The 60,270-nt window shown below is 46.3% G+C and overlaps 1 protein-coding gene and 1 long non-coding RNA gene across 2 annotated transcripts; one reads left to right on the top strand and one right to left on the bottom strand.

Annotated features, from left to right (window-relative positions):
• Positions 1–7,793: 7,793 nt before the first annotated feature.
• On the bottom strand, positions 7,794–52,017 carry LOC125719606 (zinc finger protein ZFPM2-like). Its single transcript, XM_048994553.1, has 5 exons — positions 51,730–52,017; positions 31,468–31,599; positions 29,309–29,401; positions 20,481–20,602; positions 7,794–10,001 (listed from the first exon to the last, which is right to left on the bottom strand). Exons 1-5 carry the CDS (start codon positions 51,767–51,769, stop codon positions 9,855–9,857), a joined length of 534 nt encoding a protein of 177 aa, XP_048850510.1. The 5' UTR covers positions 51,770–52,017; the 3' UTR covers positions 7,794–9,854.
• Positions 52,018–52,116: 99 nt separating this feature from the next.
• On the top strand, positions 52,117–55,810 carry LOC125719287 (uncharacterized). Its single transcript, XR_007385057.1, has 4 exons — positions 52,117–52,207; positions 54,418–54,501; positions 54,938–55,106; positions 55,666–55,810. It is a non-coding gene; the product is annotated as an uncharacterized LOC125719287 (long non-coding RNA).
• The last annotated feature ends 4,460 nt before the right edge of the window (positions 55,811–60,270 follow it).

Here is a 60,270-nt window from a genome sequence, read left to right as displayed (position 1 = left end):
TTTTTTTGTAACTATTTTATTTTTATATCTCAGAGTCGTTGCATCATGTCGCCCACTCTCACATAATACCTAACTGAACATACTTGGTATATACTTGGTATATTTCTGACATGAATGGCAAGTTTAATGAGCAAATGCCCACTACATCCAGCATTGCAGTAGAACACAGACATGGATGGAAGACACCTCTGATTACCTTTTTGATCTGATGTGATTCAATGCCGAAGATGGTTTTGCCGATACTGATATACGGTGCCTGACCTGCGCTGACGATAACAAGGTGGGGGACATTGAAATTTGCAGACTGGGGGGCGGGGGGGTCGAATATACATTACAATTTATATTTCCCTAGTGTCAGGGCCCCTCAAAGTCTTCCCCTTCCTCCCTCCATAGTAATATAAACGTTTCAATTACTAGGTAAAAAAAAATCTATGTTTTTACATTAGGATCTATTTTCAGAATGAAACTGAATTTAGTTAGTCCCTTATTTTTGTAGGTTATTAGTTAATGTAACTATCAACAACATTTAACTCATAGTGCTGCCATGTTCAGTTAAGACGGAATTTCATCTAATGCTTTCAAAGTCTTTTTCTGGATCGATGACAAACATTATATAATGTTACTAGGGTTGGGTATCAATAAATGGTTCTAAAATATGAAAATCAAAGTGTAGATGAGGTTTGATGTTCTGGGAGTTTGGGGAAATGAAAAATATCACAAATGCGTCACATGTAAAATGCTGCTTAAAATGAGCCAAATTTCTTTTTCTTTTCTTTATTTAAAATATAATAGACTCCAGAGTTTGTATTCAAGGTCTTTTAGCTGCGTGACATTTTATCTAAAGAAAACTGAAGATATATATAGTGGTACCTTGGAACACAAACTTAATTCGTTTCAGAAAGCTGGTCGAGTTGCGATTTGGTTGAGGTCCAAGTCCAAATTTCCCCATAAGACATAATGTAAATAAACTGAATACATTTCAGACCCCCAAATGATTGCCTATTTAAAACTATCTACCTACCTAACTAATGATAAGAAGCACTGGCAAACAACATAAAACTAATACACGTATGAAAAAGCACACGTACAAAAGCAATAACCATGAAAATAAGTGACAATTTATGAGCATTTTAGCCGCATTGAGGTGAGCTGATGGTATACTGGAAGTGGCAGGTGGAGAGGAGGAGGGAAAGGGGGGGTTATTGTTGGGGAGATTTTTCTAGATTTTTCTCGACTGATCAGTTTGACATCTCCGTTGGCCAAGATAAGAGGCATTAAAGTTCCCTGGTTCTACTGTACAACATACACTCATGTATATATATTTTTCTGTTTTTGCTGGGTTGAGGGGCAATAAAACATATACAGTTGTTAATTCTGTGTGCATATTGCGATATTTGTCATTTTCACCACATTACCCGTTTCTTTGGATGTTAGGGTTGTGTGTCCCATCGCCACCCCAGTAAAATCAGTGGATCTAGTCTGGACACCCCCTCGTGAAAGGTCTGGCTACGCCCCTGCACGTCCATCTCACTGTGACAGTGGAGGTGCAAAGCTTGTGAGATGGCACTGACCCGTCGGCCACGCGGGTGCCAGTGAGGCTGACGTCAGACATTTTCACCCCTGCGGGGGCTGCACTGTGCCATCCGCAAATCTGGAGAGACTCTAGCATCTCCGTGGCCTTAAGACATGCACTTGTGTATCATAAGCATTATTTGGGATGACTTCATTGCAGGGAAATGGGTTATAAGCATATACAGGTAAGTATATATGCCAGTACATGATGGTAACACTATACTTAAAGCCAGGTTATGAGTCATTTATAAACACGTTCATAACAAATAGTAATGCATTCATAATGCATTATAAACATATAAATATTTATCGAGAGGTATAACACATTATAGCCATGTTTATTATGCATTATGGCTGCTCTATGAAGCTCTCATCTATAATGTACTATAGATACATTTATAATGCATTATAATAGTCAGTATAAGCATTTTGTGGCTTCCACAAGAGGAATGAAGCACGCACATCACATCCCATCACACCTGATAGCTTCTGAGTGTACTGCCTCGATCTTAAGGCCCCCCAAGAGAGCACGCTGTAGCTACAACACCTCACAGACCCCCCCCCCCCCCCCCCCATGTACCTCATATTTTTAACCAGTTGAATCTCTCTTGATACAGCAAAGGGAGCTCATGGGAGTTTTACTTACATAAGAATGTTCTGAGGGCAGAAGGGAAAATGATTGGTCAGCGAGGTAACCAAGGAGATTGTAGAGACATCCGGTTGGTTGGTCCCGCCTCCTATCGTTGCTTGGGGCCCCTCATCCACAATCGACATTACAATAAACCGGGCTCCACATACGCTTTATTGCCTCCCCTGTGAGCGTTAGTTAGTGAGCGGTTGGTATTACCAGAAGAAGGTGCTGTCCATTAGCCTCCCCCATTTCTATTGATAAAGATGAAGAAGAACTTTGCCAACCAGCCTATAGAGGCAGATAAAACGACCTCACTGTCACCTGCCAGCCAGTGCGACTCCCAGCTGGTTCCCAGAGAAACTCAATTAAACCCATCCCCAGTGAATTCCACATTACAGTAGCCTTTCAGGCGCGATCGCAAAGTGTTAGAGATTCTTTGAGGGCAGTTTTCTTTCCCTTGGGGCCTGAGCCTCTGGATCATATTATTAGCAGAAACAAAAAAATGAGCCCTAAACATTTCGAAACTCGAATGTGAATTTTGTGTGATTTACACAGTTTCTACCAAACTGAAGCGACCCTGCACCATATATTCACCAATCAGTTGCCTTTGAAATTAAAAAGCTTATTTAATACTTTTAACACATGTTGTGAATACAACAAAACGCTGCCTTGAGAATATTTAAAAAATTTACTGTGGGCATCTCATGCTGCTATGAAATACTGCGAGCCAAGAATCGAGAGTGTCCACAGAAGGAGCCACATGTTCCCGCTATGTGCGCTAAGGCTCTCCTCACGCGTGTCACATCTGGGAAGAGGAGTAGCTTCCTTTCTGCCTATCCGTCTCTGCGCCAAATTGTGCTTCGGGCTCTACAGACTGCGAGGAACTGGGAGGGTCCATCTTGCCAATTACATCCACTGGGGCTATCAGATCCTCCTCTTTTGCCAGGAATGCAGGCTTGGCGCTGAAGCTATCTGTCCTGGGGGTGAGGGGGCCTCCCAGTACTATTGTGTACAGGGCAGGGTCCCTTTCAGTGAAGGCTAACCCTTCCGCTGTCTCCTGGAGATTAGACAAGTGTGGGGGTTCATCTGCTCTCTGTGCTGTTCCCATCCTCGGACCACTGGGCTCGGCTCTGGACCAACATTACTCCCTCTGTCTCAGAAACTTCCTCCCTGATGTCTAACCCTACACCAGGGTGGTGGGGAGAAGGAGGGGAAAGGTTACAAAGTACCAGAAGATTCTGCAAGCTGAAGGTGGTGTTCACGGAAAAAGCTGCAGCGATGTTTCATTCACAGTTTTGTGCCTCAGTGATGTGTGGACACGCTTAAACGTTATATAATGGGTCTGAGTGAAGTTTAGCGCTACTGTGCATCACCGAGTGGAGACATGAATAACACAAACTTCCGTATGGATGTCTACAGAAGAAGAAAGGTTCATTAAAATTTTTTTATTTAATGTGTATGCCATATCACAGGGGCATAGACCAAAGCAAGTACCTAAAACCTCAAAAACATTCATTTCAGCCATAATGTGAGGAAACTCCAGGAAATCTAAAACAGAACCTGTACTTCCTGAGCTGTCTTTCCACAGCTGTTAAGAATAAGACTACTGTGCACAAAAATTCTGGTTCTGGCTGGTACTGATTCATTACACACAAGCCCATCTGGACAAGCTGTCCTACATTTAGGTGTTTAGCTGATGCCCAAAGCAGCCTTTCTAACGCATTTACACAGCTGGGCATTTTATTCGGGCAGGTCTGCCTGGGCACCTCGCTCCAGGGTCCTAGAGCACATGTCTTCCTGTGACCCAAACCTGTCACCTTCAGGTTACACGTGCACGTCCATCACTGCTATGCTACCTGCTGTCTTATAATCTCAGGCATTATGTGTTGCCATATGGCTGCCAAAGTCGTGCCCAAGCTGTATGTGGACAAAACCAAAAAGCATTTGGCAGGAAAAACATTCCACTGCCCAACAGCATCACTACCTTAGGAGCTAAGGACGAGTTCGGAGGTTTTTCGTGTACAAATCGTCAAGCAGAAGCTTTGTGAACTCTCGCCTGAATGAGGAACACAAAAGATCAGCCAGTTCCTGGTCCTTCTCCCCTTCCAGCCAGTTTTCTTGTCCATTTGGCCCTGGTTTCACCTTGCGGTGATTTTTTTCCCATCCACAATGTGCTAACGGCTGCCAACTGCCCTCAGACTCTGCGGAATGCGTCACTGGTGGAAAAGGGCGTAGATGGTAAATCGCAGGTTGCCAGCGAAGGGCTTCTATCTCAAATGCCGTCTCAAGCGTTAGCAGGCTGCGCATTTAAATCTTGTCCACCATGATCCGACCAGGATTTATGGAGCATCATAACTCCCAACAACATACAGTCACTGATTAATTTTATATATTTCTCTCCAGTCCTTGATATTCTAGGGCTTGACAGCTGCCCAAGATAAGCCAGAAGCTTCTGACAGGATAAACTATATATATATATAAAACACACACACACACATACACACATATATGTATATATATATATAAAATTTCAAGCAGTGTAGCATGGTGGGGTTTAAAAACCGATTTAAAGTATCCTGCTCAGTATGGTACAAGCCCCCCCCCCCCATTTAGTCTGTGTGCCCCCCGACAAACAACCAACAAATTAACCAAGTTTGTCGCTTTGCATAAAGAGGCCACAATCGCGATAAATACATCCAAGGAAGCCGCCGCGGCCGCAGTTATCGCCGCGGTTATCGCCGCGGCGACGTGTGCATCTGCGCTGGGGCGCCTGCCGGTCCTCACCTCATAAGTCGGCTCTCGTTTTGTCTAAATCTCCTCCCGTAAAGTGCAGGCGAGGACGAGGAGCCAAGCACTTTGGGAGGGGGGGGGGGATCCATAAATAATGCACATCTCTTTTACGATAACACCCCCCCCCGTCCTCCTGCCAAACGAAATAAACAAAGCAGAGGACCACTGTGAAATGTAACGGTGCTCGGGAGCGTGGCACCGAGCCGGTGGTTTCCAAAGAGCAAACCCCAGGTACTACACCCGCCATCTGGTACCGTGGAGTCCGTCACACAGGTAGCCTACAGGGGACGGGGATGTAATCTCTGGGAGCGGCTGATTGAGAGACAGGCGGTGGGCCGGGGGGTCAGAGGGATTAACACCGGGGGGAGGGCTACGATGCTGGGTGCTGTGGGATAGCTCCGGAGCCGCAGGTGTGCACACCTGACAACGCAGCGTCCCGGGAAGACATGGGATGTGAAAGACCACCGGGTCCTAATCAGAGCGTCGTCTATCCAACTGCCTGTAGGAAACTGCAGAAAAGGGTTTCCCTTCACAGAGAGGTTACTGGGTGTGTTTCTATTTTTTTTTTGGGGGGGAGGTGGGTGGTACTGAACGTTGGTTACTTGGTGTTTATTCATTAAAGTTAGTGGACGTTAATTTAGAGAACGTAAAGTGGTGTTTCCTTGAGAGGTCAGTGCATGTTTCAGAGTCCATATACACGTTTACTGTAAGCTTATGCGTTTCCAAAAGCCTTTTAGACTCTTTAAATGCAGCTAATTCGCTCCAGCTAGGTTTGGATTTTGTTTATAAACAACACGATCACCAGTCTTGTTAGTTAACAGTGGTTCTCATTTGGTACAGTATAATACACCCACAGACCAAACCACATATCACCTTGTTGCCACAGGGATATGTAACTGGCCACACTCAGACACATCGTTAGCATTGTTAGCGATGGTTCCCTCACTGTCAGGTACAAAGGTGCCCTGTACTGAATTAAAAGCTGTCTTTTAAATCTTGGGGAACCGCAAGTCTGTCTGTAGCACTCGTAAATATCCCTTGATTGCATGACCGGATCAGCTATTTTACAAGGCATTCCCTAGGGCCAAGAAGAGAGACGTCCCACGATAATCTGGGGACAGAAAGAGAAAAAGGAGCCTGTGTACCCTGCGGAATGGGGGGGCTCCCATACGGGACACACCCTCCCCCCAGCCGAGAATCCTCCCGCTCCAGCCTGACTCCGCCAAGAGTTATCACGCGACTCTGCGCAGTCAATTATTACCATGGCGCAATCATTAATTTCCTAATGAAAATGATTCGGTTCGTCAGTGTTGTATTTTAATTGAACATAATTACACCACTGCTTAACGACAGACTCCTTTAGGGTGCACTTCAGTTTGAACACACTGATAATTTAATTACGCATCGTGCTACTTGTTTGGTTATTATACGGTCGCTCCTCGTCTGTGCTAGATCGCCGATAACGCAGCCTCCAGTCTGTTCAAAGGGAGGCCTCACATTAATTCTCTTTTCTTCACAGCCTTTACCTCAAGTTTGATTCTCTTGGCTGTGTTAAGCTGTGTGGACCCTGAAACTTTGTTGACTGCGGGTGTGTGTGTGTGTGTGTGTGTGTGGGGGGGGGGCTGTCCCTTGGTATATCTGTAGACTCTGGGCTCCCTACAAAGGGAAAAAACATACCCCCCACCCCAGAGATAGCCCTGTGTATGGACCGATGTTCCTTGCTTTATGATGGATCGAATTTCCGATATTTCTTTAACTTTACGATGGCACGATAGCGATGCATCAAGCTGGGCTAGAGGTATGTCGTACGAGGCTGTCTACTAATGCCAGGCGATGGCAGCATCCACACAGCCACGCTTCCAGCCTCTGTAGTGATCGCAAGAGTAAACATCTCATGCAGTGTTTAATAACATATCATAGAGGGTTTTTTTCAGTGCGATTCGTCATATCATGTCTTTATTCATATTGTCATATTCACCTTACGATATTTTCAAGTTCCAAAATCGCACGTGTCCCTATTGTAAGCTGAGGAGGGGCTGTAATGTGAGTGGTGTACTCATTTGTTACTAGTCAAGTAAAGTACAGAAGTGACACTCTGCATTTAAGTTTATACTCCCCCTGTTGCCTTTTCACATATTCTATTCTCCTGGATTTATCGTTCACTCTTTTACGAGTGGCTGACCTGGGCACCTGCCAGGCTGACAGAACCTCTTTTCTGGGCTTTGAGACCAAAGCAGCAACAATTAAGGACTTCAAGGTTCCTGGCAGCTCAGAGCCAGCGGGAGTGTTTCAGACGACAGTGCAGTAAGAAAAGACCAGCCTCCGCTAGCCTCCGGTCCCGAACCAACACAACTGAAGGGTCAAGGCCATCACCTGGCCGGGAAAGGGTTTCACGCCGCAGCAAAGAGGTTTTTCGAAATGCCCGAAGCCGCCGTGACTTGGCGCGGAGGCTGAAGTGAAGGACGTCGAAACTCTTGCTGCAGGTCTCTCATGCACATGCCAATCTGCACCCCCCCCCTCCCCCAGGGGTCAACACCATGGCAGACATTTTGATCAAAAAGCAATTTTTACCACAGACCAGGTACTGGAAAACGAGTAACTTCATGGTTTTTTTTTTCCCCTGTCAAAACATTTCACCACAGACAAGTTTGTCCATGAACAGGTGAACAATCCTGACCCCCCCCCCCCACCCCACTCCCAAGATGTACAGTTCTATAAGAAATTAAGAGACCATTCTATATATTTTTTTTTAAATCTGCATTTTTCAGATTTAATCCTGGTTCTCCTGGCTACACTAGAAGGCTGCTTCCAGGCTCCAACTTTCTGACACAGCAATATACTGACTGAAACAGGAGACACATGTGAACGGCGAGAAAAAAAACAGGCAGATAGAAGGCAGAAGCAACTGTCTAATGCCAGAGATGAACATCAACTTATCTGGCAGTGCCGTATAAATGGAGGATGATATCAAGTCAACTTCAGAAAGAACAAGAAACATCAAGTGGTGTGAAGTGCACTGCTAGGACAGTTCATAACAAGCTCCGAGAAGCAGGACTGAAGACCCATACAGCAAGGAAGAAGCCCTTCGTGAATGAGAAGCAGGGAAGAGCCAGGCACATACGCATATATTGAGAAATGAGGGAAACTGGAACTTCTCCTGTGGTCATTTAATTTGTGGTCACTGTCTGGTAACAAATGCTACAGTTATATACAGACTGATGCAGTATGAATGAGACCTGCGAAGTGTCTTCAAAATCCTCTATGTCAAATCTCATCGTACCTCTGTGTATATTGAAGCAAACAGTGATGTGAGGCAGTGGTCTTTCAACGATTTATGAAAAACAAAAAACATGTTTGAGTAAAACATTACAAGACAATAAGACGCCCTGGCTGGTAGCCGTCTTCTAGCGCCCCCTATGCGGCTGGAGGGGAGATGCAGCAGTCTGCCATAGAGATCAAATTGCCAGAGGATGAAAATTACAGGCTCAAATGACAGCACTGTGAAAACCCGCTATTCTCCCTTTTTATTGCACTATATCATCTGCTCCAGTTAAGAGATTAGACTTTGTTGAAGACACTCTAATCTTCTTTGAGAGCTTATCCAAACTTTAATGATTTGCTGATAGAGAACACTAAGTTAAGCAGTCTGTTAAGAGGATCTCTCCTTAGTGCAGCCGAGTGATTAATGCTGAATCGCGGGAAATTAAAATGCAGTTATTCAACAGATTCGCGCACATGGTGAGAAATCTATTACAGCTGGGAGTCAGAGACTGGGGTTCCCAATCTTTCGGGTTTACGGCATGCAAAAATATGCAGACCTGTCTTGGGAGTGCTGGTGGTGGATCGATGGAAGATCAGGGGTTATGAAAGAACGATATGGCTTGAAAATGACGTTTATGTTTGGAAATTAACCAACTCCTCCCACTGAGTTCTGCTGGCCAAAGAAATACTGGACCAAACCGGGGTTTGGAAAGCCCAGGCTCAGACTGGATGTCACATCTGAACCTGCATGTCCCAGATGCGGCGTCTGAATTGGGTGCGGCCCGGCGTCCCTGACCGGGCGGCCGTGATGTCAGAGCCCTCCATCCTTCATGCTGCTTTCATGCGCCTGAGAATCCCTGCCTCTCCACACCCTCTGGCCCGTCCCCGCGCTCCTGCGTGGCCGATCATCTGTCCGTCCCATCTGCCACCCCGTGCGAGGGCTCAAACAATACTGGGGGCTGACAAGTCCGGCTTCTGTTTGCATTGGTGCAGAATCTACCGCCGACCGCGTGCTCTGCACGAGCTGGACCGGAGTCTGCCGTCGCTGCCCCCTGTGGTCAGCTGACGCCTACAGTAAGTCTCTATAATTGACTGTGAATATTTAGGTTACCCGTGACATTCCAGTGCGCTACGGTTTTCACTGCACTCCCGACGGAGGACAAGGAGCATGGCACTGCCCAATCTCCAAGAGATTTACCCATTCTCGTCATTCTGGATGCCATATTCCAGTATCTGTTTTAGTTCTGTCTAAGTTCTCACTCAGGAGTAAATCTAGTTAAACGTTAACTGAAAACCTGCTTCTTAAAAAGCTGTTTGTTGACTTCATTTAAGGGAAAACCAATTTGAGATTTAAGACCTGGTCTTCAAACGGTATGAAGAGAACAAGCCTAATTCAGCCTGGAGATGAGGGAATTGGCTTCAAATGACAAATCATTCCAGCAAAAGAAAAACGCTTTTAACGAAATTAAATTGCAGTTTTGTTGTTGTGTGCAAATTGTGGTGAATTCGACGTACATAGAATCGGTCTGAATTAAGAAGCGTGAACGTTGCAGATGAAGTGAGACGGTTAAACAATCACCTCCATACATTTAATTAACCCTCAAGTAAAAAGAAAGCGTACAAATCTGCGGTTACTGCTGCCCTTCAGGTACTTACTCCTGCTGTAGATGATGCAGTTGGTCTTGCTGTCGTCCAAACCTGGCCAGGTTATGTCCAGAAGCCACAAATGGGTGGGACACTTCGTCTTCTGTGGGAGTGAGAGACACAACTTAGCTGACGAGGGCAGGGTTTTAACAGGAGGTGCTAAAAGGCATTTTTTAAACGTTTCTGAAAAAAAAAACAACAGCTACTTAAAATTGCTTCCTGGAGCAAACTGCGTAGAATTTAACCAATCAACATCTGTTCCAATGGACGACCGGTATGAGTTTGACGGTTCAGCAGCAAATAATCCAGAATATGTAAGGCCACCAGTCCTCCCCTATAAATCCCGAAACAGGTGGACGAGGTTCGGCGCCATGTGCCAAACAGCCACAAGAAATCTGGCTCTTCCCTTACTTTTCATTTTGTATTTAAATGACCTTTTTATAGAAGCTTAATGGTGAGTTTAATTGCGCTTTTATTGACCCAGTTTGGGAAACTGAGGGAAACATCTGCAGGACCTCCATGGTTTCTGGGCCCAAAGTGAATGTTTCTAACCCATGGTAATTTAACCCCAGGCCCCCTCGTCATTAGGGGGCCGCGGAGATTGGCTGCAATGCTGGTTGTTTGGACGAGCTCTGGGCACGGACTCACTGATCCCCCATTTGGGACAGAGCGACAGAGCGAGGGTCTCCTCTCGTAATGAAACGTGCAGAAAACGCTGGTGCAGAAGGTTGCTGTCTGCATACTGGGGTAGCGCTGAAGACCACAAACACGCCACTGACAGCAGGAAGTCCTCTCTCTCATGTTTGCCGCTGATTTTGTGTTTAGAGTCTGTGAGATAAAAGCGACAGTCTGTAACAATTTACTCTCGATTTATATATTGTATAATTAAAAGTCATATCAGTGCCACCCCAGCAGAGTGTCTCAAAGATGCTCCTTTGTCGATTACATCACATCACTGCGTTTATCTCCAGTCTGTACAAATAAAACAGTCATTTGTGGGCTCAGTTAATCTGAGCTGAGTAATTGCTACATAAAACAAGAAGATCTTTTCCTTTGTTTTTACATAACGTAAATCATTCATCAGTCGCAAATCATTTGGAATGCGAAATATGTAACACAACAATAATGAATAAAATGTAGACCACCGGGCCTAACAAATGTCCCAACAGAATCGTTCATTCGCTATGACAGTGTGGTGTGATTGGCCTTCACGTATCTGGGAGCTGCACGCCGCCCTTTTAAGGAATCTGCACGCCGTCCCTTTAAAGGAATCTGCACGCCGTCCCTTTAAAGGTACAATAAAGGAAAGCTCAGTAAACAAGGGACCTTGTCCCAGAATCACTGTAGAGGGACATATTTTATGCAAAGCTACATGCTCATCACGTATAGCCGATGCGGAGATATGTTTATTCATGTGACTTCACAGCAACCAATGAAATGAATGAACTGAAGAACAGAGTTGAAAGATCTGAGGGGTTGCGTGAGCTCAGAAGGTGCCATTGCCCGATTTTGGTTACGGTTACTTCATTTAATAAACTCCGGAGCGCTCCAGCCCTCAGGCTCTCCGTCCCTGTTAAGCGTCAGGAACAGGGTCACAAACTACTAAATTTGCCCCACATTTGCCATAAAAATGAAAATCGATGGGTTTACATGTTCCGGCGACAAAAGATAACCTGCATTGATTTCTGCAACTGTGAAGCTCAGGGAAGTAAAACTTATATCCATTACGGGGCAGGTGATTTGGATCGCGGCCCCTACGGGGTCAGCTGATAAGGCCTCTCACTGTCCCCCCAGTGTCCCCTGAGAGAGGCGGTAATATTAATAACAAGACTGGGGCCACCCGAGGTGTCCATGAGGAATCTGCTCTCATTTTTATGACAGAGGACTACGGGTCTGTTCCGGCTGATTTGGGAATTTCGCAAGCGGCGTGTGACAGAGCTGCAGCTCCGCGTGACGGGGGCGCGTACCTGTAATCGCCCGTGTGACTGCGGTGATTAAATGCCGCCACAGATGAAAGAGCCGCCGTCATCACAATAAATTAACCAATCACACAAATCCCAACTCGGAGTTAATCCCTCCCTGATACGCCGATCCTCTGACGGGCAGGAGGTGTCAGGCGGCCCCCAGGCCTCTGGGTGCCGCTTAAACAATGTGCTAATGTGCTAATGATAGCGCACTAGTCAGATATCCCGGCCGTCCTTAACCCCTTGCGGGGGGGGAGGGGGGGGGGGAATCACTGGCCCCTTGAGAAGCTCTGATTTTTCCATCTTCTCTTTCACACACCTTCCTGTTCCTTAACTTAAATCCATAACGGAAAAAAACTACTAGTTTAGGAATTTAACAATGAGCAATTAGATCTTGTAACAAAAATAAACTGCTTGCAGAGAAGAGTAAGAGAGTAAGAGTAAAGAATAGTTATGTAGAAATACATGCAAATATTCTCCGAAAAGGCCGTCAAAACGATGAACGTCATAATTCAGCTGAGCGAGCTGTGGTGTTAGGGGCCAGACGCGGTCAGCCTCCATGCTGCTCTCTTTTTAACTGCTTTATTTACACGGATTGATTTCCGTGCTTCGCGGAACGTCGCGTTCGCATGACACACACGTGGCGTTTCATTAAGCCACGTGCCGGGTTGGCGAGTCGGAGACAGAGAAGCATTCGCACTCCGCTCCGTTAAATTTTATTTCCGAGCCGGATTCTGGGCTTTTTGGAACGGAACCGGACTCATCTGTCAGAGCCGGGAGTCGCTTCTCCATGAAGCCCCACATCTGCTGTGGGGGGGGCAGGGAGACAGCACCCTAATTCCCTTTAGAGACGCATCCTGGCGGCCGCCCTGTCAAAAATCCAAGCGCTCCCGTACCAAACGGGCCACGCGGCTCTAATCATTCCTGCATTTCAAATTGGATCACTGGCTCAATCATGGCCTGTTTAAACCGCCTGCCTGAGAGCAAATGTGAGGTGCGAGATAATTTGGAGGAAAGGCGTCCTGTGACAGAGCTCGCTAAACGGCTCTTTTTTTTCCCCTCCTGGTCCAAATCATTCTCTTTGAAACACCGAAGGGATGTCATTTCCTTTCAAATGCATGAAGCGGAGGATTCGGTCTGTGCCCTTTGAGTTTCAGTTCCCCGGAAACCCAGCAGAGATCTGGACCTACAGACATTCATTAGTGTCCTGATATGAAGGTTCTTAAAAAAAATAAGAAAACTTCAGCAGTCGTGAAAAATGATGAGAAAACACAGCAATCGTCCTCTTAAACGGGTCCTCGGTGTATTACGATGCTGTGGAACTCCCTCAAAAAAGGCAGCAGGTGGCAGAGTAGTTAAGGACACGGCCCTGCTGGTTAAGATCCTTCTCCAGTATGACCTGAAGAAACCTGTCAGCTAGCATCATATAGACGGGACCAAACTGCAGTGGGATCTGTAATCCGGAGAGTCAGTCGCTCCCCGGCTGTCAGTCAGAGTCTCTCTGTACCCTGCCCTGTGTGAGAATCATTCTTCATTATTATTTCAGTTGCTGAGCTTAGGATTTTATCCAACACTGTTCACACAGAATCTACTTAGAAGTCTACTTTTGCAAGGATCCGATTTCTGCATGCTTAAAGTGATGCAGATCATGAGCCTGTATTCCATCCATCCATCCATCCATCCATCCATCCATCCATCCATCCATTCATCAGTCTTAGTCAGGGGCACAGGATGAGGCGCTGTTGTGTTTTGATATTCAAATGCTCTGACTCATGTCAGCTGAGACCCAGTTCTCCTGTAAGACAGTGATGTGGGTGATGTCATGTTAGCAGCTCAACAGAGAGCCGCGTCTCGATTGGCTCCCGTAAGCCGCAGTTGTGGCCTGCTGATCCGCCACGATGTGACTCCCCTTCATGCTGGATGTCAGGAAAAACATGTACATCCTGAAGCCTCTCACCCCCCCACATGACATGTGTTTCCTGTGTGATTTTAAGAGCCAGAGTGCTTCATGTTTGCATGGCCCCGATGAATCACTGCTGCAAAAAGGTGAAGCCTTCAGAGTAACATGTAAGGCAGCACCTGCAGGGTCACACATTACACTGCACCCGCAGGGTCACACATTACACTGCACCCGCAGGGTCACACATTACACTGCACCCGCATGGTCACACATTACACTGCACCCGCAGGGTCACACATTACACTGCACCCGCAGGGTCACACATTACACTGCACCCGCAGGGTCACACATAAAGCTGCACCTGCAGAGTCACATGCTAAGCTGCACCTCCAGAGTTACAAACAAGGCTGCACCTGCAGAGACACATGGGATGCTGCACCTCCTGAGTCACATGCATTGCTGCATCTCCAGAGTCATACAAATGGCAGCTCCTCAAGAGTTACATGCTGCTCTGCACCCGCAGTCACATTCTACATTGCACCTCCAGACTCGCATGCAACACTGCAGCAGGAGTCACACACAAAGCTGCACCCGCAGAGTCACACACTGCATTGCACCTCTAGAACCACACAGGATGCTGCACCTGCAGAGTCACATGCAATTGTGCACCTGTACAGAAACATGTAATGCTACATCTACAGAATAAAACACAATGCTGCACACCAGAATCACATGCATCGCTGCATCTCCAGATTCATGCGCAATACTGCTCCCACAGAGCAACACACAGCACTGCACCTGCAGAGTCACATACTAGGCTAATACACAAAAGCTGGTCCTCAGAGGGGAGCCATACAAACAGAATCTCCACACAACCTACAGACAGTCATGCATTGTTTCTAGAACATTCACACAGAGCTGATAAATTGGCAGGGGTTGGAACACCGAGCCGGAGAGAAGAGTAGGAGTGATGCCTCTTCTTCTAACATCCTGACCTCGCTGTCACCTCACTGAGTTCCCACAAACACTTCTGTCTGATGGCTTAAACGGCACAACGTGAGTATTTCAGCGTTTGTGGGGCATTTTGAGGCTGTTCCCAGGCACATGCGATAGCGTGAGAATCGTCAGTTACTCAACAAACGCTCCGTCGCTGCACTCAACACAGAATATCTGTAGAATGGAAAAAAACAAACTCCGAACTAAGGTTAAAAGTCAGGAAGACTTGTGGTACATCATATTTACCGTGTAACTTCGTCCTGGTGGTTTGCTGGTGAATGAGCAGGATCATACTTCAGCCTAAGGAACCGATTTCCTGGTCTGGGAAGCCAAGGACAGCATGGAGAACCTCCAGGTGACCTGATCTCAGTTGCAGTAGAGCATGGAACTGCTATTCAACCCTCAACCTTAGCCTCATCCTACCACCATCCCCTAACCCTAACCATCTCTGAACACACCTTCACCCCTGGCGCTGCTGGACATTATAGGATGTTTTAAGGATTTTTTTGGTTCTGACCACATTGGGGAAGACCTCAGAGGCCGTGGGAGGAGACTGAGCAGAACCAGATGCTTTGTATGTCTAAGGAGGGTGAGTCGCATGTTCAAGTTGACTCCCCCTTTCCCTCTCTCTAACTACTCAAATCAATCACTTCAGTTGCTTCTTGAACCCAGTGAACCTGACCAGACCCAGACACCAGCCCTAAGTCCTGATATGGCTGATTATTCTCCAGGAAACACAAGAAATGCACTCAAGAGCTGGGACACTCTGTGTAATCTGATAAATCACTTGTGATAAATGTTTCTGCCAAATGACTGCAAAAAAACAGCTGCCAGTTAAATGTGACCAAAAAGACGCAGGTTACCGGAGGGGTCGTGCAGTTGAACCCTTATGACAGTGCTGTGATATCTTGCCTTGTATATGCTAAGTTGGTTGTATTTTACATTACAGTCTATTCTGAGGTGTTCAGTGACGTGTCACCTATGTTCTGCAGAAAAATGTCAGTGATGCTGTCCAGAAATATGTTAGCAATGTTCTCCAGAGGCATGTCAGTGATGCTGTCCGGTATCATGTCGCCAATGTTCTTCAGAAGCAGGTCAGTGATTCCATCCAATAACATACTAGCAATGTTCTCCAGAAGCATGTCAGTGATGCTGTCCAGTAACATGTTAGCAATGTTCTCCAGAAGTATATTAGTGACTCTCCAAAAGCAGCTTCGAGATGCTCTCCAGAAAACACTGTCTCTTGACTTCAGGGCTGGAGCTGCTTCAGTGGATATTTCCGCGTCACTGAAACTACTTGCAATTCGCTGCCTGCTGACACCCGCAGGCTCCCCTGGGGCCATCTCTGGAGCTCGGCTTGGTCCCGGCTTCACAGTTGGCCAGCCATCTCCCCTCCAGCTCTGGGGGGAGGCGGCCATTTGGTTGGAGACAAGGTGACAATCTCACCGCTCTCTGGGGGAAGCTGGCTCGTTAAAGAAAGTCGAGTTGCAGTTAGTTAAAAAAAAAAAAAAAACGAGTGATTCTACCCCAACTGCTACTCTTTTTTTTTTACACTGGAAAAGCAAGAGTGATACAGAGAACTATAGCCACTGACTTTTAAAAGGGGATCTCCGATTAGAGTGCGTTCCAACTGCCAGTTTCACGATATCAGTGGATATTTATGATTATTGTCGGTGTCTTTTACCTCTATTATGCTACAGTCATGTTCACACAATCTTGGCAACGAAGCATAACAGCATTTATAAGCATAAGATTTGACTCAATTCTGCTTTGCTTTTTTTTGGGCTGGAAAACCTCACCGACGGAGGTCAGGCTAAAAAGGAAGTCAGACAGAGAAAAAGGTCATGCTGGGAGTGACCCCTGAAAAGGGGGGGGAGCGATGCAGGCGAGAGCCGGGCCTGCAGTGAAACACACGCAGCATCAGCGGCTCATTTGGAGCAGCTGCAGATCCGCCCTGAAGTTTGTTTCTCCTCTCGCAGGCAGGCTCATGTCAAGCTGAAGTGTGCAGAACCTCTAAAACTGCACAAATGCACTGCCAGGAGGCATGAGACACTGCAGCCGGGCAGGCAAAGCTGATCCGTTTACCGCATTGCTGAGGAATAAGGCAGGTACTGCATGTCTGTCGCATGTATGGAGAGGAGGCCGGCAAGGGCTCTATGTTAATGACCCTGAGTGAGTATGATGTAACAGTTCAAAACTGCAAACCTGCTGCACGTGGCACGGCAAAAGCCCTCAGATTGGGAGCTGTCAGGGCGACAAGGGAGTCAGCGGGGGGACGCCGCGACACACGCGGAATGGGGAGGGCCCAAACATGAGGATAATTCCCTGGAATCAGAATGAATCGGAGGCGATTGGATCTCCGTCGAAACAGGTGGGAAGGTCCGAGACAGAGAGACTTAGGCTTCTCTCCCACATAGGAGGTCTGAATTTAACAGGAGTCGGCTGGTCAAAATGACGTATAAAATGACATTTAAGAATCACATAAGGAATAAATAACACAGGAAGCACTGGAACATTTGATCGTTTTGTACATATGATCACATGTTGACCATTATTTTTACATAATTATGTGATGGGACTCAAAGCGGCGGGTTACGTTAATAGCTGATGTGAGCCCTTTGCAAACACACACGCATGCGTGTGTATAGACCTGTTTGCGTACTGTATGTGCATGTGCCCGCGTGGCCCCCCAGCCGTCTCGCGAACTGCCCTCCCCGGCTGTCGCCGCAGCTTCTTCCCCTTATCAGAGCGGCACAGGCTGGCACCCAAGTCTCTGTGCTCTGACAGCCGCTACAACAATAGGGCAGCTATGCTGGTGCTTAGCGCCGGGTTTCGGAGGGGAAGCCTGCCACAGGCACAGATTAGCGCCCGGGGACACGCGCACACACACAGGGACACACACTGCCCGCTTCACAACAAAACAGGCCGCCCCTCCTCCTGATTAATGAAGGGATGACAAGAAGAAAAATATCATTTCAGAGCAAAAATATCTGCGGGGATGAAAGCTTTTCTTTCTATTTGCAGGTTGAAAGCTTTATTTCTTTAGTGGGGCTGGGGTGAGGGCCACATTCTTATCACCGGGGAGGGTCCTCAGCTGCAGTGCTGACACAGGTGTAGGGGGGTAAATGGTGTGGGGGGAAACAGGGGCATTTGGGGAAACTATGGGAGCATCAGGGACTGTCAGGGCGCTACAGCGCTCGCAGGCGGCGGGCACTCTGGCTTAGAGCAGAACAGACGCTTCTCTCTAGACACAGTCCACAGTCCAAGCTGGGAAGTGTCACCCTATTTGCAAGGGGCAGACTGGGCAAACTGGAAAAACTGGATAAACAGCTTGTCCGGCCAGTCTACGCACTGCATTTTCTCCCAGTCAGAAAGTCAGCAGCAGAACTGCGATTTCTAACAAAACTTTGATGTCGATGAGTCTAATCTAGATGAGAAATAAATATGAGGCAAATGTTTTACAGCTTTTTCACAAAGGAGGTGGCTATCAGCACACATGTTTGATTTAAAAATGAGCCAAAACACTAGACCTTTCCAAGGAAATTGGTTTTTCTGAAAAGATGCCGCAGAGCATGCTAATATTAGTGCGGCTAATGATGTTTTAGCACGCACGGTTATTCCACTTAGGCGTGTGAAGAAATGGGTCAGATTTGCATATTAAGGTTTCAAGTTATGAAAAATGAACTTATCCAAGTTCACTGCCTCTCCCTAACTGAAGGTTGACGGATGTCCGTCCCCTGCGAGAGAGCCTGCTGTAGTCATAGTGATACAGTGTGATACCATGTGATGGTGTGCATAGCCAATGGGGGCACGGCACTGACAGTTCAGCCGATTGCAGATTGATGTGCTGATTTAAGGGTGGCAGGCTCTTCCTGTTCTATCAGGGATAGAAGCAATAATCTCCATAAAAGGGTGAGTTTTTACAAACGTCCTTAAATATCACCTTTACTCCTGATTGGATGAGAGATACCACATGGCCAAACCCGCATTCCTGATTTGATGGCTGGTGCAAGTGGTCTGGAGAAGTCTAGCAGTGCAACATGTTTAGAAATCGCTGATTTCCTCGATCCCTTATATGGTCAGAGTGACATCTGCCTCCTATCCATACGATATTACCCCACTATCCCCGTGCTCTGCAGATGCTAAGCCTTAATAACTTAAGCCTCATTAAAAAGTCTCGATAACCCAAATCATAGTCTCTCTAACCCAAACCCCATCAATTGGTCCACACCAATTAAGGCCTTCCAAGGTTGTGGTTGAATGGACAACGATCATCATAAGATTCATCAAGCTGAAAAAAAATTAAGTGATGCACAGTGTTTTTTTTATCATTTTCAATGCTTTATCCTTTAAAAATAATTTCCAATGATTACCTTACAGTACAGCATCAGAGTAACCCAGACTGAGCAGATCATTTCCAAAGCCCGATATTCCAAGGTCTTACAGATCCGTACAGTGTTCAATAAAGGAATTCCAGGATAAATAAAAGTGTTATATGTAGATTAATAAGACGTGTGCGGTTGTATTTCATAAAAAGCGTCGAATTACATTATTTGGAGAGTCGGGAGAGCTGATCCGATCTGTGCCAGCGCCACTCGCAGGTGTACTGACCCTTGGAGAAGCACTCATTATCCTGACATGTATCAGAAGACAGGCAGCTTTCTGTCCAAGCTTGCCGACCAGCTCAGGTCATCCATTTATCCTGTCTCTTATCATGGGCACTCTCTCTTCTAAATGTCATATTCAACCTTGTTTGGGGCCGGAGTGTAGAAAAAGCACTTAGCGGCTTTGTTAGGCTTACAGGCTTGGCCCTGACTTTTTAGGTGTCTCCTTATGACGCGCTGTGTCGTGTTGAAGGATATCCAAGGAGCTTCCAGTTCCGCATACGACCTTACAGCTCTGCTGGCTTGTTATTCATCAGGTCAAATTTGGAGAAAAACCTCCAGCATAATATAATACATAATATTGTTTCAGTGACTAAAATGTCACTACAAGACAAATGGTTTCCCAGTTGCATGAAAAAAAGAATTAAGAAATTGACATATTTGGAACTGTATTTGGAAAAAAAAATTGCTGATATACAGGTATGGGGAAAATTAGGCCAAAGACCTCAAATACAAACTGCCTGTATTTTTAATGGGTGAGTTATATTTTTCTTAATATTTTTTAATAAGGGTGCCTTTAATGAAGCATAAATAGACATCAAAAACAGAAGGATCTCCTCCCAACAGAGCAGCAAGGTCACACCGTTTTTAAGTAGTTATAAGAGTTTTAAACACACAAAACAAACTGCAGAGTCTGTTGAGAATAACATCAAGTAAAAAAAAATGGCAACCTGAGTGAATCACAGTCTGGACCAGACTCCGAATCCAGCAATTATATAATTTTGTCATAAAATGTGCAGATTAAAGAGTTAAAATAAATGAACTTCAAAGCCTTTTGCTAAGGCCAGTTTGATCCCAGAACAGTCAACTACCGGAGCTGCGTTTGTCACAAGGCATCATGGGAATTTTGCCTCCCTCCCATTAAATTGGCTTTTCTGTGCTCGACTCTGTTCAAGCAGCAACTCTCTAGTGATGAACGCCGAAGTGGGAAGTGGAAACACGTTGAGGAAAGTTGAGCAGCATGAAAATTTAATGATCTCAACCATCTGGTAAGAGAAATTCGGAAGACAATAACAAAGGAACAAAACGGAGAGGGTTCTGCTAATGGAGAGACCTACCAGGCTGCCGTCTGGGCTCGCCTCGAGCTTCCCCTCGTATGGTCCCCACGTCGTGCCCACCGGAAGCGACTGCCGACTCTGGATCTGCCGTTCTCCATCTTTAATGACAACCTGGAGCTCTCCTGGAACAGAGACATAGAGTGTTGGTGTGGGGGGGCAAACCAAAGCTAATTGCTAACTGCTAATCGCTAATTGCTACTCATGGCGTCATTCCAGAGTGTTTCCAGCAGCGTAACGCATTTAGTTTCTTTCTTGAAGTTACTCCTTGTCTCTACGTGTCATCCAGTGTTTATAGGTACAAGCCAAATGATCACGGCCCAGAAACCGATGCTATCGAAATTGCCAGTTTCCTTGGAGGAGTTCATGCAATTATGGGGGTGTCGTAGCCTTGGTCAGTGAGTACAGGACTCCATCCTGTGTTCCAGTAAAATCCAAGCTGAACTTCAGTTAATGACCCGCATTACAGGAAAGCACCTTAACACTGTGGACCTCCACAGTCTCTGTTGCCTAGACAACAGAGTGCTTTTATTGTTAAAGGCCTAAGGCTTTGCAGGATAAGGGCCTCAAACCAGAGCAGGGCACCTTCGCCACTTCTGTGCCTCGGCTGGATGGCAGTGAGCTAATGGCATCATATTTTATTTAGGTTACTCATCTTCACGCAGCAGCTGATGCTCTCATCCAAACTAGCAGAGATATGGAATGGGTTCACCTCATACTTTTCCGGTAATGTTGAGCAACGTTGTGGGCCGGTACGACTCTGCTCCTTTATGCAAAATCGTGGCGGCAGCATGGCCTGGATCATGAGTTTTAGACGACTTTTCTAACAACTGTGACACATGTGCGTATCTATCACGAAGGGAACGGCGGCAGAACACAGCATGGGTAAAGTTACTGGCACCTTTAAAGGCTGCATCTAATCCAGGGGTAGGCAGACCTGATCCCGGAGTGCCGGTATCCAGCAGGTTTTCCATCCTGCCTGGTTTATGACGAACCACAGCTGATCTCAGGCAGATAGTAACTCATCAGGTAAGATAGAAAACCTGCTGGGTACCGGCACTGCAGGATAAGGGTCGCCTACTCCAGGTCTAATCCATGTGCAGATTTTCCAGATCCTCATCTATGAGAATCTTTTTTTTTGAATTTTCAGAGGCAGGGGAATTATCAAAGCAGACATGGCTAATGGCCAAAAGCACATGATCTGAAGATAAATGTAGCTGCAGGCCCAGTCAAAATCTCCAAAAGTGTGCTAGCTGCACACAACCATCGCTGTCATGCTTTATCTTCAGCTGGGAGATCTCAGCACATGGGCTTCCTTCCCACAGACTTCACGCTGGATGCAGGCTGACCCTGCTCTCTGACCCTGTGCTTTCCTTATTCATACGTCGCTTTGGACAAAAGCGTTTTATAAATAAATAAACGCAGATCCCCACTCTAAATCTCTGTAAATGACTTTGATTAAGTAGCAGTGGGAGTGCTATTGACAGCTGCACAGCAAACCAGGCAAGGTGCGTATACATATTGTACATCCCTAAGGGGAACTTTTTGAAATCCATCCACAAAATATGCCTTAGATTTAAACGCTGTCTCAAGGCTGCAGGAGACGTGGCGTCATGTTTAGATAAGACAGTTGGCTCTGTGACTGCAGAGTGCACCACATCTGAGGCATCGTGACCTTTTTTTTAAAACATGAAAGCCTCATGAAAACTTCATGGTGAAGGGAGATGGGAAGAGGTTCACGGAGACCTGGAAGAGCTAAGGCAGACCACCAGTCCAGGGATGGTAAGGGAACTGTGCGATGTGATGAACTATTAATAACGGTAAAAAACCAAGAAGATTTCAGTAGAGGACCTGATAAAGCAGAGCTCTTTGGCTTTGCCAATGAACAAAAAATTGCAGTTTGACCTCAAGCTGTGGACTAATGTGCAGATAAAGTGTAATTCTCCAGTCCTGAGTGTAGTAAGATAGGGAGGCGTGTCTCAGTGGTCAGGTGATCCATTTCACCGAGAAACTGAAACACACGCCACACAGGCGGCGAACAGACCTGGAAGGAACATCTAAAGAGGATGTGGACACGTCCACGGCCAGCGTCCAGCAACATCAGAGGCCACTCTCTACTCCCTACTGCTGGACAGGCTTCAAATAAATATATATTTTTTTAATTTGAGGATCTACAGTTTATCCCTAGAGCATAATTTATGCACAGATACCAAAGGTAGTAGAACAGATTGTGTGAGACTGATCTTTTCAGAGGGGTCATTTTTGGAGTGAGGCTCGCTAAATTAGTCATCTAAATGCGATTAAGGACCAAAAAAAGGAGACTGAGTCAAGGAGGAACTTTGCTTGAAGAGATACCGCATCCTGGTGGCTCCAAACCTGGATTTATCACACCCGTAGTGCTTGTCTTTAGGGTTCACTAGTTTAACGCTCTTACACTGTGACTTCCAGCGCGTTTGGGATTACATCAGAGGACGTGACTGCCGTCCCACCGCCTGCAGCTGTCGTCAGTATCACCGCGTCTCTCCTCTAGATCCTACAGTTCATTACCAGACCCCCATATCCGCCAGAACTGCGATTTCCTGGCCAATCCTTCATAAGTAGGCTCTACTCTGAGCAGTTTGAGGGGCATAAGATAAGAAGGTTAACGCTTTTCTCCACCCACAACCGGTGTTAATGTGAATCCCATAAGTGGAAAAAAGTGAGATAGATCATTCATTTCTGGGGGCACTTTTTGAGATGCACTCGAGAGGGTTTAAGCAGAGGATCAGGCACTGATGTACGAGATGTGTGGACGCTGGCATTTCTCACGTGTCGGCCTACGGTGCTCGCTGGTTCAGGCTGGAGTCATTCCAAATGAGGCAAGAAAAAAAAATCAGGAGAAAGGAATAAGCATTAGGTTTGGTACAGAAGTGAACCAGGAGTTTGGAGACTCATCGACAAACTCCAGTTTCATCCTTACGGCCTTTAATTTAATCCTCTTACGTCACACAGGTGTGACGCCCCGCGGTGACTTTCTGAGCGTTGATGTATGCTCCCATGTTTCCAGAAACACTGTGAAGTTATGACGGGCTTCTTCTGATACAGCTGCTTCAGAGCTTCAAAGCGACCACCGCAGGACAAACACTGACGGATTTACTGCCCCAGAAAAGGTCCGTCTAACGTCTCCATCACTGGAGAGATATGACAAGGACCCTCTGCGTGGAAAAGCAGCCTCCTCGCACATGCGACCGCCCATCTGGGACTCGGTCTTGACATTTCTGGACCGATCTGGGAACCTTCTGGCCGTCGCTAAATGAGATCGGACACACGGCCCGCCGATGTGAAATAGGAAACCAGCCTCCGTCGCCGTCAGAGAGCACAGGCACCTCACTCTCCGTCCTAATCTGTAAACGACTTAAAGGGGCCTTATCTTCAGGCTCTTCTGCTTCATTTCATGCTTGATTTACTTTAATTTGTCTGATAGGGCCCGTGGATTTGGACCAGCTCCATCTTGGGCTGGAGAGTGTTCCGGTCTTTCTCCGCCATTGTGGCACGCGGCTTTCTGACTTTCCTATCTCACTCACACTCCGATGCAGCCATCTGTCCGAGTGCTTTCGGATTCAGGCTGACTGTGGCACGACGGCACGGTGGGGCCGCGGTGCCGGATTCGGCTCCTCGGCGATTACAGTGCAGCCGGATGCCTCCGACCGTTTAAGCCCGGTGGGGAGTCGCCCATGGGCTCCGACGCCCACGTGATCGCCCTGCAACGACGGGGTCCCGCTCAACCCCATCTCACATCATGATCACATTCAGCCTGTCTGTAGAGATCTAACTGTAGACAGAGTATCCCAGCGTATCTAAATTTTATGTAGCACTTTTATTTTTTTTTTATTGACAATGTGGGGTCTGCCAGTCCCTGGATCTAATGGTTGTTGGTTAAGGGCCTAACTCAAGGGCCCAATGCTGAAACCACTCTCCCACCCCTGGGACTTGAATCAGTGACCTTCCGATCACAAGCACAGCATTCTAATCCATGGAGTCACATACCGCCTCGTGTGTATCCAACAGGACCCTAATTAATCTCCTTTACACACTCATGATCGAGCATCTAAAGGGTAAAAAAAAAAAAAAACACAAAATAAACTCAAGCGATTATTAGTGTTTCTGACAAACAGTTAAAACCTTCACAGACGTCCACTGGGACTCGTGTTCCACAAATAAACAATTAAGGTAAGACTGTGGTGAAACACGGGCCAGGCGGGACGAAGGCAGGCGAAGTGCAGGAGGGCACGTCGAAAGCAAATGGCAAAATTATCATAAGAACAACAGCAGCTATTTTCTTAATTAATGTTTTCCCTGCTCTGGCCGGCAGCTGTGTGATTCTCTGATTGGTGTGCTGCGCTAAGAGCGCTAACCAGTCTGAGGCCTCTTTATGAGAGCTGCTGGAACGTTCCAGAAAGTGGTCACCTCTAATGGCGTAACAAGACCTCACTCAGGTTTCGTGCAGAAAATACAGATAATCTTACCCACACCCCCGCCCCGTGCAGGAGCACTGGGATTTAAAAAATTTCAGAATGGTTGCATTGAAGGCCCTGCGCTGCCCCCCGCCATACACACACACACACACACACACACACATACACAAACACACACACTAAGATAAAAGACGCAAAGAGAGCATTGAAATTCATCTCACAGCACAGATTTCCTTAACTGCGGGCCTGTTGGTGGTGATAAACCGAGTGATGATCCTGTAACATGGTCCGCGCCTCGTTTTAATTAACGCCGACTTGTTTGTTGAAAAGATGATTAATATGCCAATGAAAACGGGATAATTGAATACCGCGGTACTCACACAATCGGCGACACCATGCTTCTGCATTTTGATTATCCCTTTTACCATTATCATTATTATTTGGTATTTTAATTTGGTTAACAGCTAGGACACCCCCCCGCCCCCCACCTCAAAACATATTCATAACTTGCCTGGCTGGGGAGGGGGGAGCACCCAGGTCAAACATACTGTAGGAACTCTGCGATACAGTTGGTGGGGGGGGGGGGGGGGCTGTTGTACGGCTCAGGGTGTAGATTTCTATGCCCTGTATTGGGTTCATGAGGAGGGAGGAGGAGCCTTGGCCCCCATCTCACCCCCCAGCACCTACCCCCAGTGTCCAGTACTCCCACCTCCTCCTCCTATAGATCAGATTTATCCGTGGAGCTCTGAATCATTTTATCATACGTATCTTCAGAACCCCGGATTTAGAAAAGCCACTCTCATCACAACAGATTTACTGAAAAATCCAACAAAAAAAAAATTATCTATGAAAACCTTTCATATTAAGCATGATTAAAACACACTTTCAAAATAACCCTTACTGAGGTATAATTGGTTGCTATCTAGCTACTAATGGACTATTAATTAGCGTCCTTTGTGTAAAAACTACACTGAAGCATTACCACAGATCCGTCTGAAGCTGTCAGAATAGAGTATGTTTATAGGGGTCGATGTCATGCGTCACTTGCTGCGCTGGTGTTGATATGAATCGGGAAATTCATACCCTCCAAGTGCCAGCCAGCAAGTACACTTATAAAGCCACTCAGTTCTGAGGCTCAATTAATTTTCGTGGATACTGTACAAATGCGTATTGATCACATTTACCCCATTTCTGTTTTTTTATTATTTTTTTTTCCAACTTGTTTTGAAATATGTTTTTAAATCAAGCTTCAGATTCAAAGGTGATTTTTGTTCAGGTGTGTTTCCCTGAATGACTCAGATCCACACAGGTTGCACTGCTGTCTAGGCTCATCTAGAGGAATGTTTTTTTTTGCCTTTTGTCAGGATACAGTTGATCTTTGTGCCATGAACCTCAGACTATGTCTGAACTGAACAACTCTGCCGTCAATCAGAGTTTTTTTCACAAATAAAAAAACTGCATCTTTAAACACGTACATAACATTAAGAGCTTCTCGTTAACGCGGCTCTGTCGGTGTGACATGCTCGCTAATCAGTTTGCCGAGACGTCGTCATTAAACGTTTGGAAATGCTTCTGGGGTAACAGTCCCAGAAACAGAAGCTTTGAAAGCAGCTCCGAGGAGTTCATCAAACTTTCTAATATTCCCCATCCAGTTTAATTTGCGTGGCCAGAGTGTGGCTCAGTACTAGTTTACCAGTTACTGGTTTATCTTCACTTTCCACGACTCCCTGTGCTAAATGCTTCAGGGGTTCAATCAATGGCTCTTTGATCTCAGCTGGAACTGTAATTATTTAACATTGTTACAAGGATTTCCCGAATCCATGCGACCATTAAATCCCTTTTACACCCTCATCTTCCGGGGCCTAATCTGCATCTGTCTCCTAGCCCGTTTTGCCAGTCTCCTCCATCCTCTCCATCCCCCATCTCCTCTGTCCCCTCCATCTCCCTTGTCCTGTCACTGTCCTCCGGCTCAGCCATCCCCCAGTCTCCTCCATCCCCTCCATCCCCCATCTCCTCTGTTCCCTCTGTGTCTCCCATCTCCCCCATCTCCCAGTGTCCTTCATCCCCTCCATCTCCTTGTCCTCGCTGTCCCCGTGTTCCCAGTCTTTCCTATTCCCCAGTTTCCTCCATCTCGCTGTCCCCTCACTGTCCCCCATCTGACCCATCCCCCATTCTCCTCCATCCTCTCCATCTCCTCCGTCTCCCCTGCCCCCTTAGTGTCCCATCTTATCCATTCCACAGCTTCTCCATCCCCTCCATGTTATCTGTCCCCTAACTGTCCCCCATCTCACACATCCCCCAGTTTCCTCTATCTTCTGTGTCCCTCGTCTTACCGATTCCTCAGTCTCCACTATCCCCTCTTTCATCTTCTCTGTCCCATCACTGTCCTGTCTCACTTATCCCCCAGTCTCCTCCATCCCTTCTATATCCCCTATACCCTCAGTATCACCTGTCCCACCCATCCCCCAGTCTCCATCTTCCTTGTCCCTTCAGTTCCCCCATCTCACCCATCCCCCAGTCTCCATCTTCCTTGTCCCTTCAGTTCCCCCATCCCACCCATCCCCCAGTCTCCATCTTCCTTGTCCCTTCAGTTCCCCCATCTCACCCATCCCCCAGTCTCCATCTTCCTTGTCCCTTCAGTTCCCCCATCTCACCCATCCCCCAGTCTCCATCTTCCTTGTCCCTTCAGTTCCCCCATCTCACCCATCCCCCAGTCTCCATCTTCCTTGTCCCTTCAGTTCCCCCATCTCACCCATCCCCCAGTCTCCATCTTCCTTGTTCCTTCAGTTCCCCCATCTCACCCATCCCCCAGTCTCCATCTTCCTTGTCCCTTCAGTTCCCCCATCTCACCCATCCCCCAGTCCCCATCTTCCTTGTCCCTTCAGTTCCCCCATCTCACCCATCCCCCAGTCTCCATCTTCCTTGTTCCTTCAGTTCCCCCATCTCACCCATCCCCCAGTCTCCATCTTCCCTGTTCCTTCAGTTCCCCCATCTCACCCATCCCCCAGTCTCCATCTTCCTTGTTCCTTCAGTTCCCCCATCTCACCCATCCCCCAGTCTCCATCTTCCCTGTTCCTTCAGTTCCCCCATCTCACCCATCCCCCAGTCTCCATCTTCCTTGTTCCTTCAGTTCCCCCATCTCACCCATCCCCCAGTCTCCATCTTCCCTGTTCCTTCAGTTCCCCCATCTCACCCATCCCCCAGTCTCCATCTTCCTTGTTCCTTCAGTTCCCCCATCTCACCCATCCCCCAGTCTCCATCTTCCTTGTTCCTTCAGTTCCCCCATCTCACCCATCCCCCAGTCCCCATCTTCCTCTTCCCTTCAGTTCCCCCCATGTCACCCATCCCCCAGTCTCCTCCATTCCCCCAGTGTTCTCTATCACCTTAACACCCCCCCTGTCTTACCGACACTGCAGTCTCCTTTTCCCTCCAGCTCTCTCACCCTGGTCTCTAGCACCACCTCTATCTCCTCCATTCCTCCTCCACTCCCCATCCTTTCAGTCACTCCCATTCCCTCTATTCCCCAGGTCTCTTCCATATGGCAGCATCCCCTGAGTCTGACAGCTACTTTAACGTCTTAATGTCTAAACATGTTTGTGAGACAGGCATGCACTGGCTGTAATATTCTGACAGCCTGATGGAGTGAGGCTGTCTCAGTTAGCTGTGCCGTTCCCCCGCGACCTGTCCCCATGGATGTGATGCATCTTCCTGTCATCACTCCGCTGCCCCCTTTGTCCAGTCGATCACAGAGATTATCCATTACAGTTGTCTGAGAGCCCTTATCTTCTGCCGGCAATCCCCGGTCCCCTGAACTGAAATGCTAATTTGAGCAGTAATGATAAACATGTCCCACGAAGGCACCGTGAAGACTGTCAGCGCGCGAGACAGCACGCTCGGTGAGAGTGCCGGCCCCGATCAGGCGGCAGCTGGCAGGACCAGGAGGGCCGACGCCATGCAATCCCAGAGACGGGTCGCTAAAACCCAGCGCCCGCTGCGCTACTCCTCAGTAAGAGCGTTGGCCGTCCCAAGGAAAATTCCAGAAGGACAAAAAAAAATCAAGGCACAAGTGTTTCTAAACCCTCAGAGGAGGCAAAAAATAGATCCTTCAAGTGGAGAAATAATGATGTTTGTCATAAGCTTCTGGATAAGCGCATACCCAAGCCACTGTGGAAGCGTGATAACAAAGTCATTTAATTAGTTTTATTCAGCCCTGGAAAGGAAACTCGATGGCGATAATGAGCACTTTTAATCCCAACGAATCTGCTCATCGAGTTTCCTTCTATGGTTTGTCAAGAACCGGCCTTGTTAAACACTCCCGGTCGGTTATTAATTCGTTAGGAGAGATCCCCTAATAAGTAATATTGCTCGTTCTCTTACTTGGTCCGTCCCAGTTCTCAGGGTCTGGTGTGCTTCTGCTTTTCTGTCCCTCGCTGTTCCGGTCTCCTGTCTCCTGGACACCTCCATCCTCGTCTAGAAGACAGCGAGAGGTCGGTGCTTAGGTCGATTACACTCTCGCACAGGATATGCGTTTCCACGGCTGTTGCATCAACGATGCTGTCCACGCGGATGCAAAGTTGCGTACAAGTTGCCGTGATCGAGAGCACTTCGTTTAGAAGATTATTGTCATAAGCACAGTAGACGATCGGATATACTATGCACTGAAAGTTCTTAATGTCCTTCTGGCCCCTGGAAACATAAGTTAAACACAGAATCCAGATATAAAATAAGGTGCTTCAATAAGTTAATAAATACAAGCAGAAATATGACAATAAATATGTAAACGTGGAGCACCGTGCACCGGTGAACCAAAACATTATGACCGCCTCCATGTGAAGCAAATAATGTTGACTATCTCATAAATGTGGTGCATGTTAAGGTCTGGGATATATTACACAGGAAGCTAACGTTTGTTTCTCAAAGTTGCCATGTTCAAAAATCTGAGTGACTTTGACAAATCATTATGATCAACTCGGTCAGGGAATCAATGGAAAGGCAAGGCTTGTGCGGTGCTCATGGTCAGCCATGGTGAGTACCTGCTGAGAGTGACCAGAAGAGGGACAAACCGCAAACTGCTGACAGGGTGTTGGGGCGGCCTGGACTCGTTGATGCGAGATGTGAATGAGGGCCATCCCATCTGGTACAAACTAACAGAAGGGCGATTGTGGCACAAATAGCAGAAAATTTTGATGATGATCACGGGAGTAATGTGACATGACACACAGGGCACCATACCCCGCTGTGTATGGGGCAACATAGCCGCAGGCCAGTCATAGTGCCCATGCAATCTCCTATTCACCGTCAAAAATGCCTACAATGGGAATATAAGTATTGGAACTTGACCTTGGAGCAATGGAAGAAGGTTGCCTGGTCCGATGAATCTCGTTTACTGTTGCTTCGAGTGGACGGCCGGATACGTGTCGAGCATCTGTGGGGGTTGTCGGACTGACAAGTCAGATCGACGGCTATGTAGCTCCATATGTAAGAGGGCTCAATGCACTGCCTGTCATGATACGTTACTCCAGTTATCAAAATTATCTGCGAATACGCAAATACTGTGAGTATCACTGACGTACATATATCAGTATGAGGGAGCAGTGATGTGTTCAGTGCTGTGTGTGTATGTGCATGGAGCTGCAGCGTTTATGCCCTTCGTCCACGCAGGATAGAAGACCTTGGCTCCGCCTCCTTCTTCGACTCGTCCCACGTGCAGAGGAGTCACACAAACAATACAGCGTCCTGTTTGCACACCGCCTCTCCCCTAGTTGCACGGGTGCGTGTTTCCGAAGGGAATTCCCCGGTCCTTTTAGAGCAGTTATGCGGCTTCGCAGGATGACACACAGGATGCAATATCTGCAAATCCATCGCGCTCGACTTCCTATGCGGAAGCACCTGGATTCGGCTCCGTTAAACAGCTTAAAAGCCGGACCCGAAATTCCCACTGTCACAGTCCCTCAAAGTCCCATTCGCTTTCCAGTCATACGGATGTGGTTCAGTTAGGTTGACACACTTTTACCTAACGATTAATCACCTCACCTGAATCACACGGGAATCGTGATTTGAGTAATTGTTATGCAAGACTCAGGATTACAATCTCGCCAATCCGTTAACATCACACACCTCTGCTCACCATTCTGATTAATTAGTTTTCTGTTTATTTGTGAATGTCTAGATCTGCAATGCTTATATTAGATATTAGATAGCATCCACCCATCCATCTTCCAAATGCTTATCCGGATGAGTCTGGAGCACATTCCAAGAAGCGTTGGGCACAAAGCCAGTCCAGGGCAGGACAAGCGCACTCACGCACAAACTTAGCAGATCTTTAGAAAACTGGGAAAGGCCACATTTTCCAGTAAAAATGGGAAAATGGCTGCCTACTTTCTGGTAATTATGCCATAATTATTTATGTGACTGAACGTCTTAGCCGTGCTCGTCCTGGTGCATCAGCTTCCGCCTGAAGCTGAAGCTGTGCCCTCAGCTAAATAAACCACGTGGAGAAGCACCCCGGATGGATGACGGACACGGCCCAGGGTCACCTTTGCCGCAGGAGTAGTCCATGTCTTCACCGTCGGGGTCCATCTCGGCCGAGAAGTTTCTCTGCACGGAAAGCTCATTTTCATCGAGGGCGCACTCCCCCTCTTCGTCCTCCAGGCTGTCATCCAGCGGCCCTGAGGGGAGGAAGGGGCAGCCGAGGGTGAGACAGTCCTCTGCAAGGCCGCATGTTTCACTGCGAAACATGGCTGGATCGTAGAAAATACACCGGGGCATCAAAGAAGAGGCTGCGTTGCCCCCCCCCCTTTGCGCATTCTGTCTTCTGAAGGACATCTGCGTGTTTTTTACCGGCATTTTAAAAGGATTGGTGTGAAACTGGATTGAGGCCGATTGAGGCTCAGGAGCGGCCTGCTGTTGTACCCTAAGTTAGAGTACAGCAGTGAAAACACCCACTGTATAAATCTACGAGCTGGCCAGATGGCACGACTAACGGACTGCAGCCCTGGGCTCTGTACACCCAGCTGTGCCACAGAAGCATTTTAATGGTACAAAAGTGCCTCCCACTATGTGATTCTGCAGGAGTAAGACCCACACATTGTGCTCAGTGCTGGAGTAGACCGCAGCCTGAGGCCCACGGACCAGAAAACAGCGGCTTCGCTCTCCATGTCACCGACGGCCCCTGGGGGACGCACAGGTGACGTCGGGCGTTTATTAATTTCTTGGCCTTATCCCTGGGAACAGTTGTTGATTTTTCATTTATATTTCTTGCCTTCAGGTGGTACACTAATACAATCAAAGTAGATTTTTTTTCCATTTGATTAATTTCACCCCCTTAGTGCAGTATTATTCCACTATATCTATATTATTCTGCTTTTTGCTTGTAGCTGTGCAGTTTATTTATTTATATACATATATTTTGACATTTACATATTGCTATTTCCCAGTCTGTGGTGGAATTAGCTTCACTTGCATTGTATCAGGTTTACGTGCAACGGAATGCATGTCGCTCTCCTCTCTCTCCATCAGCCTGCTGCGGGTCTGCATTATTACCCAAAAGAGCATTGTCACCTATATTCTGCAAAAGATAAGATGAAAAATCCCGAATCGCCCTGATGGTTATAATAACATGCATGTGCCTCTCCATTTTCCGATAAATGGTACGTTCCGTTTTAGTAAATCTCGCCATCAGAAAATCCATGGCTTCTATATTCCGTGTCATTCTGACATTTATATATTACAATATGCAGCTGTAAATTTAACCTGTGTGGTAAATATAGAATATGTTCTGTGGTGTTTGAAATTAAACATCTGAAAGCTCACTAACCAGTGACCAGTTATGAAATTGGCCGGGTAACCAATAAGAATAGTGGTGGTAACCCACCTGCTCGTAAGACGCGGTTAAGCTTAGACCTAAACCTGAATATTCTCAGAGAAAGTAAAGATAAAATCAGATCGGGTATCATAAAACTATACTGATCCCGGGGATTCTTAAAATACTGAACAACAAAGCTGAACAACACACTTGTCAACTATTTGTCTGATTCCCGTTGCCATTGACTGGAAAAAGAATCGCCTGTCATATCACCCGCACTGTTGCTGTATCCGCAGAGTACAATATCAGAACATTTGACTGCAGATTGTCAATCAAAGGCAACAGTCGACTCCGTGCCTCGAGACTGAGGGCATAAATCGTGCAGTACAGCCCTACTATTAACTGCCCCGTTACAGTCTGTAGTGTATAATTCAAAAGACTTTCACACACCCGCATAAAACACACATTGAGCAAAGGAGCCCATTCGTGTTACCCTACAATTCCAATCATTTGCTAAATTTCATGGGGCTACGCTTTCCTTTTCAAGCAGGAAATGAATTATTTTTGCAGCCTGGCTGCTTTGCAGGCATGGCCTTTGGCCCCATGGGCACGCTAGTGGTAGTGAGCAGGTTTTATCTTACACCGAGCCTGAATATTGTGTAGTAAGCGGCCGCTATTGTTGCTTTAACAAGCCCCCTCAGCTCAATAAAGTGGTAAGTTCAGTTCAAACAGCCAACGTCCTCCCCCCCCTCGCTTTTATTCTTGTGCAGGGACTCATAAAAGCACCCCCCTCCCCCCAATCTGCACAAGCGACCTGTTCCTTTCATTAGTCTTACGAACGACTCCTTTGTAGCGGATCGCGTTAGCGGGAACCCGGCACATGAAAACAATTTGCGCGCGGCTTTTCCGATAGGCCCCGTCGAGCGAGACGGATGCTGTAAATTAAGATACGGTTTTATGATGTTTATCTGACGCCTCGCGCCATGGAGCAGCAAGGAACCTGCGGCAAGAGCTCTACCGCGCGGCCGCTCTGGCTAAACACGATTAGGATCGGGCCAGGCTACCGAGCTGCAGCTAAACCTTCTCCTAATCGCACAATCAGAGGATAGCGGGGGTTTTTTTGAGAGGGAACTTTCACATACTCCACCAGATCACACATGACTACACCAGACAAGCATCTAATGTGCCATTGTGTGTTAATTAAATCGGTATCACTGAATGCTACACACATTAGCGACGGCTAATACAATTATATCATCGCGCTACACACATTAGCGATGGCTAATGGAGACACACAAGGGCCGCCCAGCCTGTTAATGTATATCATTACATTTGATCATAATCACACAAAGTACACATGAATACAGGCAGACTTGGAAGCTGGGAGCATAGATACAATATACTGGCTGACAACAGCATCCAATAACCCTCACAGGTCCTACCAGGAACCGAAGAAACTTTAGTGATGTGTTTCTGCAAGGTTTTTTAAACTCCCTTCAAGATTTCACTATAGTTTCTGGAGTTCATCTGTGGAAATGTGAAACTTTTCGTACAGCATTTCTGACACAAGGTGGCCTGCGGTTATTTCAAACAGAGCGATGATCAGAAAAACGGCTCCCCGGTTGAGCGACAGAGTGCCGCTAATGCGTTTTCCAATAGAAGAGAAGTTCTGCTCCCACGGTTCGGGCATCTGGCTCTTCAGAACTTCTCTGGCTCATGGATGTGAGAACTTGTCCTGGGCTGCCTGGAATCATGCCTTTAACGATGCTGGGCTGATGTTGACATGAGCCTAAAACACATGGTATTTCGCTGCTGTTTAATCACTGATTTTTTCCCAGACTGCCTTAAGGTATCATTACTAGTCTAGGTCACTGTAGGGGTCCTGTGGGCTTAGCAGCCCTGTGGAGAAAACCTCCTGACCCACTGCGGCGTCTGGAGCTTCATCAGAGTCGGCAAAGAGTAGCATCTCTTCAAGTAAAAGCTGGTCAGCACTGGTGCTCATACTGCTGGTCACCAGATCAGCGGTCTTGGGCTGGGACCTCAATTCCCAGCCGTCATTCTGAGGATCCAAGAGGCCAGATGAAAACGACCAGGCCTTTTCAGAGAAGCCAGATGCTCCATCCCCTAGAGACTGCTCTGGAGTCTCCAAATTGGGAAAGATGAACACTGGCAGCTTACCAATACTGCCACAGACGAAGGGGATGACGGCACGTCGATCCCAGATTCCTGGATCTTGTGAATCCGGCACGGCCGATGGGAATGCTGGATGAGAGTGACTGAGGAGGAGCTTGGTGATAAGATGGACCACAGCCTGGCAAGTTAGCGGGTGTGCGGATGATTGGGGAGAGAGGTAGGATGTGGCGACGTGGTGAAACAGCCGACATGAGCTCACAGCCGCTATAGCGAAAAATAACCAGCCACTGTTTAACTCGATATTCTGGTTGCTTAGCGATGTAAGTCCAGTGATCAGTGATGGCAGCCCTCCTAAACTCAGCCATTTACAGTAAACAGTCAACAAACGGCTTCAAAGCTCCCAGCCATAATCCAAAAGGCTTGCTGTAATGACTGTGAAAAGACTGAGTTAATCCAGTGCTGACTCAACTCATCCCCGCCTCAGTGCGACTGGCGTCCCCGGTGGACGACGTGAAGGCCGCCGCCTTTCGCCCACGGTTCGAGGGCAGAGCCTCACATGCTTCCCCGCGCTCAGCATCAGCCAGGGTGCCGGGTACGAGCATCTTTATCTGCTAGATTAGCAACACTAGACATCTTTCATTTGGCCTACATCACGTGCGAAATATGCACTGTACCCACAGTAATGGACCAGGTGTGACAAACCCAGTGGTACCGCACTGCTTCTCTGAAGTCCCCATCTGTGCACTCAAGTGGAAAAAAATGTGACCTTTACTTCTATACTCTTTCGCTAATTTTTGGTCTACCTTCAGCAAACGTTTCTAAATATAGCATTTAAGATGGCAGCGTAATTTACTGTGAACCCTTATATAAGCCTCATGCACCCAATCATTCACGGCTCTTTCCTACGCTTCGCCGAGCGTAAGCGGGAGCCACCAAATTCCGATATCTTCTGTATTTCCCGTAAATAATATGCATTCCTATTTAACGGCACATTTCTAGCGCAAATTATCTTTTCAGTGCATAAACACGCTTTTAATATTGCACTGTTTTTGTGGTTTTTAAAAACGCTTTATTACTGATTTTCCAGGCAACCTGTTAAGTAGAGGATTTACGGTAAAAATATACACGACATCACGACATTCCATGTAATATTTTAAGTGTGGTTCATGGTAGCTTTTGTATAGTTGTTACTGCACAGATTTCATTCTTTTTTCTTTTTTTTTTCTTCATTCAACCCCCTCCTCCTTCCCCATGGACTGGGAAATCCCCCCATTTGCATACACTCTTGGGGCGGCTCGTCCATCACGGGACACCACAGAACACTGCTCCTACGCTAAAAGCAGCTCTGCCGTGGATGAGAAGGTGAAGGGTCGTCCCAGTGCCCAGAGCAGCTCTCAGCCTGATCCCTGCTCTTCCTGAACAGCATGGGGTTTAACTATCCGTATCTCGTCTGGTCAGTGCTATTAAATCCTCAGTCAGATGGATCTTAACTGCAGCTGACCTAAACTTGGATTAAATCCACAGCTTGCAAACTCTGACTCCAACTATAACAGAAGTTCACAAGCTCTGTAGACTTATTTGACCCAAAGTCAGAGAAGACAGAGAAGCAGCAGCAGCCCTGAAGGCTATTAAGACCTACTGGCCTAATAAATAGCGAATGGTGAGGACAAATAATGTAAATATATCTGTTATGCATTATTATGCATTATTATTGTTATATGTTGTCTGAATGGAGGTACTGAAGCAGGTATTTCATTGTACTTTTGAATCTTTGAGTCCTTGAACCCAACCCAGAATAGCAAAATACCCTGCAGGTACTGTGTCACGCCATACTACACCATGGGAATTATTTTTAAAAGGTAAAAAAAAAACTATTTAATTACTGATTAAATACAAAAATGCAAGTATCAAAATATGAACAATACATAAAAATACATAAAAATCAAATTAAAACGCATCTTTTAAGTGCCATAAAAAATCATGGCTGCAATCAATCTTATATTTAAATATTTTTTTTTATTCCCAGAAGAATGAACATGGTGAACATTTGCTTTAAAAGTTGATTTAAAAATTACGTCCATCCTTATAAACACTGTGAATTAAAAGGAAAGGGGGGGGGGGGGCATGACAGATTGCATCCAGCTATTACAAATTGAAAAAATAGTGTAAAGTCAGATGAGCATTTCAAAAGAATAATTATTTATGGATCAGTTAAATCTTTTATACTTTTTGTAATTAAAAGTAAAGAAAATGGAAGCTAATTATCCTATAAAGATTAGCTGCTGGGCATTTTTCTGAAAATGAGTTCTCATTAAAGGGATTGTCAAGTGACATTCAGATGTGTGCCCCCCCCCCCCCCCCCCCCGCCCCCCCTTTTTTTGGACTCCTAATCCAGCCGTGCACAAAAGCCTGGAATTTCATCAGATTCCGGTCCCCCATTCCCTAAACCTGATCACCACATACCGAGGGCCAGAAACCGGAAGGTAAGATAACCTTCAGCAGGACGACTGGGTGGGTGTGCGTAGCCTGAGTGCTATACCTGGGACGTCACTGCAGAAGGGGGCAGCATGAGAATTAAGCGGTAAGTCTTGTAACTTTTACAAAACTCCGCAACCAACCGGAAAAAATCCTATAAGGGATTGTATGATCAGTAATTCTGAAGAAATTAATTTTCTGGATCTAAGAGCTTATTCTAAAGATTTCTCTGAAGAAAGAAAGAAAGAAAGAAAGAAAGAAAGAAAGAAAGAAAGAAAGAAAGAAAAAGAAAGAACGAAAGCTTCACACCACTCCCAAATTTATACATAAATAACATTAAGGCAAACTGTCACCAGGTCATGTGACACCACTAGTCATGTGACAGACTGGTACCCTAGCATTCCTCCCGGTGCATTCTGGGATAAGCTCCTGGCTGCCTGCAACCCTGACCAGGACAAGCCGTTAGAAGATGGATGGACGATAATTTAATTGTTCTAAAAACAGCACTTTCATTCAAGGTAAACTATGGACTGAGGCCCCAGCATTTAACATAAACACCATGTACTGCAGGGAGCCTCCCTCTGAAATTATAGCCATAAATCTTTAGCGGTTTATAAACTGAAAGTCTTCAGTGAATCTTAACCTGAAATTCTCTGATTCACCAGGTACCTGCAGCCTTGTGCCCTGTGCTTCAGGCATTAGCAACAACCCCCCACCTCCATCTCACCCTAACCCTGAGCTTTAACTTTTTTTCTTTTTGACGCCCAGCAAGTTTGGGCGGGCGGGGAGGCAGGGAAGGAACATATAACTGGCCAGAAAATCACAAAATTAATAGCCGAAACACAGAATTAAAGATTATAGGTTATATAAGATTAAGGTTATATAATTATGAATGTTACAGTGATTACCCCCCCTCCCCCGCGAGAGCCTGATTTGGATGGAGGTGTGTAGCATGCGGCAGTATGGAAGGGCAGTGTTACACTGCCTGAATTATGCCATCTGCGTTCACGAGAGCTCCCCCCGCATGGCCCCCGGCATCAAACCACCATTCACATGCACTTTAGCACTGTTCATGCACTGTTCTTTTGTGAATTATTACATTTACTGATCCTGCCTCACTCCCCACCCTAACCCTAACCCCCCCACCTGCCAATGGAGTTTGCACTGATTTAGCACATGTCCAGCACCAGAACCCGTTGGCGGCAATTTAAACTGGGTCAAGTCTGAATATATCATCGGAAACCTGTATGCGTGTTTGTGTGCCCCCCCCCCCCCCCGCCCAGCCTAGACCCCTTCCCTGCTCAGGAGATGTGATCCATGCAAATGTGCATTTTCAGACGGCTACGAGTCTCCCTTTAATGCCCAGCTCTGACGCAGCCTCATTAAGAGACTCGTTAGCAACTCGACCAGAAAATGAAGGACGGGGAAATCGGTGAAAAATTCACTGCGGCCCCCCCTCTTCACTTTAACCCAGTCGTGTGCCGTCGACTGACCGAAAGAGGACACATGTCAGCTGCACCCACCAATTGCATGCAACACACACAGATGCAGTGGTTTGTCAGTGCGACTGCGTTACCCTCCCTTCGGGACGCCCCCCCCACGCTGTCCTCCTTGCCAGTCGTCCCTAACCGGAGCTTCTGTCGCTTACCGCACGCGTGACGGCACAGATGCAAACGCACCCCGTCCCCCAGCCTCGGGGTGACTCCTCCCCCCAGCCCAATGGGGATGTGGGTCTTTGGGGAGTAAGGATTGATGTGTGTGAGTCTGCAGATGTTCCCGATGCGGCGGGATGCTGGGCCGCTACCGGCGGTGTCGAATTACACGCTAACGGTTAGCCTGGAACTGGCGCGGTCCGGCACATGTTCGTGGAACAAAGCCGCAAGCGGGTGGGTTTCTGAAATGACGCAGGCGTGTTTGAGGGAGATAGACAGACGGGTCCGGGCTGAGCTGGAGGAGCCAGCCGCGGCCCCCCCTCCGGCTCACCCCCCTCCCTGAGATAGCGACTCTGAAACACTCGGATACTTGGGGAATGGCAGCTCTCACCCAACAGCAACAGAACTCTGAACACTGGGGCTGTGCAGATCCCATGGAAACAATCCCACATTAGAGCAGGGACTGAATCGCTGGCCCGCGTTTTGGTTTTCGCTTTTTTTCAGGGCCGATCTGCGGATGTGCCAAGGTTATCAATGGGAACAGACTCGCTGTCCAGGCCCAGTGGCGATCCTACCTATTATGTTAATGGTTAATGCATGCAAATGAAAACATTCTGTCCATCTCATTTACTTGAAGACAATATGCAAATGGCCTCGCCCATAATGATGGTGCTGGCACCCCGCTTCCCGCCCTGGTTTTTCCTGGGGCATTTAGTCAATTTTGAGTTAATTTAAGGGTTACCGACGACCTGATTGAACGGGAGAGCAGATGCCCTTTCCTCCTGAGAAGCGCCCTTTATCTGATCTGTTGTACAGAGCTGGATGTTTACCATGATAAACAAGGACGCACCGCACAACATCAGGGTGACGTGAGGGTCTGTTATCCCCTGATCTTCCCTAAACATTAAAAATCACACTTTCCCTGTCCTCTGTGCCATGCTCAGTTAATAACTACACCATTTTTCTCCACCTAAGCAGCAGTGTCCCCAATACATCTCCAGCTGAAGCGGAACACATGCAGGATCCATTGTGAGTGTCTCTGCTCAGGGAATGGGGGCACTTTTAGGGTGAGGTCCCGGTTCTATGGCTGGATCCCATGAGCCGTGCTTCTTACTGTGAGCTGAAGGTTCTACTGGAACTTCAGCTGAAAGGAAATGGCATTTTGGTGCCAGGAATGAAGAGGACCACGGCGGCACTCAGCCATCCATACCATAGAAGCTTCCGGACCGCTCGGCTCACTGCAGTAAGCATGCCCGCCATGGCAACACCCAGCACGCCTCCCTTCCGATGTGGTGATTCTGTCTCGGTGGACGTGTAAGCTACCCCTGTCACAGCCCAGCAGTGATGGCACTGTGCCCCAGGCCGTCCAATCAGAGAGTGCTGCCTCACCAGCCAGGTCCCGGCCATCCAATGAAATCGGGGCATTTATGGATCAGGTATGCAGAACTAATGTGGCTTTCTAATGTGCAGTGCTTGCACAGGCAAGGGGGTGGGGGGTGGGGGGCATGCTGCTTTACGTAGCATTAGCAAACTGCAAGCGCTCACACGACACTTATCTCCATTTACTGAACACCCGGCGACGCAGCCAGTCATACTGTGTTAGGCTCCGTCACACACAGACCGCATCCTAGGCACAGACCTCGATTGCTTTCTGTCGTAGGTTTTTGTACAGCTAAATCAAACCGAAACCTTTTTTTTTTCATCAAACCCCCGAGATTCACCTTTCACCGCCTTAAAGACCCAATAAGGCGACAATGGCTGCTTTCAGAAGCTCCGTTATAAGTCGAAATGGTTAAATTAGATCAGCCATGTTTCCGATCTAAATGAATGCGTATATTTTACAGGGATGAGGTGGGTAGTCGTGAGGCTTAATGTTCATGCTGACGGTGGGAATGATACAGCTGGATGTCCTGGGTATACGCGGGTCAGAAACGGGTCAGAACCGGGTCAGACGCAGTGTGCGGCTTGGAGTACTGCAGCGCTGATGGCTCACCTGGTACCTGTCTTTGTCTCACAGTCTGTAAACGGATTCTCTGCTGCCGCTCCCTAATTACGCGCCCAGTAATCGTTAACGGGCCTCATTAATTTAACCTCTCTTTAAGCCTGACCCGCGTCTTGTGCCGGTGGATGGGCGTCTGTAGCAGTCACGGGGAGGGGGTCTTCCACGCAGCCCCCACACCCCCCCAGGCTATAGAGAGAGGCCCTGCGGCACCTTGGGCCGGAGGACTGCAGGAGGGTTAATGAGCTTCTCTTTACCAGCATGGGCTTCGTGCGAGTAGAAGAGTAGCTGCAGACCTCTGTCCGCTTCACCCTGCCCAGCGTTTAGTTAATATCTTCCTCAGGCATGAATCTCCAGCACTGTCGCGGGAGAAGCAGGAGGGGCGCCACTCCCATAATTCCCCCCCGTCCCCTTGATTTCAGAAAGGAGCTGCGCCTGGCCGGATCGCAAGCCCGTGACCCGAACAGGCAGGCTGGCGCTGTGGCTTCCGCGAAGGGTTCTGGCTCTGGCAGCTTGGCGGTCCGGCGGGACCGCGAAAGTGGGGCAGCGGTGTTCCTGAATCGCGGCAATCTGGCGTCTCTCTTCACGGGTCAGAAGAGTCGCTGTTCAGGCAGCACGCCCACGTCCTGCTACGGGACCCCGCAGGACATGCTCTCCACAGGACACCCGTGCACACTCGGAATGTGCTCGCAATTACAGCTTCGACTTCCGGAACCGCTAGTAATGGTTAGTGCAGCGCACGTGACCCAAGGTGCTTAGGCAGCTCCACCAAGGGCGGCTTTGGAGGTGCTGCTTCTCATCCCTGCTGCTTCACACTCGGCATCAACCTGCTCAAGTACGTGCTGGAGGTCCAGGTCCAGATTGGGCCAAAAGCACAATGTCATCTGCAAATAGCAGGGATGTCACCTCTACCCCCCGTAGCGGTATCCTTTCCAGCCACGGCTACACCTAGACATCCTGTCCATGAAAAGCTCAAACAGGAATGGAGATGATAAGCACCCTTGCCAATGGCCAACACCATGGACACAACCTGGATCGGCATTGTTCCTCCTGGATTCTAGGCTGCACCAACTGGTGAAAATGTGCGATAATCCCATAGATCTGGGGTCACCAACATGTGTTGCCCGTTGACCAGTTCTAAAAATAGCACAACTCACCAGGGAGCGGCCTCTAAAATGTAATTTTATCCTCTTGCTATTTTTCTTTAATCACATTTGCATTTATATAGATTTCAAAATGACAATACCTTAAAAAAAAAGCATTTAAAACACGTTTATTATACATGACGTTTAGGTAAGTTTAGGAGGGCATTTCAAACTGGTAGCCCTTCGTATGGCTCAGAGGTACTTTACCCCCCCCTTCCATTCAGCATCGAAGAGGCACGTCAACCACATCACCCCATTAACATCCAGTTCTCAATCCCCTGACCAGCGCAGCAAGCTCGGCCTCAGGCAAGACAACTAGCCCTAGCTAACACCTCTCCATCTCTTGCCACTAACTCAAGCTCCTTCCCGCTAAAGAGATTCCATGTCCCCAAAGCCAGTGTCCTTCATCAAGGTCTGATACGTCTCATAGACCTGACCCTCATGTTTCACCTTGCGGGCGGCCAGCCCACAAGCTGGGAACTTTAAATATGATTTATACTGAGAGCAGCATGTTTGACTAAAGGGCTCTAAATGTCCCCATTTCATTAAGGTCTGAAAACATCCCGTCGGAAGAACAATATCGTTTCCCAGTTCCAGTCCAAGCCTTTGACTTACTTAAGAGTGACCTCAAGACACAGAAACAAGAAATAAATCAGGAAGCGTGGATGGGAGAGACAGACACACTGTGTACTTAGACTTGGGTTTGATCACTCATCTAATCATAACGAAGGACCGCAGTGCCCCCTGTCAGCCCCCTTCTGCAGGGACACTTCTTATTGCATATGTAAATTCAGACTTTTCAGAGATGATTAAATTGCTCTGTGTTTTTTCGAGTCTTCCCCTGAGTTCATCTTAACCCAGGAGCAGGCAAATCTTTATGTGGGTCAACGAGGCCGCAGGAAGGTTTATCTAGAAAATATTACCAAAAAAATGAAAATATTCATGGGAAACATATTTATCTCATCTAAAGTTGCTGCTAATCTCTGCATTACTGGGAAGTTTTTTATTTTTTTTTCATTCTATTATTTTTTGCAGCAAGCACTACAGTGTGTAGCTAAAAACCTACCCTGAGAGTATCTGCTGTTGTATGAATAATTTCATGACTGATTCATTATCAGCATCTCAAATGTAAGCACTTATCTGCTTCCCTCACAATATAACTGCTTGTTATAAACAAAAGTGTCCCGAGCACACAGTCCCCACCGAGATCTGACACTGAGATTCCCATTTCCTATTACGAGAGACAGTCTCTCCACACGCTGTTTACTCGCCAGTGCTTCTGCGTCCGATTGATCACAGCAGCCGGATTATTACCGTCGCGCTCCACCCATTCACGTGTGCGGTTATTGATTTTGAAGTAAAGAGGCCGTATCCTGTGCTCATCGTCCCGCCGGGGGGATTACAGCCCTTATCTCGGACGGTGTTCGGTGAAGTTCACCCGGAGAGTGGACCTCGAGGAGCCTGGCTTCCTTCACCGCGAGGATCCGCGGCTCGAGGCCCACGTCGAGCAATCTCCGCGGCTGAGCAAACAGCCCCCCTGTTGTGTTCCTCTGGGCTGCTGCCTCGTGCGTTTACAGAGCCTCGTGGGGCGCCTCCATTCTGCCGACCACGTTTCACCAGTCGCAACATCTCAGTCTCACACCGCGCGTTGCTAAGGTCAGCATTTCCCTGCCACGTTTGTAAATATTACCTGTTACCCAGATGGAAACATGCTGGTACAGCCCAACTAATAATCCGACAAGTGTTTAGGTAATATTTTGCGGTGATTTCCATTAGTTATTCTGTCCACTATATTTCATGTGATGTATAATTTTAATAAGTGACTCGCAAACATTTGTCTCTGCTTAATACATGTGTGGATTTTGCAGACATCTTTACGCATTTCTCATTATCATTACACAGAAACCACGAGTGAGTTTCCCCTTTCTTTGCGGGATGTACATTCACGGTCGTAAAGGGATGCCGTTCACTTAATTTGTGCTGATCTTCCCAGACGCCTCTTGCCTGTTCCTCAGCGGCTAACTAATTTAAACATGATCTGTCTCATTTTGTCGTTATTGTTGCAAAATCCGTCGTTGAGGGCTCTGGGAATGGCAGGGCTCAGCGTAACGCCCATGATGCAGGTGTCGTCATAATACAGCCAAAGAGACTCGCTGTGCTCCCAGCCATTTCTCACAAATTAGATGACATAGACCAAGCCAACGGCGCCATTCATCAAAAGGATAAATGTTTATAACAGAGAAAGTCTGTCTGGCACATCATCCAGACCAAATGTGGCTGCTTGTGTATTAAATATAGGTTTTTCTCTAGCTGTGATTTTCTTTGTCTCCCCCCTCCACTGCGGACTGCCGCATATAGCTAATGGCTTCACTACACTGAAGCACAGCGAGTGGATGAGAAAGACCCAACAAGTCGTGGAGTCATGTTGAGCTCAATGCATTTTAAAGGTTCCCTGGTCCTGTGAGAACCTCTGATCCTATGTCGAGCTGAAGATCTTTTTAAAGGTTCTCTGCTCCTGTGAGAACCTCTGATCCTATGTCGAGCTGAAGATATTTTTAAAGGTTCACTGGTCCCCTGAGGACCTGCAATCTTCTGTCAAGCTTAGGATTTACAGTCATGTTGGGGGTCCTGATCTGTAATAAATAAATCCATTTATCCCAACATGTTCCTTTCAATAAACACCATAATGGTGCTGGTCCTCAGCATCATAATGGGACAGATATAGCTTCTGCACATCCCACAAAGGCTTGCAGGGCAGCTCAGCTTGAATTCCAATCTTATCTTCACAGATATGGCAGGAGACTCAGCAGAGCCATGCAGCTGCCTCCTTCTCGGCTGGCGTGGAATGGGATTTGGATCTGCTGGCAGGGAGCAGGTTCCCCTGAGACCAGGCCAAGGCAGAGGACTGCTCCAGTTGGCCTGCAGAGAACTAGCGAGTGTCCTTCTGAGAAGCAAGTGTCCCTCCTGCCAGGGGGAACCATGTGGCGACAGTTCGGGGCTGATGGTAAACCGAACGGCAGTCTACATGACCCACACTACCCGTGTTTAAGTCCATTTAATTCCACAGGATGTCTTCAAATGTGTCGTCGCTCTTAAACAGTAGCAACAGACATTGTGTGGCTGAAAGATGATCAGGATTAACACGATAAAATGCTCCCCTGTCAGAAAATGGAAACGCGACAATAGCAGTGGGTGGCGACAATACCGAAATGTTTTACATGGAAGGAACAGATCGGCTCTGAAAAATGGATCAGCGAATGGGTGGAAGACATTTTGGGGTGGTGCTTCACTTTGATCCAGCAGTCGTGTGTCCAGGCTGTGTTTGGAACATTCCTTCACTCCTTCACATCTCTCCTTTGTCTTTCGTTTCTGTGAATGCATAAAATCCTCTATACAGTGTTTGTGAGGAACTGAGTGAGCGAGATTTTCACCATCAACCTGTTTGTGATACTACTGCCCTTCCTTTACCACTTGGACCTAATCTATTCTGTTTTCACCTATGTGATAAATTGGAAGAAAACAGAAAGAAAAGGAGGGAGTTAGATAAGGTGAAAGAGTGAGGGGTTTTGACCTTCACTTTTGTGAGCAGCGATTTGCTTCGACATGAGCAGCAGAGATCAGCAGGTCCTCCCTGCCAGCTGCTGCCCGCTGGTGATGGTCATGGTGACGGGCATCAATCAGGCCCCGTTCGCTTCAGTTCTGCTCCCTTCTCCAGCCCATGCTGCCTGACCAAGCTGTCAAACAGTTTTTTGAGTATCCACCAGCAGGACTCCCAGATAAGGTGGCTTTGGTCCTTAAGAGGCACCTCTGACCACTTCATCACCCGCAGACCCTCAGATCAGCATGCTGGCATCATCACAGTGCACTGCTTTTATTATGGGATGTTCCATGACGAGATGATAGCTATGCTGGTCAATTCATTGTGCAGCTCTCTGTCTCTTTTTGCCTTTCTGTCCTGTGTACATTGACCAGTCAAAAATTCTGACGTCGCTGATCATTTGCGTTCGGATTCCCCACATTTATCTTGACCACTGCGTCGCGTGTTCCCCACTGTACCGGGAAGCGTATACCAGTGTTTCCAGTGTGATAGGTTTTAGTTGCATTGAAGCTGCTTTATATTGAAAACTGGAGGGTAAACAGGACCGTGGAGAATGAAAAAGGTGGCTTTCTGCAGCCCAAGCAGCTCCTTCTTACTCTGTCCCTCATTCTCTCCTTCTCTCACATCCAGCACATACATTCTCTTCCCAAAGGCCTCCTTAGAGCTGGGATTTGTACCTGTGTTACAGCCAAACAATGGACGCGGCCAGCAAAACGTCTTCAGAGAGGAAAAGAGGAAAGCATCACTCTCTCAAGGCCTCAGACGCGGCGCGGCTCGTTTTAGTCGCGCTCAGAAATGACCAGGCGGGATGTACATTTTCACCAGAGTTATTCTTAAAATGACTCCGAGTAAAGAGAACTGCCAGTATACAGAACCTTACTGTTAGTCGGAAATGTGGAAAACTGGAAGTGGAATCATTCCTTCAAAACCATACCTCCAAATTGGTATTTATTGGCTTCTGACAGCTCAGAGACAAGTAAACATTTCATTATAAATAAAAAGTCTTTAATGGAGGCTCAGAGACAGCCCTCATTGTGATTTCCACAATTGCTGACATCAGCGTTTGAATCTTTACATTCGTACAGAGACTGGAGTCGACCTCGCACACGGTTTTATACCCGCAGTTAAGAGACCAGGCCCCTGTTTGCTAGGTGAACCTTACTGACATAAAGGATGAGTTTTCCCTGACCAGCAGCCTTTTTCCTGCTAATGTGGACACGTTACAGTGAACGCCAGTGGATTCTCTGCCTAACATACCAGCATCAATCTACCCCAAGGAAGAAAGGCTGAATATTCCAGGGTTTATCATGTATTGATAAGTCTCTGACAGAAGATAGCAAAGGCAAACATGTAAACATTAAGACAGTTTAAACATTCTGGAAAAAAAAATTAACCACCAGCTGACTGGTGGAATGTGGATACTGAGCTTCTAAATCTGATCACAATAGCAGTCAGATGGATGGACTGAACCTATCTTAACAATAATTTCATTCCATTTTAAATTTAACACTAGTACAATCTTTATAAAATGTTTAAAAAGCCCCACAATCACACTGCTGATGAGGTTCCACAGAAAATAATGCCAATCAGTATTAAACAAGTGTTTAAAAATTGTTTAATAAGCTCATTTTATTGACGTGTGATTTAAAAAAAATGCCTTGAAACATTTATAATATGACCTCTCACAAAACCACAGGAATATACACATTCTTGTATAAATCAGAGATTTCAATGATTATGGATGAATTCAAGCATTGGACAGAATTCAAATTCACTTCAATTTACTTTCACAACACATTTGCCCCAAGGCACTTGACAAGAGTATGTGCCAATCCATTACTACATCATTTATACAAAATGGTGCATGAAACAGGCAAAGGGGTAATGCCAGAAGACACTAGAAAGCGAGACACTGCAAGCGAGACACGTCACAATTTTAAAGTTAAATAGGGAAAACTCACAGTGTCAGGCCACATCAAGGTGTACTATTAAAGTAAGGAAAGTCATGTTTGAAAAGCGCTAACTCACCTTGGACCAGTGAGCCACAAGTTCCTAGCAGATGTTAGGGACTGTAACTGCAATAAGTGCAATAACTGCATTAACTGCATCAACTGCAGTAACCACTCCTCAAACCTAATAACGCACCGTACGAATGAACCCAGCAAAAATGGGGACCCTAAGTTGATACCCAACATAAAACCCTACGGTCTCACCTCCAGTTTGCATTTAATAAGAAAACAGGACCTGCGGTTTTTTGATGGATATTTATGTTCAAAGCAAGGAAACAGTAAGGCTGTGAAAATTGTGTGTATTTATTATGCAAAATTTGGATGGCTGGTGGCTGTTTAAATCAAAATCACAAATAATAAAATGTGAGAAAATAGCATAACTCTTTTAGAAAGGAAGAATATATAACTGCAGATAATATAACTGCATATTTATCTCCATCCCTCCATCCATCCATCCATCCCTTGATCCATCAATCTATCCAGCCAACCACCTTTCAGTCACTTGGCCTGTACAGGTTATGGGGGCAAATTCAATATAATATAATATAATATAATATAATATAATATAATATAATATAATATAATATAATATAATATAATATATGGTTAGCACAGTGGCCTCATACCTCATCACTGTGCTTACTGTGTCTCCTGTGTTGTACGTTCTACATGTTCTCCCCATGTCATGCATTCTGCATTTTCTCCTCATGCATTGCATTCTGCATGTTCCCTCTGTATCCTGCATTCTGCATGTTGCGCATGTTCTCCTCATGCCGTGCATTCTGCACGTTCTCCCCGCGTCCCGCGGCTTTCCTTTCCATCTCCTTACACACTCCTTCAGTTGGGTGACTTGGTCACTAAATTGCCCGTGGTGCGTGACTGTGGGTGTTATTGTGTGTGAAAATGATCAGCGGCGGAGGTATTAAACTGAGAAGGTGACGCTGGGAATGCGGCGAGGTGTCAGTAGAACAGTTAGGGCACCGCGGATCTCGGGCTGCGCGCTGCTTCTCATGGGTCCATAAGCATCCGAACGAGGTGCCTGTGACGTTAGCCAAGCACTCTGCCACCCAAGGGTGTCACTCCTGCTACCAGACTGCTGGGGAGGGCCGAAGGGGCGGGGTGTCGCCGGGTAACATACCCATCTCATTGGCTGGCTAATCGCAATCAGATCATGTATGTCATAAATTTGGCGAGCGGCTTGCTGCCGGGGATGTTTATTGGTATATTGGCGACAGTTGATAAGAGCGAAGAACAACAGCGGCTTGTCAGCGCCTCAGAGATGGCGAGATTACATTGTTCAGGACAGCTATTCAAAACCCTCCTCTGCTATCTGGGCTTCTAATCTAACTCCTATTAGAATAGAGAGATAAAGTACTCCTGCTTTCTTTGGGGTGGGCTGTGGTGGTGGGGGGGGGGGGGGGGACAAGACAGTCTGCAGAGTATTACTTAAAGAATGAAAATATACATTGCTGTGTTTTAAGCGAGAAACACAAATGACAAATATATAATTTATCCCCACATTATCGTAATATCCAGTCAGACTAACCAAGACGACCTGAAAGACTATTTTTCGCCTTATCGTCCGAAGTGGTGGAAACGGTGGCGGGATTATCAGACTTCTGCAGATTGCTGGGCTGGAATTTGAATGGTAATAATGGGCCTTCTGGTGTTACGTCTCCCCTGCATATCGCTCCCAATATCGGCCCTTATCTGTCCGGTCATCGGTGCAAATTAATGGCGTTCTTTCAGCGCCTAACACCTATCGCTACTCACTGAGTGGCCCGGGGGAACGAATAAGCAAAATATGAAAATACGGCATAAATCATTTTAGATAACGAGGTGCTGTGGGAGGCATGGACGGATGGGCCTGGGGACTTGTCCCTGTCCAGCGAGCGCCTGTAGTGACTTTCAGGGCCGTGTGCTCCTGGGGATTCACGGTCTCCCATGAAGTGTCCGGCGCATCGTTAATATTTCATGGCCGCACTGAGACCCAGCGCCTTAAAGCCCCCCTGCGGCTGACTGACACCGTGTTAGCGGAGCTAAAGGAAGATCCGGGCTGCGGTACCCAATGCACAAAATGCGCAAAAAAACACTAAAAAGCTGATGGGTTAAACCTCATGGTTCAATCACTTTTAGTGTTAATGAATATGACATTCCTACGGACAAAAACAGGGTAAAACCCAAAGAAACGCAGCGGTTATAAAAGCGGTCATCCTGGTTTGAAACCGGATTTACACTCTGACAGGGATCTCAAAATGAACAAAGAGATGCATCTTCATGTCTGTATTTACAGTATATACTGAATAGGACTGCAATACAAGTGGTCACTGTGCGAATATCAGCGTAAAAAATGAACTCGGTTATATATCTAAAACACTCCTTTCTGCCTTTAACAACCCCCAAGTTCAAACAGCACGCAGAATTTGGCAAATTAATAAATTGAACACATAGCACTACCTGTTAATCTTATTTACATTATTACATATCATTTAGATGCAAAATTAGGTTAATAAATATTTCTACTTAAAATGAAAAAATAGCTCCGAAGATCATTTAAATTTCAGATATAAAAAAAAAACAATTTTTAAATCATGTAACCTTATTTATCACGTAATATTGTATAAACAATATGATAACTGTATCTGATATTGTCTATAGGTTACACTATAATTATTACGCTTCTAAAACATAAAACTAACAGCTAAGAGGTGGCAGTTGGCCGAATTTAATCAGAACATAGCCTAGCTACACACGTCAGTACATGTTTGTTTAGTGTTTTAAAAAGAAATAAAATTAATCGTAAAGATATCAAATTGAAGCCCCGAAAGACTCGCAGGGTGGTGGATTTAGGACAAGACCCCCACAGCGGCTCACTTGGTTCGGGTCAGTGGATCTGGCTTTGGGAGGACCGGCGTTTCTCAGGCAGTGATGCAGCGGACCGCCGCACTGAAAGCCGACACGGCGGATCACTTCGGCGGACACCCCCGGTGCGGCATATCATAAGATAGCGGGGAAATGTCAGCCGCAAGGCGGGGACAGAAAACTAGGGCAGTCGTGAAATTGTACGTCTGAGGCTATGTGCATAATTGTTCTGCTTTGCCTGTCCCTTTGATGGATACTTCACCTTTATCAGGTGTATAAGGGATGTTTTTACTACACTGCTGTTTCCCCACAAAAAAAACGCTGCTTCAGAAATTGAAAACTTCATAGCTCGTCTGTGTTTCGTTTCCCTAAAATATTCTGTTATTTGCACGTTCATCCTGCTAAATATATTCTTTAAAATAATACTAACATACAAAAACAAAATACGGAAAAAGTCTGTCATAACAGCGGTTAAGAAATACAGACTCCTGTATGTCAGGTGTTACGCACCTTTACATTGTCACACGTGTAATTGTATTATTAACGGCAGCAGTATTACCACTAAATGTATTTTCGTGTATATAAATATATATACCTATATATATATTTTTAAATCAAGAAAATCCCCGAGATACTTTTACTAGATTAAGTATATGCCAACCCGCTGAAATCGCACCTTTACCGAAAACACAAAATATCAATGCCATTCATGCTATATTAAAATGTGTATATATTTTACATTATATTCAGTTATATTACATGACTCCTGTTGATATATTTTCTTCTTTTGTTTAAAATGTTTTCGTGAATTAAAACTACACACTTTAGTAAACGGTAGAACAAAATTCACAGCATTCCTATAGTCCTATAGTCCAACTTTGCAGGGGAGCTACATTAACATCTAAGAAAATTGGAATTTCCGAACATTTCACTCGAAATTATTTCACAAGTAGTATACGGTTTAGCAGTTTTTATATTGTCACGCACCTCAAATCAAATTATGGATAAAACTGCCAAATGTTCAAATTCGGAGCACGATCCGTATGTCTAAGCTAACTTTCCCAGGATTTACTACTGTACATTTTAACATGAGTGACAGCGTAAGAAAGCGGCAAACTTACGTTTGATTTGTCTGGGGTTGCTCTGCTTCCTTCGGGACATGCTGCGATCTGCTCCGCGGACCCAGGCGAGCGGTTCACTGATGTCGGTGCATCCAGGCGTCAGTCAATGCCTAAAATTTCTGATTCAGTGAAATGGCAAAGGAGGCGCTTTTGTCAGAAATGTGTTTTTCAGTGCCCCTTGCTGGATCCCCTTTGCCTTGCTCCCTCCTGCCCGCTCGGTTATGCCTTTATCTGCGGCGCTCTCGGAGCTGCGCTGAGCTGTGATGAGCTGCGATCCACACGCACTGACTGGAGGGACGAAAGCGTTTCGCGCTTTTGTTTGAACATGAGACTTGGGCCTTGCCGGTTGCCGTAGTGAGTGCCGCACAGCTTGAAGGCTGTGAGCTGCGCGTCCACTTGTACCAGCAGCGCAGCGGTGGCGCCGTGTGTCACGGGGACGCGCACAACCGTCACCTTTTCGGGGTCGCTCTCAGCTTTTGTACGTAAAACACACACAGTAATTCATTTTACAGCTGGACTGTTAAGTACTTCCCATTGGTGAATTCCACGAATTATGGATCTGCTTATAGGGGTCAAATATACAATTACACAATACCTCTCCAAAAGTATTTTAAATGTACTGAAGATAAAGGGGCGTCAATAGAATAGAAATAATAATCGCAATGTAATTGTCAAATACGACAGCTCATCTTATATTAACGTTATTGTGCCGAAATTTAGTAAAACAAATGGGAATATATATATATATATATATATATATATATATATATATATATATATATATATATATATATATATATAAACAAGGTTTAATAATAAGTCTGATAAATTCATGTATTTATTAATACACAATAACGGTACTCAATTCTGTTAAAACCGTTTGAATTCATATAAATGTAATTTAAAACAAACTTTAAAAAATGTTTTCTTACAGTCTACGGTGATTACATATGTATATGCATGTATGTATGTATATATATATATATATATATATATATATATATATATATATATATATATATTCTTAACTTTCTGAAACGTGTTATTTTTTTTAAATGTATGCTTCAATCAATAATGATATTTGTTTCAATGGGTCTATTCAGATTTATCCATGTCATTTATGTTATTTTTTTATGATATTTATATAAAAGTCCTATATAATTTAGACGTGTGATATATAATTGAACAGCCAGTACAGTATATTACCTCCACGTCCGTGTGTGATGTTTGGTAATTTTTCAGACATGAAGTGCCGTTTAGCTGATGAGTGCTCTCATGCCTTAGACTCTGTCTGGTTTCGTAGCCGGTTCTGCTGGCGTATTTTTCCGATTTGTCTCCAGATTTTTCAATGGAAGTGATCTGAAGCTTTAAACATTGCGGTTCATGTACACAAACTGAAACCCCGTGAGCCTTCCTCTTATTCGGTTCATTTTAACGGATACTGTGGTGTACCTGAACATGCCCACACTTTTCGCTGCTTTCCGGCTCTTTCCGTGCGCTTTCCTGGGATCTGACGGTATGAAGCCGCGCTCGGACCTGCGAAGCCGGAATGTTGTTTCATTGCGCCTGAAGAAATTATTTCTTTTTGGAGGAACAAATTTGTGTCTGAACGGCTTGCCTTGTAAGGTCAATATGTGATTTACAGTAATTTCGAAACATCTTTTTATATGGAATATAAACTATTACAGTGGAAAGGATTGGGTAAAACTGTTTTAATGAACTTCTCAAAATCCAAATTGTAATTTCAGAACTTTATTTCTGAAATATTGGATATAAAAACGTAATATGCCACTAATGACAAGGTACAGTGGGTTTGACTGTCTTGCACCTTGTAGTTCGGCATAAACAATGTAGAACAGATTAATTACAGTAATTAATTACAATAATTTTTTCGGCAATAATTTCTCCGTTGTAGATGACATGGGAGATTAAACTTGAGTAATCTACTAATAATTGTTCTTGCTGTTTGTGCGCGTGCCCTTTGCTCTGCGACCTGATATAGGAAAATATGTATCTGGAAAAGCCCAGTATATGAGTATAGGCTCAATGCAAACCAAGTACAAGTATTTAGGCTTTTATAGTGCTATTTTAAATTTGTTCGGCAAAATTTAATAATCATATTTTTATTTTTAGAGGTTTGAAACAAGACACATGCTGTGTGTTTTATCATCATCATTATTGTTGTTGTTGTTATTTTGTCAAACTTCTGTCTTCAGTTACTACTTACCCAGCACAGTTACACTTTTTGTTCATATTTTTTTTTTTAATCATATTATAAACTTTATATTTCTTATACAGAAAAATCTGTAAAAATCAAGGATTATGTTAGGAGAAATACTCTGTTTTCTATCATGTGTTTTCTTGGCCCATTGCAGTTACGTTGTGGTTGTGTATTCTGACCATAATTTATTCCAGAAACATTTTGTGTTGTTAAAAGGTTGCATCTGTAACCATGAAGGGTTCAGCTCTTGTACCCTTGAGACAGGAACATAACTGATCTGGTAGAAATGCAGCATGAGATGATTTTGATTAAAACCATCAGTTAAATATAAACGTAGATGGATGCAGTGAATGCGGCTGAGGCAGTGAAGGCAGTATTGAATATGTTTGTTATCATTTATAATAATGTGCGGATGATATTTTGAGACGCGCTTGGTTCACATGTCCTGGTGTCTGTGTATCACCCAGGAGGCGGCAGAGATGGCAACGGTGCCATCGGACCAAAACCCCAAGCAGCGGCACTACTTGAAACTTCCGGAAGTTCATTACAAAGTATGAAAAAAGCGGCATGTTGGATTTATTTATTTCATTCGACTTTGCCGTCCTCACCGCTCATACTTTAAGTGTCATTACTTACACGGTCACAGAGACTGGGAATCGCCTTCTTCAATTAGCCAGTTGAACTGCCAAGTAAAACAAGCAAGTGGCCTGTGAAATTACAGCATCTCACAGCCCAGTTTCAGGCTTTGGGATGGAGTGGCGGGAGCCTCAGCATCCTCCCCGGGTGTTAACTTGTCGCTGGCGCTCTGGCGCCATAACAGTATTCCTTTCGGAGTTAGAGACGCCCCAGAATGAGTGGCACTTGGGGTCAGCAGCGTCCCACGGGAAGACGGGACCGGACCCCTGGACGTAGCGAGACGAGCCTGGCAGACGCAGGCGCACGTGGCCACTGCTTGTGCTAACGTGTAATTCTCACTGCATAAAACAGTGCACCGCCAGCGAGGGTTCAGAAGTGCTGCAGAATCGGCGTGACGATATTCATCTACTGCGTAAATTTTGGCGGACAAGGAGAGGCGAGCTTCCTGCTGCCTTTGCTGGGGCCCGACAGGGGTGAGGACCTCAGGAGGAGGCGGACAGCTGTGCTGTTTAGAGTGTGGGTATGTGTAAATGCAGCCGGGCCACAGATCCACAGTGTGTCATCTTAACACAGTTTTTGAATGTGATTTGTAAACGTTCAGGTCTGGCAGAAATGTGGCATTTGAGAGATGTTGTTCAGGTTCAGTCCCTCCATGCTGACCATTACATGAGCTGTCTGCTCCCATTTCCCCCTTTAAGTTTCATTTTAACTCCACTGCTGCCCATGCCAGGGCAGTTTCCTTCACAGTTGCCGTCAGATGGGATATAGCAGTTCGGCCAGCGGTATGACATCAAGGCCTGGGCTTGACAGACACCAATTTGTCATCATGATGGTTTGGGAGGGATGCAATTGGCTGGCATCCAGAGGATGTGAGGCGTATGGTCAGGAGAAACAGCCAGGGCAGTGGCCAAGGTTATGGCTAGCCTGCCTCCCCTTTTGGCTCCGGGGAAAGACTGCTGTGGACCTGAGGGCGATGTGGACACAAAGGCCAAAGAGGTCATTTGTGCAGAGTCACGGAAAGCATGGAGTCGCTTCACTAATCTCACCTTAACACTCTTTTCTTTTTTTACCACCCCCAGGGGCAGAAGGAGCATCCCTGTCCCGCTGAGATATAAAGGTCTCCAGCCCCCCCCAACATGTTTCTAGAGTGACTGCAGTTCCCTGCTGATCTCACCCCCTTTTCTGTGGTATTTATGTTTAACTTTTTTTAACTCGCAAAATGCAACCCCCCCCCCCCCCCCGAAGAATAAACAGATTATACACAGGCAAGGCTTTGAAAAGAGAATTTATATTTACGAAAACAGGCCTTTTCCTGTGAGATGGAGTCGATTTAAACGGGTCTACATGTCTGTGGAAAGTGGACGGGGGGACAGTGAGGGGGGGCGGCTCTGTGGGACATTGTTGGAAACAGACTGTGTTTTTCACAAAATATCAGTTTAGTGTTGGAACCGTATGTGCTGGTAATTTGAAGTCCGGCGACCAAACAATTGCTTTTTACAAAGAAGGCGATGACAAAAAGTTGTGCAAGAAACACATTTTACTATTAAAGCCCCCTTGATTGATGACGGATGATGGATGGCTGGACATTTCAAGTAAAAACAACACAGCACTAAAAATAATTATCTTGATTGTACCGTCAATCTTTTGTATAGAAATTAACACTCTCAGGCTGAGTTAACTCAGCTCAGGCAGCCTTACAGTAGCTCAGACTTAGCACAGGCTACCTTGCAACAGCTTAGGTTTAGCACAGGCTGCCTTACAACAGCTCCAGTTCAGCTGAGGTTTAGCACAGGCTGCCTACGACAGCTCAGACTTAGCACAGGTTGCCTGAGAGTAGCTCAGGCTTAGCTCAGACTTAACACAGGCTGCATTAAGACATTTCAGGCTCAGCTCAGGCTTAGCACAGCCTGCTTAGCAATAGCTCAGGCTTAGCACAGGACTGGGTTAACACAGCTCAGGCTTAGCACAGGATGCCTTATAACAGTTCAGGTTTAGCACAGGCATTGTTAGCACAAGTCAGACTCAGCTGAGGCATTATTGAAAATACACACACAGGCAAACTCACACCAAAACACGCACACACAAGCAAACCCACACCAAAACACGCACACACACAGGCAAACCCACACCAAAACACGCACACACACAGGCAAACCCACACCAAAACACGCACACACACAGGCAAACCCACACCAAAACACGCACACACACAGGCACCTGGGCTCCGGAAGCCGCACCTGGACTCTCACATATTAAAGGTTAAAGACCGACATGCGTGTCAAGTTCCAGCTCCCTGAGCCCCCCCCCTTCCTTAATGACCGGCTGTGTTCAATCTGTTCACCTGGGCCTCTGTGGATCAGTTAAAATGGTAAATATCTGTGGAAAGATGATCAACAGGAGAGCTGAGACAGCAGCCCCAAAAGCATGCACAGTCAGTCTCTGTGAACACAGGGTTCTGGAGTGGGGGTCTGAGATGAGGTCCTGGAGTGAGATTTAAGGTGTGGTTCTGGGGTGTGGAAACTAAAAAACCACAGCTATCACATATTTTACTTCAGAATTATTGTTTCTAATTTCCAATGTTACATTTTCACTTTGTATCATGCTTTTTGTCTCTTAACGTGTATATATGTCAAATACCATGAGGGACGGAGAATGTGTATATGGCAAATATCACAGGAGACAGAGAACGTATGAATCCCAGGCACCGTGGGGTAAAGGAAAACGTGTGTATCCCAAATGCAAAGGGGGATGGAGAACGTGTGTATCCCAAACGTCACAGGGGAAGGAGAACGTGTGTATCCCAAATGCAAAGGGGGATGGAGAATGCATGTATCCCAAACGTCACAGGGGAAGGAGAACGTGTGTATCCTAAATACAGAGGGGGATGGAGACGTGTGTATCCCAAATGCAAAGGGGGATGGAGAACGTGTGTATCCCAAACGTCACAGGGGAAGGAGAATGCATGTATCCCAAACGTCACAGGGGAAGGAGAACGTGTGTATCCTAAATACAGAGGGGGATGGAGAACGTGTGTATCCCAAATGCAAAGGGGGATGGAGAACGTGTGTATCCCAAATGTCACAGGGGAAGGAGAACGTGTGTATCCCAAACGTCACAGGGGAAGGAGAACGGGTGTATCCTAAATACAGAGGGGGATGGAGAACGTGTGTATCCCAAACGTCACAGGGGAAGGAGAACGTGTGTATCCCAAACGTCACAGGGGAAGGAGAACGCGTGTATCCCAAACATCACAGGGGAAGGAGAACGCGTGTATCCCAAACGTCACAGGGGAAGGAGAACGCGTGTATCCCAAACGTCACAGGGGAAGGAGAACGCGTGTATCCCAAACATCACAGGGGAAGGAGAACGCGTGTATCCCAAACGTCACAGGGGAAGGAGAACGCGTGTATCCCAAACATCACAGGGGAAGGAGAACGCGTGTATCCCAAACGTCACAGGGGAAGGAGAACGCGTGTATCCCAAACGTCACAGGGGAAGGAGAACGCGTGTATCCCAAACGTCACAGGGGAAGGAGAACGCGTGTATCCCAAACATCACAGGGGAAGGAGAACGTGTGTATCCCACACTCTGAGGAAGTGTCCATGCAGCTGAGAACATCTGGCAGCTACTGTGCGAAAGGACAGAGACACAGAGGGAAATATGAAATATCCCTGCTGTAGAGAGCATATCAAAGGTATCCAGATGTGGGAGGCTGCCGAGGAGACACCCCAAATCCAGGCAGAGAGTGGCTTATGCAGCATGAACGGGGGGAGGGGGGGATGACTGACCACAGAGGCGGTGGAACATAACAGCACCCCCCCCCGGCGGGGCTGGACTTCTACACACAGAGATGCTACTCCCTTCCACTCTGGCTGTCTTTCCACATTAGATTCTCAGATGCAAAATTAATCCATTTGAAAATCTGTGCCTTCAATGTAAGGATTTTTTTTTTTAAGAATATCAATAAGTTCCAACCGTAGAGAGGATTCCTTTGCCATTCAGGCATGTGCGGGTGATAACGGCAGACTTGGCACGGGGAGAGGCAAAGATGGATTAATTATGCAGGGAACATGGAAATTTAGCTTATCATCGCTTAGCAAAGGAGCCAAGCTCCATAATCAGAAAATGGGGATAAAAATTAACAATGGGATGGCACCTTCCAGCTCATCATCTTACAAGTTAGATTTTTTCTGTAATTAAAAAGTAACATACAATTATGTTCATATCTCATATAGGCTATGAGTGGGTGTATATTGAATAATTGCACAGGGATATAAGGTTTGGCCAAAAACAAGAATTAAAAACAGAAACCATATTGGAATGAAGGTATATTATGAAAGAGTATCTTTTCTGATATAAGAGCACAGGCAACAGGATACAGAAAACAGGCTTGTCCTGAAATGCACTGTGACGAGGACACCGCTGGCTGGTGCGAGGGCGGGGGGGGCGGGGGGGGGCACCCCACTGCAGACGTGGTGTTTTCAGCACGTAGGTCGCGTGTTTATGGGACACGGAAGTCTGGACATTCAGAATCGGAATCGTTTTTATTATGGCCAAGAATATTTGCGTGTACAGGGAATTTGGCATGGTATGTCAGTGCAGTCACAAGAATAAAAAAAAACAACACTATACAAGCGTACGAAAATGACACACTAGATACAATAGACAATAATACAAAAGGTTGAAAACGCTGTAAAAGAGCAATAAAAATGAGACAATAGAGAAATAAATAATAACAGAACCTATATATATATATATATACTGTAATACTGTATATATACAGCCACGGGGAAAAATAAGAAATCGCTCTATATTTTTAAACAAATCTGCATTTTTAAATCCTGGTTTAATCCTGGTTCTGCTGGCAGAAGGCTACACTGCGAGGCAGGCTGCCTCCAGGTTCAACATCTCTAAGACAGCAGTACACAAGAATAAGGTGAAGCAGGAGACATTGGGAAGGACCAGAAACCAGCCAAGCAAAGGGCAGAAGCGACTTTCTAATGCCAGAGGTGACCGTTAACTTATCCGACAGTTTCCCATGAATCGTAAGATGACATCGAGTGACCTTCAAGAGGAATGGGAAGCATTAAGTGCAGGTGTGAAGTGCACTGCTGGGACAGTTCATATCAGGCTCCTAGAAGCAGGACTGAAGTCACATAAAGCAAGGAAGAAGCTCTTCATTAATGAGAAACAGAGAACCAGGCTGCAGATTGCAAAAAATATATATTATTCACAGACGCCCACCTATAAATTCAAAAATTGTGCTGTGGTCTCTTTATTTTTTTCAGCGGCCCTGCACACACACACACACACACACACACACACACACATAAATTAATGAAATAAAATAAATAGCATCATCCTTTAAGTCTGTGTAGCTCGAATTCCCCACGTAGGCACACACTGTGCATGCTGTATGTGATCCACACGAATCTGCCCCCTACCCCAAAGAAACGGCCCATAGACACTAAATCATTACGGCTCTCTGCCCCTCCTCAGCTGTGGCTGCAGGCTGGGGACTGCATGTTCAGGTTGCACCTGACCTCTGACCTCTGGTGGGTTGCTTGGTCACAACAGAAAAGCCTCAGTGATTTTGGAGAGATGATCACCTTTTGGAAGCTCTGATGTTCATCACAGCTCCTCAGTGATTACGACCCTCCAACTGCAGGGTGGTGCATCTGTAA

Source organism: Brienomyrus brachyistius, chromosome 23 (genome assembly GCF_023856365.1).
Source record: "Brienomyrus brachyistius isolate T26 chromosome 23, BBRACH_0.4, whole genome shotgun sequence".
Lineage (NCBI taxonomy): Eukaryota > Metazoa > Chordata > Actinopteri > Osteoglossiformes > Mormyridae > Brienomyrus > Brienomyrus brachyistius.
This window is presented reverse-complemented; position numbering and strand designations above follow the sequence as displayed.

Coding starts and splice junctions, on each gene's coding strand:
- LOC125719606 (XM_048994553.1), bottom strand. CDS start 51,769: ATGTCCCGAAGGAAGCAGAGCAACCCCAGACAAATCAAAC. Junction 29,402..31,467: donor GGACTACTCCTGCGGCAAAG/GTGACCCTGGGC, acceptor GCTGTCTTCTAG/ACGAGGATGGAGGTGTCCAG. Junction 10,002..20,480: donor CGAGCCCAGACGGCAGCCTG/GTAGGTCTCTCC, acceptor TCACTCCCACAG/AAGACGAAGTGTCCCACCCA.